Source organism: Heptranchias perlo, chromosome 1 (genome assembly GCF_035084215.1).
Source record: "Heptranchias perlo isolate sHepPer1 chromosome 1, sHepPer1.hap1, whole genome shotgun sequence".
NCBI classification, from domain to species: domain Eukaryota; kingdom Metazoa; phylum Chordata; class Chondrichthyes; order Hexanchiformes; family Hexanchidae; genus Heptranchias; species Heptranchias perlo.
The window spans coordinates 176554171-176626259 of NC_090325.1; the positions used below are offsets into that span (position 1 = coordinate 176554171).

A 72089-nucleotide genomic window follows, 5' to 3' on the forward strand; every position below is an offset into this window, starting at 1 on the left:
CTGGCCTGTAATTCCTGTTTTCTCTCTCCCTCCTTTCTTGAATAATGGTGATACATTTGCTACCTTCCAACCCATTGGGACTGTTACAGAATCTAGAGAATTTTGGAACATCACAACCAATGCATCCACTATCTCTGCAGCCACCTCTTTTAGAAGGAATCTTACAACACCAGGTTATAGTCCAACAAATTTATTTTAAAATCACAAGCTTTCGGAGATTATCTCCTTCGTCAGATGAATGAATGAAAAGGTTCTCAAATCGCATATCTTATACTATGTTGGGACAGCATCACACCAATTAAAAGGTGTCGTTGTTATTCAAACAGGCCAGTCACGGAGAACAGCACGTCCCAGTACACTCGATATACATTGTGTCTATTACACAGGCAGGCAGAAAGAAACTCAAAATGGTAGAGAGAGAGAGAGAGAATTTTAAAAAACATATAAATTTTTTCCCCCTTTTTGCTGGTGGGGTTACGTGTAGCGTGACATGAACCCAAGATCCCGGTTGAGGCCGTCCTCATGGGTGTGGAACTTGGCTATCAACTTCTGCTCGATGATTTTGCGTTGTCGTGTGTCTCGAAGGCCGCCTTGGAGAACGCTTACCCGAAGATCGGTGGCTGAATGTCCTTGACTGCTAAAGTGTTCCCCACATCATGACCTCTTTTAGAACCCTAGGATGTCGGCCATTAGGTCCAGGGGATTTGTTGGCTTTTAGTCCCATTAATTTCTCCAGTACTTTTTCTTTACTAATTTTAATTACTCTCTTTAATTACTCCATTGGTTCCCCACTCTTTCTGGTATGATTTTTGTGTCTTCTACTGTGAAGACAGATACATAATATTTGGTTAATGTCTCTGCCATTTCCTTATTCCCCATTCTAATTTCTCTTCTCTCAGCCTCTAAGGGACCCACGCTTACTTTCACTACTTTCTTCCTTTTTACATACTTGTAGAAGCTCTTACAATCTGTTTTTATATTTCTTGCTAGTTTACTAGCATGTTATATTTTCTCCCTCTTTATCAATTTTTTGGTCATCCTTTGTTTGTTTCTAACACTCTCCCAATGCTCAGACTTACTACTCTTCTTGGCAACATTATAAGCCTCTTCTTTTAATCTAATACTATCCTTAACTTCTTTAGTTAGCCACCGATGGATCACTTTTCCTGTGGAGTTTTTATTTCTCAATGGAATGTATATTCGTTGAGAATTATGAAATATTTCTTTAAATGTTTGCCATTGCTTATCTACCATCATATCTATTAATCTAATTCCCCAACCACCCATTGCCAATTCACCCCTCAAACCTATATAATTTGCTTTGTTTAAGTTTATGACTCTAGTTTCGGACTTAAGTGCGTCACTCTCGAACTCAATGTAAAATTCTATTATATTATGATCGCTCTGCCTCAGAGGATCCTTTACTATGAGATTACTAATTAACCCTGCATCATTACACAAGACAAGATCTAAAATTGCCTGCTCCCTCATTGGTTCCATGATGTATCAATAGATCAAATATGTGATATACAATTTTGGAAGTGAATTAAAGAGTGCACCCTAATTTAGATGACATCATAAATCACAAAAAGAGATTGATTTAAGTAGATTATACCAATCATGGGAATCCCCAAGATTATGTTTTATCCTTTAATTCACTTTCCATTATTTGCTGTTTGGTGTAACATATGCAATGTATGGATCTTAATAATGTATCTTTCCTTTTGTTTAAACAGTTTCTTGTAGAGTTTCACTACTTTAGTGTGAAGTTTACAGAAAGCCATGGCATTCTTTTGTGACATCAATACTGTAAATTTACATGGCAAACTATACACAATGTAAAAAAATCACTAAAGTCTCTCTACACATATCCAAAAGGGCGATAAAAGGAGGATAGATGATACATGTGTGTAAAATATTACAGTAGAAAGCAGATGGTGAGTTACAAGGCTGTAATTCAATTGAGTGGTTCATGTGACATCATAAACCATAAGCATGAGGCTCAAGCAGTTAGTGAACATCAACAGAATCCATGAGAGAGCCTTAAAGGCTCAGCCAGCCATTTATTTATTATTATTATTATCGTTATTATTATTGAGGTACCAAGGTGATAGACCTAGATCCATAGTGCAGATTAAAAAGAGTAGAAGAGAAGATGAGGTAAATCAAGATACAGTTGTCAGGCGATGTCAAGCTCGGGTTTTAAAGGCCTTTAGGTTGAAGGAAAAAAGGTGACCGAGGGAGCAACACAGCTGCAAGTTCTTGGAAGAAAATGAGATTGAGTAGGAAATAGTGCAATGAGTCTAGATTTCAATTCAGTGAGAGGTGAGGAGTACTTGCAAGACTGTAGAGTTTAAGAGGTTAGAAAATGAGGTATGCTCAGAGGAATAATGGCCAATATAGTATTGATTAAAATAAAGTCAAGAAAGCTTGTGCTGAAGATGAAGGTTGGATTTAAAGGTGAAAGAGGGATCACCTATTAGATGACAAGCTTTTTCTTGTATCCTGTCAGGATTTTGACAGAGCATTTGAAAAAGCTTCTTCAGATATGTTGCAAATGTTGGATGGACTTTATGGAAAGTTAAAGGCTAATGAATGAGTAAAAGTGTTGTGACACTGTGTGATTCCATAACCATGTATCAGTGAATCATAGAATCATGTATTTCTGTCACTTTGTGATTCCATATGTATGTACTAAAAAAAAACATTCTGCCTTCCTTACTGCTGGTGTCAGGGCTACTGACTAGTTGTAGTATTGAATTCAAGCTCTTGTAAGTGAAAGCTGATTGTACATAGGACGTGAAAGTATACAGCATCATGATACTGAAGTGTTAATAGCTTTATTTTTCAGGTATCTGACTGTAGGGCTTAAATGACTTTATATGAAAACAAAACTTGAGCTGTTCATGAATGTCATCCAAACCCCTAGATTAGAATACTGCACTTGATTCCTTTCCAGATATTTAATATTATGCATGTGAACTTAAAACGGCCTCTGTTTAGACTTCAAGTTGCTGTAGTATTCATAATACCTGAGACATAGAAACACTTGAAAGTACAGAACAATGGGTAGTTTCAAAACATTCTATTGAACTTTATGAAAGATTCCCAGCTAGTATTCTTTTGACGTGGTGGGTTGTAGTGAAATTGGTTCAGTTGTGGTGAGGCTTAAGGTGCAGTTATATTGTTATTTTCATTGCTATTCAAAGTAGTTTCAAGTACACATCGATGTGAAAGTGGCCATAGGACTAAATAGTCACCTTCTGATCTAATTCATGCATACACCGAACATGAGAGACCTGAGGCCCCTCTAGTAGATCATTTTCACACTAAGAGTACTGCTGGACCTCCTGAATGTTTTACAAACATAATGTTCAATGTTTTTAATTTTAGGATAAAGCAGCTTAGATAAAATAGTTCTTCGGCCCACTCTCTTCTAATATTAAAATGTAGCCACCCAAGGAGATCAGCTCTGTATATACATCCTTTGTCAATAACCTCAGTGTGACCTGTACAATGTGCAGTCAGCAGTTTACCTGAAGTCTGCCAGTATGCATCACACTCCACAGGTACTGGTCTGAGCATGGTAGCTGCAGTATTATTGCAATGTTAGTTCTTCAATTGTGTTGATTTAGAATTTTTTTCTCCTTGTTGCAACATGATGTAGGATCTGTGGAGTTACTGGTGATAGTGACAAGTGACAGTATTTGTTTGTTGTTTCTCACAGCAGTTCACAGATCTGTACACCACATGGTAGATATAGTGAATAATGGATACGTGGGAATGACCATAATGCAGTAATCTAATCAAGGAGTTCAGATGAAGCTCTAGCAGTCTATAACCATCACCTCAACCCTTGATTAGATTACTGCCTTGAAATCACTCCATGGTGTCATTAATTATTTATAATATATTTACTGTTCATTTTGTGGGTTGGTATTACTCTGTTTCAGCCTATTTTTTCAGTCACTGTCATTGCTGACAGCAACTATTTGCTTGCACCATGTTATTGATACACATTGAAGTTCACACTGAAGAATTAATGATTGCTGCATATTTATCATAAGGTGTGGTTTCAATAGATTACTGGAAAACTCAATGGTGAGTATATTTATACCATGTGCTAGGTTGCTTATTCTTGATAGTTTTCAGTTGTGTCTATTCCATGGCTTTTTTTTCATAGCACAGGACTTTTAGCATGGATATAATTCCACTTTGTTCTCACAATTAAATTTATTTCAGCTCTTCATCATGCCATTGTCTTCAAGACCATCTCTCGCTCTCCTCATTGCCTACTGTAACTAACTCTCATTCACTATCTGTTGTTATTTTGCCTCCCAACCCCTCTACGTCACATCATGCTGATTACAGCCCTCAGTTCCTCCCTCAACATCTTTCTTCCTGTCTCCCGTTCACTCCCTCCCTACAACTTGCTGTCACATTCTGCCCCTCTAAGCATTCAAAAATGATTATTTGCACATTCAAACTAAAACTGAATCTTGCTGATCCGTTCAGCAGCATCAGCACTCCCCACATATAATAAGGACACAGATATTTCACCCACCAAAAATGGACTGTATGGTAGAACAATATTGAATATTAAACTGCCAAGTGTGGAGTGATTATTTATGTTTCCCGCAGCAATCTTCCTTATATGCCTGTCTGAGTTAGAATGGCAATTTAACAATAATTAGTGCCATACTAAGTGGGCATTAGTCCATAGCACAAAATTGATCGTATGGCACTAATTATTGTTAAATTGCCATTCTAACTCAGACAGGCATACAAGGAGGACTTGTTCAAAAGTCCAAAATAGATTTTAATCTTGTTGATGGTGGTAAATTATTTTTCCATTCTTTAACATTAAGTTGCAAGAAATACCACAGATTTACACCCAGAAAAGCACATAAATGGATTCTAAGGCCAACACATTTAATTGTTTTTAACAGTTAATTTTCTGTGATCCATTAGCAGGGCTATTGGAAATTTGCAGTCATGTTTTTAATAGCTGAATTCAAGAAAATTGTGCCAGCCTGTGAAAACTACATTTTTCCACAAAAATCATTCTACGCCACACCCCAATTCATCCCTCATAACTGCTTCCAACGCCTACCCAATGCTGCTGTTGCTCTGTAGGATCAGCCTCTTGATGCATGTTGTGGGCAGAAATTCCTGATATTGGAATAATTTTGTGAGATCAGGAATTTCTGCCTGCAGTATACAGCAGAATTTGATTCCCCCTCCCCAAGCAGCAGCAATGGAGAGGCTCCAGGAGCAGTGGTGTAGGATGAGTCAGAGAAGACTGGCAATAAACTGGGGGGAGAGGACAAAGTGTGAGGGATCAAAACAAGTGCCCGGGTGAAATGAGGAGAAAGGGAGAAGTGTGCCAGCATGAAATGGGGAGATGGAAGGAAGAAGAGCGCTAGGGTGAACTGAGGAAAGAAGATTGGCTCCGTGAGCTGCGGAGAGGGAGGGGAGTGAACAGCCCCATTGTGAACTGGGAGGGGCGGGGGGCTGCGAAGAATATTAACACTGTGATGTAGGGAAAGAAATTCCTCCATTAACTTCCATAAACGGGTGGATTAATGAACTATTTAGAACAATTGGATTAGTATCAGAGAAAACCAATACATAGCCATAGTGGGCCACAATGAGGAGAAATCGCCGCAATTCTTGCCACAATCTTTTGCAATGTTCCAGTGGCCTGTCCATAACCAGACTTGTCAACATCAGCTGGAAGATTCTGAAAAGAGTCGTCCGAATTGGAACACTGGCCCTGACAACACACTTTCCCTTGTGCATTATTTTCATCCTGAAAACGTCAGTTGTAGAATTCAGATAATGCACAAAGGAGGGAAGCTCCAAGCTTGGCACCACCAGGGTCTGTATTTGGTAATGAGAAACAAACTTCACCGAATCCGCTCACAGATATCGTCTGAATTGATAGCATCAGCATCAGTTTAACATTTCAGAATTGGCAGTATGTTGTGTGAATATATCCACAATTTAGACCATTGTGAAATGTTAGTCCAAATTTCGCATAGGATATCTTGTCTGCGTGTCTCTTCACAGCCTCACATTCCACACATCTAAAAATAAGTACGTGCTATTATTTAAGTCGCAGATAGGAGGCATGTATACCCAACAGATCGCGCCACATGCAGAGATTTCACCGTGTGTCTACCCCAGCGAGGACATGCTGATTCCAGCACTATCTTTTCCAATGAACTATTCCAGCTAATTCTAACAAGGGCAGTTGACAAGAACTCATTACGGGAGGTGGTTTTGATATACTCTGAGAATAAAAGTCAACTAGTATATATTCATTCAAAAAGAATATCAGCTAAAGAGCAATTGCAGTTGGCTTTATATATACACACACAAAAAAGGAAGATTCATTTTAGGATCAAGATGTCCAGCCTTTATTTCCGACTGTGTCTGTAAAAGGAACCACGAAGCACGTATTGATTAGACGGGTGCATTAATATTCTGATAGACCATAATCTACTTTTTATTGATCAAACCTTTCTTTTATAAACTGCCCCAGCTCTCCGCATCTCATACGTGAGACGGAAATGAAATTAGCTATTCGCGCCTACGGAGCCCTTTCCTCCCCCTCCCAACCGCCACTGTTCGGCTGTGCGAGTAAAAAGCCGCAGAAATCGGTCTCTTTCGTCTGCGGAAATAACACAAATGCCCAGAAAGAGCTTATGCTTTCTGCAAAATCAATGTACACCCCTGGGAAAATACCTCTTAATTTATCTATCTATCTATCTATCTATCAATCAGTCATATATATATATTGTGCAAAACGCTGCCCAGGCGCTCTCAGAAAGGAGCCCAATCTCTCCCCGTGCTCACATTTAACCCTCATGCTATCTGACTGCAGGAGACAGCCGTCATATTCTACTCTGCTGACATCGGAATAGGCTTGAAGCATTTTTACACGGCAAAGGCACAAGTCCCAACAACGAGCGCAATTAGGGAGTATTTAGTTTAAGTCGCATTACATCGGTGGTATTACTGTTTATTGATACCGGTTTATATTTTTAAAAAAAATCTTGATCCTACCAGAAGCTTTAGGATACATATCTGGTACAAAGCGGAGTGCTGATTGTAAGGTGGCAAATATCGTATGAATATCCTAGCTTCGTTTCTCGGAGTATAACATTTTATTTTGTGCATTTTCGGTGTCAATATTAAACCCTTTCCTACCTCAATCATAACATAGTCGACGTGCGATACAAGATTGTGGAGATGAACCGAACAAATCAGCACCCCCCCCCCCCCCCCCGTCCCCCGCGATGAGAAAATCAACTGTTTTAGCTGCGAGCAACACTCAGGCCATTTGCCCCGTGCTTACAGATCTCTGCTGTAATAACACGAACTCCCTGCTAATACCAACAGAATCAGTCGGCTCAACAGAGACCGTCCGTTAGTGACGCCCCCACAACATGTGGCACGTGTCACAGAGGCAAAGACCCTGATTAACTGGAGCCCTCCAGAAAATACCGATACAGCCAGGGGTGTAAGCAAAAAACAAACCAAAGGATACGTTTGGATAAATGACTGACATTTCGCAAAATAATGTAATAGAAAGCGATGTAGCGCTTTGTAATAGTGTAGAGTGGTATTGTCTGTACTAAATAGCAATCTGGACTGGCGGTGAGGGATTACTTTTGGGAGAGATGCCAAAAAGTCGAAGTGCCTCCTCCTTAATAAAATGCAAGATGGTAAGTATCTGCATATCTGTTGAGATTTGTTTTGATTACATATTTAATACTCGCCTACATCATTATAGGGACTCTGTAGAAAGATGAGATTTTTTAAAATCAGAAACTGTGAAACAAGCAGAATTGCTTTGGAAAAACACACACACACAGCCAGTATACCAAGAAGTACATTTAGCGCAGAGGGTGGTAAAACCATAGCAAAAGGAGTGTCCCTTTGTATATGTGCTGTGATCTGATCTGATTAGTACAGGCACCTGTGCGAGTGCAGCCCATTAACCCTTTAGGCAAGTCCGCGGACTGGGACGGGTCTGTACGGCAGGCGAATGAGCCGACCCCGCCCACTCTGCCGCCGATTGGTCGGAAGGGACCTGACGCACAGCCCCTCGTTTCCCCGGTGCTCGCCAATAGCGGCGGAGCGCTCAAGGTGCCCAGGGCGGCCATTGGTTGGCGCAAAGAGGGCGCTACGCAAAAACAGAGAGCTGAGCCCAGAGAGCTCCAATCTGTCAGTAGAGAGAACGGCAACCAGGAGCTGGGGATTGCAACGTGAGAGAGAGAGAGAGAGGGAGGGGGAAAAGCAAACAGTAAGAGGCACTAAAAGAAAAAGAGGGAAGAGAGAGAGAGAGAGGGAGATACAAAAAACCCAGTGAGATCCAGATTAGGGAGCCTGAACAACAGAAAGTGTTTTGATGATAAACTCTAGACCCCAATTGCCGTGTTTACACCGAGGATATGAAAAAGGGTTTGATGTGAAACCAAAGCCCCGGGGAATCTCTCTATCCAGGCCACTACAGAATAGTGTGAGATCAAACGATCATTTCACTCATTAGAAAAAAAAAGTTCAGCTGCGGGTGCGATGAGGCTGCTTCACGCAACTGGCGTTTGCGGACAGATGTGATGGAAAAATCAAAGCAGGAGAGAGCGCGAAGTTAATAATAATTAATATTTTTTTTAACAAAAAAGAAACACCACCCTGAACTTAAAAAGGGTCGCGATTTGGTTTGGGCTGTGGAGATGAGCGTCTTATTTTTGCTGGTTTGCATCTTGGTCGACCGTGTTGCCTGCCAGATCCGCTATTCGGTGCCCGAGGAGCAGGAGCATGGGACGTTCGTGGGGAATATCGCCGAGGATTTGGGATTGGACGTGACGAAACTTGCCGCCCGCAGGTTTCAGACGGTGCCGAGCTCCAGGTCTCCCCACCTGGAGGTGAACCTGGAGAACGGGGTGCTGTTCGTCAACGAGAAAATCGACCGGGAGCAGATCTGCAAACAGAGCCCGACCTGCCTGCTGCACCTCGAGGTTTTCCTGGAGAACCCGCTGGAACTTTTCCGCGTGGAGATCGAGATCGTGGATATTAACGACAACCCGCCGAGTTTCCCGGAGGCGGACATCACGGTGGAGATCTCGGAGAGCGCCTCTGCCGGCACCCGCCTGCCGCTGGAGAGCGCCTTCGATCCGGACGTGGGCAGCAACTCGCTCCGCACTTACGAGATCACCCCAAACAGTTACTTTTACCTCGACGTGCAGACCCAGGGAGACGGCAACAAGTTCGCCGAGCTGGTGCTGGAGAAAGCCCTGGACCGGGAGCAGCAGGCGGTCCACCGGTACGTGCTGACGGCCGTGGACGGGGGGCTGCCCCAGCGGACGGGCACTGCTCTGCTCACCATCAAGGTGCTGGACTCCAACGACAACGTGCCCGTCTTCGAGCAGTCCGTCTACACGGTGAGCCTGCCGGAGAACGCGCCCGTGGGCACCCTAGTCATCCAGCTCAACGCCACCGACCGGGACGAGGGCAAAAACGGCGAGGTGGTGTACTCCTTCAGCAACCACGTCTCGCCCAGGGTGAAGGAGCTGTTCAGCATCGAGCCCAGGACGGGTTGGATCGAGGTGAAAGGGGTCATCGATTACGAGGAGAGCAGCCTCTACCAAATCTACGTGCAGGCGAAAGATCTGGGGCCCAACGCGGTGCCGGCTCACTGCAAAGTGCTGGTGAAAGTTACCGACTTGAACGACAACGCCCCGGAGATCAGTTTCAGCACCGTGTCCGACTCGGTGAACGAGAGCGCAGCCCCGGGCACCGTGGTCGCCTTGCTCAGTGTCACCGACCGCGACTCGGGCGAGAACGGGCGGCTCCAGTGCGAGATCCTGGGACAGGTCCCCTTTAAGCTCAAGTCGTCCTTCAAGAATTACTACACCATCTTGACGGATGGGCCACTGGACAGAGAGACCACCGACTCCTACACAATCACCATCATGGCGAAGGACATGGGGTCGCCCCCTCTGGCCTCCAGCAAGTCCATCAAGGTCCAAGTGGCCGACGAGAACGACAATGCGCCCCGCTTCTCCCAACCTTCCTACGACGTCTATGTTACCGAGAACAACGTTCCCGGGGCTTATATTTTCGCAGTGACTGCTGTGGACCCCGATGTAGGGCAGAATGCCTACATCTCTTACTCCATATTGGAGTGCGATATTCAGGGGATGTCAGTTTTTACCTATGTCTCCATAAACTCCGAGAATGGCTACCTGTACGCCTTGCGCTCTTTCGATTACGAGCAGCTCAAGGAGTTCAGTTTCACCGTCCAGGCCAGGGACGCAGGGAGCCCTCCCCTAGCCAGCAATACCACCATCAACATCATCATCATGGACCAAAACGACAACGCGCCCTCCATCGTGTCGCCCGTGTCCAGGAACGGCAGTGCCAAAGAAATCGTGCCCCGCTCAGCTGACCCGGGCTACCTGGTCGCCAGGTTGGTGGCCGTAGACGCGGATGATGGGGACAACGCTCGGCTCACCTATTACATCGCCAAGGGGAATGAGCTGGGACTGTTCAGGATGGACTGGAGGAGCGGGGAGCTCAAGACGGTCAGGAGGTTGTCCACCAACAAAAAAGACCCCAGCGCCCCTTACGAGCTCCTGATCGAGGTGAGGGACCATGGGCAACCACCTCTGTCGGCCACCGCCACCATCCTTGTGATGGCCGTGGACAGCGCCGTGGATCGCCAGGGAGAACGGGGCAACAGAGCCGGGAATCCAAAGGAGAACTCGTTGGATCTGACCCTCATCTTGATCATCGCCCTGGGCTCGGTGTCCTTCGTTTTCCTCCTGGCCATGATTGTGCTGGCAATCCGGTGCCAGAAGGATAAGAAGCTGAACATCTACAGCTGCCTGGCCAGCGAATGTTGCGCCTGCTGCAGGCAAGCGAGGAACAGGAAGAAGAAGCTCAGTAAATCGGACATCATGCTGGTGCAGACCACCAACGCCAACGCAGCTCAGGTCTCGGTTGAGGAAGGGGGCTTTGGCCACCACAGCCAGAATTATTGTTACCAAGTTTGCCTGACCCCGGAATCGGCCAAAACAGATCTCATGTTCTTGAAACCGTGTAGCCCAACCAGGAGTACGGACGCTGACCACAATCCTTGCGGGGCCATCATAACTGGGTACACGGACCAGCAGCCCGACATCATTTCCAATGGGAGTATATTATCAAACGAGGTAAGATACTTCAACTGCGCCGAGAGGGATCTACATTTTCCCCTTGCCCACCTATTTTCTCTAATTTTGCTCATCTCAGTTTATCCTCACATTCCCTCATACCTTTCATATAATCCTTTACTTTAATTTCTCTGCCGCACATCTTTAACTCACGATCCTCTGCTGTTTCTCACTTGAAATCCATTTGAGATTATTTTCGGATGCACCTACATGCATTACCTTTAGAGCAACGAAGGGCATCATAATATGAAATGTCATTGTAAATGCAGCCAGATCGCACCGATAGACTACTATGATTTAAGTAAATAATCTTTGACTTCCAGCATAGATTGGAGAGTAAAACTGCTACGCAAGAACTCTTGTCTTTGCATGAGAAGAATGGCTTAACCCTTTATTATATCGACCAGAAAGAAGGGTAGTATTTTAGTTAATCCCCATTAACCATTTGAGTATTGACAGCGGTTTACACCCTGCAATACGGTGACATCGTTAAGAGCTCCAACAATCTGACGTATTGTGTCAAATGAAAGGATGTAAGGGTAACGCGCCATTCGCTAAACATTCTAAGGAGAAACATATCTAAAATACTGTCCCACTCTTCAACCTGCAAAAGCTACCCTGTGCCTTAAAATGTTAATCAATCTTGATCCTTTGCCAATTGGAGCTTTGAACTATCCTTCAATTCTGTAATTGTACAGTCATTACGAGGTCCAATGTCATATTAGTAACGGTAATTAAATTTCTCCATCACAGTGATGCCTTCAACTAAAACTGCGTGCGTTAGTCCGATTCTTTCCTTATGTTAGTACATATAGAACGGTAGTAATGGTGCAGTCGGTTCACGTTGCCTGCCTATTAAGTAACGATTGTTGACTTGATGATTTACTGAACAACTTTTCCTTTCCAGACAAAACACCAGCGGGCCGAACTCAGTTTTCTTGTGGACAGACCCCGTCGAGTTAACAGGTAGGCGACTCATTGAACTGGAGCGCTCGCCAGATTTCACTACTTGACAAGATAGAAGGGCCCTATTTGTGTTCAATATCGGGCGCTAACGTTGGCGATGCTTTTTTTCTTCCAGTTCTGCTTTCCAGGAAGCGGATATAGTGAGCTCGAAAGACAGTGGCCACGGTGACAGCGAGCAAGGGGACAGTGACCACGATGCCACCAACCGAGCCCACAACCCTGGTAAGTGCGATTAGTGATATTCCAACGTCTACCTCTCCCTTTTTTGCGGGTGGGGGGCGGGGGGTGTTGGTGATGCATAAATTGTGCATACCATTACATAAAACATAATAAACAAGTTCCTCGGCTTACTGTTTTTTTTAAATAGCGAGCTGTAGTATTTAATTCACGTTCCTTTGATTGTGTTGGTGCATCTCAGTAATTCACCAAACTGTTCGGATGTATGAATGAGTGGGCATATCAGCACAGTATGCACATGTGTTAGTATTGAATTAAGAATAACGTGCAGTTAACTCAGCAGCTCGAATTCACCCCGTGGTGCGTGTTTCATGCATATTACAGCTGAGTCAAAGACTGAAAGAATTGTGTGATGCACTATTCAGCTGGATGGAGGAAGGGGCGTGTTGTTATTTACTGCTCATCGCGTCGCGCCGAATCCCGGTTTCTTTGTAATGTATACTGATTACAAGCTGTCCTCGAAGAAACTCTTCTCAGTCTAATTTCCCTCTCCTTTTTTTCCTTGGGTTGCTTTCATCTAACCCGTCTACTGTTCATTATGGAAAACACGTTTGGTACTAACGGCCGCTCAATGGCCCCTTTATTTTTCCGCCGTTAATGAATATACAATCTTAATGAGTCCTCGAGGACTGGCATTCGTCTCCATCATTCCCCGTTTGTTGTTGGACGTGATGGAATTTGGAAAGAAGCGGTTGTCGCAGGGTCAGGGAATTCAAAAGTACACAAAGCAATGGGCTTTGCCAGATGTCCCACCTCAGCTCTTACTGGAGGGATTAAATAGTCTTATGTGTTACTGCTTCATATAGTTCCCAAAGCCATGCTTTGCAAATTTCCCAAACTCTGCGGATTGAATCGTCAAGGATTACGGGTCGTTTTTATTAAAAGTGCCTGTTTTGTATATCCTCCTGCTCCTCTTTCAAAATGGAGGGTTATTAAATACACCCACACCACAGAAGATGGCAGTAATGCAAAACTTAACAGACTCCTCAGGCCCTTAAGCACTACATTTCAGAGTGAAAATTATGTCTGAGGATAGAAAAAACTTCCCAAAACTTATATATGTGTGTCTTCTTGTGAGTGTGAAATAACGGTAAAAGCAGCAACAAAAAAGGAAATGTACAATATCATTGAATTTAGTCAGTGAACCACACGCTTATGTTTGCCATTCGCTAGATTTTAAACTGAGCAATCTTAAGAGTCACAACATTTTGAAAAGCTGTCAGTGATCCAGTTTGATTAACAAGTAATTCTGGAAATTAGACCAACATAGGCTGTAATCGGATTAAGGGTCTAGTCAATTATTCCATTTTTACCATGAGACAGTTTAGAATCATGCACATTTCGCTCGGAATAATTCCAAAGCTGCTTGTTTTAATGGCTTATCTATGTCACTGTTTCAACGCATTATATTTTGTGTAATGTTAAACAACTAGAGCAGATTTACATCACCCCCTTCAGCTAGGCAAACTAGCTAAATGGTACCGGGAATTGTATTGTACCGGTATATCCCGGTACCATTTAGTTTGCTTGTTTCAATACAGTCTCCCGTTCCGTTAGCTAATGTACAATATATTTCCCTGTAGCTTTAGATAACCTATTGCTTTGGTGCAAAAGTCCCCATCTAACTTCATGCAGTGTGTTTGGAATAATACAGTCCCCTGTGTCGGTAATAGTGCGTTTATCTGATGGGATTAAAAAACCCGCATCTCGAAAGTATCTTTAATGTCCTAGTCCTTCTTGATTCCTGGTGCTGTTATCTGGGATCATCTTACAGAAATACACGGGTGAAGATGACGAAAGCTGCCTGAATTATGTTAGGTGCGCTTAATTGAATTAGTGTTGGTGCCAAATCATCCCAGGAAGTACAATCGTTAGCATTTGCATTGCTGTTTTAAAGATACCTACGCAAAACGGACACCCACCCAAGGATGGAGAAATTAGGAGGGAGAACCAACAGCTTTGTCAAAGAGGTGGGCTTTGGGGGGATATTAAAGGAAGACTGAGTGGTGGCGGGGTTTAAGAAGGGAATTCCAAATCGTGGGATCTAAGCAGCCGAAGGCCCCGCTCCCAGTGGTTGGGAGAAAGGGGGGAGGGGCGATGCACGGGACAAGAGGCTGAAGTAAGTCTTAGTTACATCAGTACTTGCAATTTAGGTAGGCCAAATAACATAGCAGAAGTTAGTTTGTGGGCAAATTCAGAACTAATCTAACCTCCAACCTAAAATCTAATTAGTGTTAGTCAAACGAATTTGGGTGGTCTCCCCCAAGTTCCCAGTAGGCATGAGTCTGGAGTATGAAACAATTAATTCAGCACTATCTAGACACCCACTCATAGAAAGCCCTCTAGGATGGCTCATGTAAGAAAGGAAAATGGACCACGGCAGAACCTCTGATGCTGGGATATCTCACATTGGGTAGGGATACATTCCTAGAACAATTGCCAAATGAGGGTGTTGTACTGACACTGGGTGCCAAAATGAAAAATGCCAATTTTCCACCAGTAATATCGCTCAACTGATGGAAAACAAGAGAAGAGAGAGGTGATCTCATTGAAATATAAGATTCTGAGGGAGCTTTACAGGGTAGATGCTGAGAGGTTGTTTCCCCTGGCTGGAGAATCTAGAACTAGGGGGCATACTTGCAGGATAAGGGGTCGCCGATTTAAGACTGAGATGAGGAGGAATTTCTTCACTCAGAGGGTTGTGAATCTTTGGAATTCTCTACTCCAGAGGGCTGTGAATGCTGAGTGGTTGAGTATATTCAAGGCTGAGATAGATAGATTTTTGGACGCTAGGCGAATCCAGGGATATGGGGATCAGGCCGGAATGTGGAATTGAGGTCGAAGATTAGCCATGATCTTATTGAATGGCGGAGCAGGCTGGAAGGGCCTATGGCCTACTCCTGCTCCTATTTCTTATGTTCTAAAAATCATCCAGATAATTTAACACAAGCCCTTGACCCACCAACTCTCTGCCTGATACAACTGTATACCTTGTAACCAGAGATCATCTCCTACTTAAACACGAGGTACTAGAATTGTTCGATCTGGTTTAGCATGTTCAAGCACCGATACACAGTATAGGGAAGTGAAGGAATGCACATTTGGTTCCCTTTTTCCAATGATCCTCGATCTCAGCCACAGTGCCACGAGAGAGGAGTAAAATATGAGAATGGGTGTTTACCTCTTTGGTACGGAGTGAAAAGTTGCACCCGGGAAATCCCGAGAGCAGATCATCCATCAACCTTCTCGAACCCAGGATGTGCTTGTCTTGAGGGGGGTGGGGGTTGGGGCAAAACGAGAATTCGTGCCCCATCAAAAACCATGCCACAAAACATATCAGAATCAACTAATATCCCCCGATAAACGTTGGAAAAACGTCTTTGCTACTTATTCTTGTCATTGAAGAAAATGTACATACAGATGTTGGTGTTGCACTCCCTAAGATTGATATTCTTTGTTGAATTTCACGAAGAGACGGTGTTTCTCTGCAGTATTTTTTCAATGTGTAGTAGAATATATTACCAGTAGAACATAGATGGCATCACATGACTCCTGTTTTCTGTGTACACCATACATTGGGCAAGTAATTGAATAGCTTTTAAAGATGTTAACTTAAAATTGAAGGTAAATTGATGCATGAGTTGTAGAACGGCACTTATGATGCCCTCTTTCCCTGAGTGCCTACTTAGTTGTGACATTATCTCCATGAAATATAGGGGAAAATCATGGAGATTGGGTCATCAGGTGTGGTATGAAGTACAAATGAAGAGAAAACCTGAGAAACACTAGATCCCTGGAAGAAGAAACGTTGGCGCATGTTAAACTTATTTACAGCCGTAGCTCATCGTTGCTCTTTTTTCACTAACGTATTTTGGTGTCACCAGGTTTCAAAAGCTCATAATTGAAAGCAATGTTGCATTCTTCCAAAGTATTTAAAGCGAGTAGGGAAAATCCTGATAATAAGAGCATATATAGATAGATTTAGATTATAGCCAAAAACTTGAAGGGATTATTAATTTAAATATTGCAAAACACCAGGATGTAAGTCTCATGGGTTAAGTACAAAGTGAATTACGTCACACTTAGCTGCAAAAAAAAACAAAAGTGAACAGGTAGTGTGACATCTCCAAACTTTATTTGGTTTGAACAGCCTGTTTTGAGATGGAACGTAAGACATGAATAATAAACCAGGAAGCGTCGAGATGTGTCTGCTGACCAATTTAAGGAAATAGTCGAGGATGATTAATAAGTTCTCGTGTTCCCCGAAAACGAGGAACATGAAAATATGCAAACCCTACTTTACAACGGTGAAAAATGAACGAACGACTTATGGAAATAAGCAACGGAACAGACCCCGGGAACGTGCTCCTCATTCAAGGCTATTTGGAGGCATCCTCACAAGTCCGTGTCGACTCAATGCTCAGGACTCGGTAGAACAGGCAGACTCCGAAGCCCTTCGCCCGCTACGATTGCGTTTCAGCACACAAAAAAAAGGTGTTGATTTCTTTTAACAAATAGTGACCGTGGGCGTTTGTCAGCCTTACAAATTGCAGAGAAAAGGGCCGGGATTGCGAAAACGCCGAGCCACTGCCGATCGAATAGCAGCAGGCTTTTGCAGTGTAAACATTAGTCAACTTGGAACAGTTTTAGTAAATGTCATCATGCCCGTGTGATTGCATTTTAAATATCAACCCGAAACGTCGAAATGCTTTGTACTGTTTGAACAGCTCCGAAATAAAATCAAAATCAAACTGCAAGAGATTCCCCAATCGTAGCCGCGAAGACCCTACATGTCGACAGTCTTTTTTATTTCCCCTGTATAAAAAAAACCGCTGCTGGTGATCCCGTTTCCAGTTCACGTACGCAGTCTGCAACAGCTCACTGATCAGTAATTTGCTTTCAGACTTCTGCATAGCAATTACTGATGTAGGGCTGTGATCGAAGTCTTGCATTTGCATAGCACGAGCTTCTTTAATTTAACATTAAAAAAAGTCATTTTGAAGAGAGATGAATGCATGATAACAACCATGGCCTCCCTGCCTCTCCCCCCACCACACTCCTCGCCTCCTTATTTAACTGGCTGTTCACTCACACTTGTAGCGCCTCGAGTTAGTTAACAGGCGTAACGCCGATCAGATGAAGGGGATGGTGACGTTAAGGACTGGGTTGAGACCAGGGCTGCATTGCAAATATTGTGATCATTCTCTTGTATTTCGCATACCAGATTTCTCACATCAGAACTTCTGAGTGCTTTAATTGCCATTGGTCTAGTTGCTCCCTCACTGATCAACTGCAATGGGGCCAGGCCATATTGACAAAATCTTTCCTAACATGTTAGCTTACTAGTGTGAGGATTAGATTTGGAAGTTTTGCATGTCGTTTTGACATGCTTATATATATTTTGTATTGATTCCTTTTCTTAAATAACGTCACCCTTATCGTTGCCTCCTACCAACCTGACTGTTGAAGAGCGTGTCGTACAATCTCTCAATTCAAATTGAAACGTGAATGCTGCGCTGGTTTGATCCGTGTATGTAATATATGTGTGTGACATGCAAAAGCTGAAAGGGGCGCTATCTCTTTAAAAATGTCTGATGCAACTCTTTACAATTGTTTCATTTTTCAAATGGCCTATAGCTCCATAGATATTGGCAGGCGATTGTCTCATGGTTTGCCACCAATAAAGCCCATGTCAATTGAGCCGTTCTTTTGTCAGTGGAAGACCCACTAGGCTCCAACTGCATGTAAGAAAACACTGTTGTATTTACATAGACAAGTGCCTGCCAATAGAACATGCAGTAACAAGCACACGTCAATAGCATCTCGCTCCGTGACAAACAGAACCGAAGAGTGTTTCTCCATACAAATTAAATCAATTAGTCACATCGTTCCTCAGAATGAGAAATACTTCAAACTGACATGCTTCTGGTAATAATTGTAATAGCGAATAGTACTAATAATTACCAGCTTCTTGGGTGAAGTTAGCCAACTACCCAGATTTTAAAAAAAAGTTGGCTTAAAAGTAAAAGCCCATGGGATCTAAGGGAAAGGGGCTAGTTGGATCCAAAATTGGCTCAGTGGCAGGAAGCAAAGGGTAATGGTTGACGGGGAGGGGTTGCGACTGGAAGGCTGTTTCCAGTGGGCACCTGCAAGGCTCAGTAGTAGGCCCCTTGCTTTTTGTGATTATTTTAATGATTTGGACTTGAATGTGGAGGGCTTGATCAAGAAATTTGCAGATGATACAAAAATTGGCCATGTAGTTGATAGTGAGGAGGAAAGCTGTAGACTGCAGGAAGAAACAATGGACTGGTCAGGTGGGCAGAAAAGGGGCAAATGGAATTCAATTCAGAGAAGTGTGAGGTAATGCATTTGGAGAGTACACAATAAATGGGAGGATACTGAGAGGTGCAGAGGAACAAAGGGACCTTGGTGTGCTTGCCCACAGATCCCTGAAGGTAGCAGGACAGGTCAATAAGGTGGTTAAAAGGGCATATGGGATATTTTCCCTTATTAGCCAAGGCATAGAATATAAGAGCAGGGAGGTTATGCTAGAACTGTATAAAACATTGGTTAGGCCACAGCTTGAGTACTGCATACAGTTCTGGTCACCACATTACAGGAAAGATGTGATTGCACTAGAAAGGGTACAGAGGAGATTCACGAGGATGTTGCCAGGGTTGGAGAATTTTAGTTATGAGAAAAGATTGGATAAGCTGGGGTTGTTTTCTTTGGAACAAAAGAGGCTGAGGGGAGATTTAATTGAGGTATATAAAATTATGACGGGACTAGGTAGAGTGGATAGGGAGGACCTATTTCCCTCAGCAGAGGGGTCATTGACCAAGGGGCATAGATTTAAAGTAATAGGTAGAAGGATTAGAGGGGAGCTGAGGAGATTTTTTTCCACCCAGAGAGTGATAGGGGTCTCGAACTCACTGCCTGAAAGGGTGGTAGAGGCAAAAACCCTCAACTCATTTAAGAAGTACTTGAATGTGCACTTGAAGTGCCGTAACCTACAGGGCTATGGACCAAGTGCTGGAAAGTGGGATTAAGCTGAATAGCTCTTTTTCAGCAGGCACGGGCATGCTGGGCCGAATGGCCTCCTTTTGTGTTGTAACTTTCTATATATAGAATGGATGGAGTACTTTAAGCGGAAAGTAAATCATCCAGTGATAGCAGGTATTTGCCTCATAAACCCAAAGGAGGAGTGAGCTCTGTATAGCCTAATCATTTGTGATTTCTTTTTCCATAAACCATCTAGTCCCATTGTGATTCTCATATGCACCTCATGTTGACTGATTTTATGAGTTTATTTAAGTTTTTCTTAAAAGACATAATGGCTTTATTCTGTGGGGATCGCCCATCACACAGAGCTGTTGCATGTCCTGTGATAGAGTTGTTGTACTGTGATACATTCATGCAGAATGTGGTGACTTTTACGTGCAGATAGGCTGGCAGGTGTAGATAGCACAGAATAGCAAACAGCAGCGAGCAAGGTGTTTTATAATAGTAATTTTCAAGAAATGGATCTTGTGGAAAAGATTCAATAATAAATCAGTGCAAGGAAGTTGGTATAATATCCCACTCTGTGCATTATTTGACACATCAAACATTTTTGGTTTCAGAATTAGATTCCTGCAGATAATTATCAATATTCATTATGAATGTACGGTATAAAGTAATATAATCTCAAAGAGTTGGCTAACTACATTTTTCTTCCTTAAGAATGTGATAGTTCATATTTTGAAAAGTTTTCTTAATTTTAATATATGAAACGATCGTAATTTCAATTGATTTTAAAATATCCATGTTTTGTTGCTGGCGTGTAGATTTATGTGCCTATTTGTTTCTCGTTAAAGCACTGCACTTTATTTCATTGCTTGAATACACATCCCTTAAATACAAATAGGCCTCCACTAGTTTTAATAGCCAGGGGGAGCTCAGTGACAACGAAATCAGGTTTCATATAATAATCTCAATACCTTTGCCTTTTATCCCTTAAGACTTCTTTGCTTTGTATCTGTCTTCATTCTTTTCGATTATAGTTTTCCCCTTTCTCCTGCTTTATTTTTCTTTTCTTCTGCAGTGGAGGCACTTAGTGAACAAATATGCTTTGAATAGAAGCAAGCTGTTCTAGTGGCAGTCTACAGTGCAGCTTGCTGAGACAAATTGTGCCACGATCTCATTCATTATTACTAAATTGATAATATCATACCAGTCCATTCCATGTAGCTAAATAAATGTTCTAATCGGCCAATCCATCTTGCTGAGCTAATGATGCCATACTGGATCTCTCTTTGAATTTGCTTTGATTGGTATGCTGATTGCATCGTAACAAAGCTTTCTTTTTAAAAGTATAAATGTACAATACTCAATATGAAAGGAAAGAATTTTTTTTAAAAATCATAATTTTGGCTGCTTCTGAAATAGATTTTTTTCAAACTGGAATTTGAAAATTATATTGATCTATCAGGTCACCAAACTATATGCATTTGGATGAGGTAATATAAGTGTTATCAGTCTTAGTTACAGAGAGAATGGTACATAGAAAATGGATAGGACCACTGTAATACACATTTTTCTTCAAACTTTGAGTTGATTTGGGTTTTGAATGTCCAGTGTTCAAATGTTTTTGTGAAGCCAAATGTGAACCCTGTATACATTGTTATTTTAAGCTGCATTCCTTGGATCAAACAGGAGTGACTTTATCAAGCACTACCAGAAGCCAAATAGAAGCACTACTGTCAGGATGTACCCTGCTGCTCTCCCATTACATTACTAGGCAACAGATGCATAATTCACTAGGATTCATATACCTACCATTAGATTGCCAGTTGCCAGGTACTTTAGGTACTTTTTGCCATAAGCAAGCATCAGTCACTGACTGGCCATCCACTTCTATTGAAGTAAAATGCACAGCAGGATATGCAGAGTGGCTGAATACATGATTAGAGGGAATGCTTTTCCTCTGTACATGGGTACTGCCATTTTGTAACAGGACAGTCCACCCTGAACACAAAATGGTCCAAACTAGATGAAATTATGATATTGCCAAAATAACCTACAAAATACTTTTAATTAGGTCATCTTAGGTATATATTTCTCCTAGAGCAGAATTATTCTTCTCGTCTCCTAGAGCTGAACTATTACCCATACATCAGTGACTTTTGACATTATAACTGCTTAGAAAATCTCCCCGATTGGATTGCTGTGGACTTGGCTTCGCTTCTTACAGATCTCACCAAAAAAAAATCATCTGTTTAATATACTCCGGATGATGAATTTTGTGTAAAACATTTAACCCCGTGATCATATTCTATGAAATATGGTACTCAGCAAGCTACATAGTATCACTTTCAGCCCTTTCCTTGCAGCATATACTCCAGCTATTTCCCCAGCCAATTTCCCTTCTGTCACACAGATTTTTGACCCTTATCTCTCTGCTTGATAAACAACTTATAAGTCACAAGAAAAGTGTAAAATTTATCGTTGAGAGGGCATAGTCCAGTAACAGAAACTCTTAGATCTGTGCAGAGTTGCCTGCTGTCGTCTTCGTTCTGTTTTTGTTTGCTTTGCGCTCGTCAGCCATATGGTGGTGAGGCTCAGTTTTCATGGCTTCATTTCTGTGTTAACGTTTTTACTCAGTGCCATTGCCCTTTTTTGGTGACACGACGGTGATATCTGAAACAAGCTTGTAAGAGGAGTAAGTGTTTTACCTGCTTCTGTAGGCACGGACTTCATTTTTTATTGTGCTTGATAAATCTCCTCAGTAGAAGTCCCAGAGGAGAGAAGAGGCAGGTTGTAAATAGAGAGCTAGGTTTAATTACATGGCTCTAGGCGCTTCAGTAGCACGAGCACTGGTGGCTTGGCGACAGGTCCATTTTAGCTGGTATGAAATTATATTACATACATCTGTTCATTTCCTATACTTGTACTAACTCGCAATTTGACAGACAAAATGGATCAATTTTATGATCACCCGAGATGTGATCACTTTTGTTCTAAGGCGAACCTTTTGTAGGTAATTGAATCTTATTAGATAATTTCATTTTTGAAAATGGAGACTCCCTGTTCAATTTGAAATCTCATTTTGTTTGTTTTGGAATATCTCCGAATGGTAAGTGCTGATCACATTGGCAATAGGAGGACCACTTTTGAGGAGATACTGACTTCATTTTTTAAAACATTAAAATATCTTTGATGTGGCTTGCACTTGTCACTCATTTGCCACTAGTGGTTAAAGTGCTTCAGAGCAGTTTGTAAGCAGACGTGGCTTTATAATCTTAGCAAGCTGCATTTTCTTTAGACTTGAAATATTGGAAATCTATCTCACTTTAACCTCGGCTTACAACCTGCCACTACAGAGGGGAAATGTACAGCGGGATATTCAAAATGGCAGGATACACGTGCAGATGGATGTTTCATGCCTCTATACTTGGCTGCTATCATTTTGTAAATGGACAGTCCAACTTGAACACCAAGTAGTCTGAACTGAGCAAGATTTTGGCATTTGCAAAAATGCACAAAATTTTCTTAATTAGGTCACTTAATTTTACTTCTCTTAGAGTAAAATTATTTTCCTATGTTCTCCTACAAGTTAGTACATTTTGTCATCACAACTGCTTGCATATCACTACAGTGCTCTTGCACTGTCAGACACAATAATTCCTCTTGTAAAGTTCCCTCAATGATGCCATCAACAGGGACTTTTTAAATATAAATATGCAAAAAAAATTAGAAATGCGCAAAAGTAACCAGAAAAATTGTTAAATTGGTTCATAATCTTTTCAACTGTTAAATCTTTTTTTTAATTGCCTTGATAGTGAGACTTATTCTTTAAGACTGACATTTTCTTTGTCATGTCAGTCTTCTTATTGTTATGCACATTAAGGTTTGACCTTAATGGACATTGATTAGTGAATTCCACTGTGATTTTAACATGTAAAGTGCTCCCAATAATAAGCTGCCCCCAGTTATTTAAAATGTTCTTTCCATTTTTTTCCTGTCTTTCTCCCCTTGCAGGCCGTTCACCGAGATGCATCCTCCTCCAGCTGGGGGAGAGCAGGACGGTCCAGGATGCAGACTTCTCCACGACTGCTGTCAATGCAGCTCTGTGAGCGGCTGGCAGGAGGTGCGATTTGAGCAGGGTGCGTTGGACAATGACAGTTCTCTCTCTTTCCCCTCCCTCCACACTCCCTCCCCGAGAATGGAATCCCTCACTTCCACATAGCGCTTCCTCTAGGGGTCTGGTTGAGAACTGATGAAGCTCAACCAACTGATTTCGAGTGACAGGCAGCCCTGGGACTCAAACATATGAAGTTCTGGTTGGGAATGAAGCATGAAACTGCTTGTGTTGCCTTGATTGCCCTCGGTATCTTTTTAGGGATAGGACTTAAGCGAAAAGATCGCTTACCATTTCACAGTGGAACCCTCTTAAGATCAATTTTTATATGCCAAAGGGAAAAAATCTCAAAAGGAATGATTAACCTAAATATGAGATTGCAGGAGAATCTTTCCCACAGCAATTGTATTGCTAGCATGTAAAATGAAACTCTGAAGGAATATTGTCGGATTATAATTTGGTTTGTAAACACAAGCATATCAAACAATATCATCAGTGAGGCAGTGACATCATGTGCTACCAATTGCATCTTTCTTCACCCTTTTTATCTTTTAGGCTGTCCCCTTCCGATTTTCTCTCATCCCCTCCTATTGATTGACCCATGCCAGGGTGTTGCACTGGCACTGGCCGTCATCTGGTACCTCATCACACTGGCTATTCTTTGTGTGAGCCTCAATTTTAAATACCAGGAAACTATTTGAGTTTGGGGGTGTATCACAGCTGAGCCTGCTCATATTATCACCCAAAATATCACACAAACATACCATATCACTGTTACTCAATAGCAATCAAAAGCAGGAAGCTTGGCTGAATTTTTTTTAACTTCCTTAGCTCAGCTTTGCTGAGGCCAATTGGGTGTCTGTATTGCCGTTCTGGTTGAGATCATCTCGCCCAGCAGTGACCAGGAATCGAGCCTGGTACCTTCCTAGTCTGTGTGGCTGATTTCCACATAGGGCAGCAAATTTAGCAACTTAGCGACCAGGGAATCAACTTTATTTTTTGGAGACTTTTGTGTTCCTTAAAGTAAGGGATGTTTGTGCTTGGGAATGGAACATTTCAATTTTGGGCACTCTGTATCGGGTACTCCCAAATGAAGTTCGGCATAGTTAGATACAGAGTAAAACACCCTTTAGTCTGCACCAACAGTCACATTAGCTCCAACTCTGGAAAGGCAACCATTCTTCACCAATGCAATGTTTTTTCATTTTCCGCCTCAGACATCCTTTGGTTTCTCTGAGTAAGATTGCCAAATTAGGGCAGCTTTGTTCTGTGGGTCCATGCCCACTAGGAAATGGCTGAGAATGCTTAAAAAAAATAATTTCACACAGAGCCAGTAGACAGAGGAGAGTTTCACCTTATTGGTCTGTGCTGGATTTGAGCCCAGGTATCAGAGGTGAAGGGCCTGTGTCTAATACATTGCATTATCCAATTCCTTTTTTTATCTTCAGCTACGAACAGAAGAAAAAATAGTAGTGCTAATGATGTCCAGGTTGTTCCATTTCAGGAAGAATGGCCATCGTGGTAGATGTTTCTGAGTGAGTTGTTCCAAGAACTTCAATCTGTTGCTTGAAATTCCAAGTGGCAACAAAAGCTCTTAGTTTTTCTTTAAGTTGATAAATCAACCTTTGTTAAAGTAAAAAAAAAGAAAAATTACAATTAGTCATTGGATGGATAGTGAACAGTGTTATTTTCATTGTTAAAATATACTTAAAACACAATATGGGGTTGAGTTGACTGCTTTTCATTGGTATTATGCAACTTCAATAAATATCTGGAGACTTTTGTTGTAGTATTAAAATAAAAGACATTTTGGTGCAGAACCATTTCTGTAACCAGATGCTATTAGTTCCTTTAGGAATTACAGTGCTATAACAAAGGATGTTATAGACATCTAGTAGCAGTTAAAGCTGTGATCATCAAACAATGAATGTATTGAAAGTTCAATGTAAGACTCCCTCTTCAGATCTTTTAATGGATGTACTGCATAGTATGTGTGGACTTTAGAGAAATGCAACATTTTAATGCTCAAGAATCTGGAACATTTAAAGCAAAATTAAATCAAAAGTCAATGTATATGGTGCCATGCGGATTTAAAGAATAAAATTATTATCCTTCTAAGTGAAAAGGTCACACCCTAGTATTGCTGTTTCATGAAAAGTAAGGGTCAGATTTTCCACTCATTCATAGTCAATTGCTTTTTTATGTGATTTCCGTCATGGTGTAACAAATGAGTGAAAACTGTCAATTTTGAGTTGGAACATTTTTGAAATACAGGCAGCATAACTTGAGAGCAAATTCTACTTAAGAGCAAGGTTATTGCATGCACAGATTTTCCCCCCTTTTCGCTTCTGTTGGACTAAATTCTTGATAAAGGAAAAAGTATCTGCGTCAAGGCCTCACAAGGCCATACTTGAAAGAGATGGTGAATATTGGGTTGAATCTATAATATATTAAAGATCTTATGTCTGTGTGCAATTCCTTTTCTATTATAAATTTCTCTGTTCACATTTGTAATGGTAACTGCCTCTGTAAACTTTTTATGCTGTAGTTGCACCTCCTCCCCTATGGAGGCACTGCAGCACCACCACTGACGGGAGGGTGTAATTTGAGTGACAAGTTTACGCAGCCAGTTTCCATTACAAATATATACATCGGAATTTATAATAAAAATAAGGACTGAATGTATAACTTTAAAATGGGGACTGAATGATGTCTGTATGCCCTGTTACAATTATAACCCTGCTTCATATGAGAAACTACAGTTGGTCTTGATTTTCCGTGCGCAGGGTGACAGGAGATTAACTGGTATTTTCATTCTAAAGTACCGAAAAGGAATAGTAAATAGGGTAAATGTTTTTAATGTAAAGTGCCCAAAGGGTATGGTAAATGTTGAGTTAAATAATTTTGGTACAAAGTACGATATAGATGCAAGGCACCAAAAGGAGGAAGTAACTACAGGATTAAATGTTTGAGGATTAAGGAAAAGGGTAATTGTAGATGTGCATACTTTAATGTAAAGGACTTGAGATGTGATCTTGATGGCCTGACATTAAAGTATTCCGCAGACTTATTTTTTAAATGCTTTCTTTTCTTTCACTGAAAACCTTTGTAGAAGACTTCTCTTTGGAGCTTGGAAGGATGACATTTCAGTGAAAAGGATGCAGGCAGTAGGCTCACTATAGACCATGTCTACCAGCTACCAATAATTTGAGTGTGGTTGGATTGTTTACAAATTAATCAACACTCATCTTTTTATTCTTCACATAGTCCATAGCAACAAACATTTAACACAGATTGCATTAAAAATGCTCTAACTGGTATTCAACAAGATCAATTATGTTCTGGTCTGTGCTGGCTAGTGGATATGCTCTCCAAGGATTCCCACTGTATGCCTTATGTAATAAGAGCATTTCTGCTTCACTGAACTGGTGAACTTGTGTGACTGAAAGAGAAACCCTTCAGCCAAGGACCTTTGTGTAAAGAAAGAAGTGTTTAAGAAAGTAAGGATTTGTCAAGCAGTGGGCGAGTTATCTCTTAGTTACCAATAGTTGCTATTGTATATCTCCTGGTGACTGGACTAAGCATGGGATATTTGTATGTGCCCTTGTGCCTAAGACAAGACATGAACCAGAGAAACCTAATGAAGAGGAGGGTAGGGGGAAATATAACATAGATTTTTAAAAAGTGAGGAAAAATAAGAATGTTCAACACAAAAGGGGTAAGTACGTATTTTTTTCAAGTACCCATGCATTTACTTCCTCCCTTTACAGCAAGCGTCCCTTATGTTTTGTGAGTGTTTAGCAGAAGTCCACCCCAGTGATTGAGGGTAATCTTGCACATTTTTGTGCTTCCTTTTTGTCAAGTCTAAAGCTGTTAAGTTAATAAAGTTTGCTTTTACTTTTAAAGCTTACTGTGCTGTGTTCTGAATGATGTACTTAAAGAAAATAGATTAACAGAAATTTGAAGAAAATATATATCGACAGTAGGAGTCAGAGTCCCTAATAGGACTAGTTCCTGTTAAAAGTTTAATTTGGGGGCTCTTTTGATGATTCACTGTGTAAATGCACCATGTGGTGTGGTATTTGTTCACACAGACCCAGATGGTCTCAAGTTTGATTCCTTGATTGTGTTGAGTTAGTTGGCCTCACCTATGGCGTGAGTTGGGATGCTACAACTCACTTCAGTGTCTAGGGCCACACAAGTTGATGGCTACCTCCAGCCAATGTGGTACTGAGCCATGTACAGGTCTGATGCCTGAACATCAGACCTCAGTGCATAACACACTGACCATCAGAGCATAAATCATACAGCAGACCCCATTTAATAGCAAGTGTTAGCTGATCTCAGCTGGTGTAGTTATAAGAGTGCTACAATTGGCCTCAGTGCTCCTGGGCTAGGAAGAGGTGAAAAATCAGCCAAGGTTTTCACTTCTGATCACTACCCATTGACCCTGCTGGGAAGTGCACATGTGTGGACATTAGGTGAGGACAGGATTGATGTTTCATAGTTGAACGATCTACAATATTCATTTCTCATGGAGAATGGACACTTGTGTGAGGTAAAGGTTTGCTGCTGGCACCCATTCAACCACAACTCAACATGAGTAACTACCTTCAGGAAAGGAGGGGACAAATTGGTGTAGGGGTTTAGCCAGTTGAATTAGATACCAGAGAACTGCCAGTACCGGGAGATAATACCCCAACATGAATTATCATCTTCAGGCAAGAGGAAGAAAATTGTGGAGGGAGACCAAATTTTGGTGATAAATCCCATTAGATTTAGAAGGATTCAGCAGTTTAATTTGGAATAGCCTCTGCTGCCTCATTCAAGTAGCTGTTCTTCATCTATGAACCTGGACAGTGTTGGTAAGCCACTTGACCGTGGGGACATTATCGTCAAGCTCAGTCATGAGTTCACCTAATGTCAACATATACAAACACACACACTTTCCCAGCAGAGGTCATTGGATAGTAACCAGAAGTGGGAGTTCTGGTTGACTTTTACTCTTTGTACCACATGCGTGCTAAGCCCATCTACAGTGTCCCAACTGCCATATTGGCACAGGTGAACCAGCTCAGCAACCGAAGCAGGAACCTTTTAGTTTCTATGGCACAGCAACATGCCATTTTTACCAACTGAGCCACTGGTGGAGCTAGGAAACTTACTAATTTTGATATTTATCTTTTCTTCCTCAAACCTCTGTGTAACATTAAGGGATGTTTCTTATGTTCAAGGTGCTATATAAATATAAGTTGATGTTTAGGACCATCATGGACTCGATGGGCTGAATGGCCTCCTTCCGTGCTGTAACCTTTCTATGATTTCTACGAAAGTGACCTGAAGTCATGTAGTCTGTTCATCCTCTGGTTTGAGTATTGACATTTCAATCTTAAAATGATCATTGCCTAAAATTTTCATTATAATATTTTTATTTCAAATGGGCTATGAACTTATGGGTTAGATATTAGTGCTCTCTTACACTGTGCAGTATTTGATCTTACCAGCATTGATCTAAAGAGGGCTTCGGTATAATTTATGATTGAACACAAATGCACTTTTTTTTTGTTAATCGGAGAAAAAAATATGCAACTGTTAAAAATTTCAGGGAGAAAGCTCAGTGTTTTAAAAAAGCGGTGAGCTTCATTGTATATTTCTTCAAAGTTGTCTCCACAGATTGTTTTTGCATCCTTGATTTTTTTGTTCTCTTGGAATAGCCAACCTGAATTGTGACATTGCCTTTGTGTCTATTATCACCTTGTTGCTTATGTAGCAAATAAAGTTTCCTAAATGGTTGCTAACAGAACTTTCAGTCTACTGGAGAAAGTAATATAAAAGGTCTTCAACACGGTCACTTTACATTTCAATTATCCTCACATTTTTGTTCCACAATTATCCTGCTACTGCTTCAGCTTTCTAGTAAAACCTTTCAAATTCATAACACTGCAAAAGCTCAACTCTCCTAGGCACTATCACGTGGTGTTATGAGTTAGTAGACTGTTCTTTCACCTCGTAGCTCTTCGATAATTTAAAAAATTCAAACTGAGTTTGAACAATTCAAAGTTTGGACAATCTTAACCCAGTTCCTCTTGGGTGGGAGTTCGCAGCACAAAACAATCCACTCAATTTGCAATCTCATTATTGTTGGTGTTATTATACAATAACATGGATATTGATTGTAAACAAGCATTGGTGTAAATTTAGCATCAAATTTGCAGTCGCTCTGAATTATGAAGCAATCCACGTATACTGCTGCTTGGCAGAAAATGGCAGCTTAACCATCGACTCATTTAATGTCAGTTCCTATATATTATGGAGGAGTCAACATAGCACCTCAGTAAACATTGCAAGTTGTGAAATCACGGGGGGGTAAAATTCAACTTTGACAGAGGCACAAAACTTGTGACAGGAGATCGGCTGCCCATTATACACCCCAATGGAATGGGAAATTGGGCGGGGTGTATAATGGGCAACCGATCCATTACTGCTCCTTTTGAGCCCCCGCCGAAGTTGAATTTCAGCCCCACAATGTCGTAACATGCTTGAAAATTGGTCTCGCCCTTATTCAACCACCACTCCCTCCTCACAAGACCAGGAGGCTTGGGCCAGTAGGTAGCTTTCCCAGTGTGTCAGCCAGAACAAACTGGTTACAATCACTGGGTGTTTTGTTTTCCTCTAAAATGTGGAATGCCAGTGTACATGCATGGGATCCTGCATATTTGCAGTGATAGTCAGAATTTCTGAGGAATCTGGAGCAGCAAATACTGCCAGATTCCTCAGAAATTTGGTACTACCAGGGCTATATGTGTATAGCCCTGGTAGTACCAAAGAGGCAGCATTGTTTAATGTGCTTCATGCATAATGGGAGGGGCACCCATGCTCATTTCTAGGGCAATAGTGATTTAGAGAGGTCACAAAGATAAGGCTTGTTTGAGAATAAGAATCTTCTGAAAAAGGAGTTAAGGTACATTGTTGAGGCAGAATAGAAGGTGTCTACTCAACATTTAAAGTGGGAATGTTCCCACTACTTCCATCATTCATCTTGATGAGCATAAAAATAATTCACAAATTTTAAAAAACATTCTCAGTCAGAGCAATGCAAAAAAGTGCCTAAAGTGACATTGGAATCTATCACACTAGTCCTTGTGGCTTGTCTTGTAACAGATTGAGAGGGTAACCCTCTTGAGAAGTTGTCCTATGAGGAGATATTGAATAGAATGGGCCTACACTCTCGGGAGTTTAGAAGAATGTGAGGTGATCTCATTAAAACATAAGATTCTGAGAGGGATTGACAGGGTAGATGCTGAGAGGCTGTTACCCCAGGCTGGAGAGTCTAGAATTAGGGGTCATAGCCTCAGGATAGGGGGTCGGCCAATTAGAACTGAGATGAGGAGAAATTTCTTCACTCAGAGGGTTGTGAATCTTTGGAATTCTGTATCCCAGAGGGGTCACTGAGTATACACAAGGCAGGGATCATTAGATTTTTGGACTCCAAGGGAATCAAATATGTGGATCGGGCGGGTAAGTGAAGTTGTGGTCGAAGGTTAGCCATGATTTTATTGAATGGTGGAGCAGGCTCGAGAGGCTGCATGGCCTATTCCTGCTCCTATTTCCTATTTCTTATGTTCTTATGTTCTTAGATAAGCTAACGAGGCAGTTTCACTGGCGCCTGATGCCAGCTCATTAGTGTTGTATATATCTTAAAGCTGTATGAACATGCATGCCTTATCTGTAAATAGAGCTGTTCCACTGTCTGTGTGTCACATGTGGTGCCTGCAATATCTCCAAGTAGAGTCACTCTGGGTATAAGCGTAAAACAGCTTTCAATGCATAAATGAGAAGAATGGTGAAAAACTTCCTCCAACAGCATCGCAAGTCAACAGGACACAAGCATAACCTTTCTGCTTGTCTGCGTCAACAAGCAGGGTAGATATTCCCTTTAAAAAATGCATGTTTAAGATTGCATAAATTCACAATAGGAAAATCTACAGGTGATGTTATCTAGAGGAAGGGTTCATTAGAATTTTAAAATGCCCTTGGCCCTTCACTTCTGAATGTAGTGCTGCATTTGGAAGACCTTTGTTCATTTTACCATGGGGAGAAAGATTAGCTGGAGGAAAAATCATTTGGTGTACCCTTCCCTTTTGGTGTTTATCTCAGTGTACAGAACACTGTACTTTAATTAAAGACAAATCGTGGAAATTTGCCTCTAGCACCGGAGGAGTGTGGTGGGGAGAGAGCAATATACTGGAGACTCCAGTGAAATAGTGAAAGACCTGTCAGAACCTTCTTAACTAATATAGAAATGACATCCTGAACTCCTCATCAAAGGTCAACGTTCCTAATATCATAATGTTTTATTCTGATTTCTTTTTGTAGGTGCTGACCTCTTTTCCAATTGCACAGAAGAATGTAAAGCGCTGGGACACTCGGACCGATGCTGGATGCCCACCTTTGTACCCACAGATGGCCGCCAAGGTCCTGATTACCGCAGCAATCTGCACGTCCCTGGCATGGACTCTGTGCCTGACACCGAGGTCTACGAAGCTCCAGAGCAGACTGGGGAGAAATCCTTCTCTACATTTGGAAAAGAAAAAACACATCCATCTAATTTGGAAAAGAAAGAATATGATGCACTTCTGCCCAACACACGTGCGCCTTACAAGCCGCCATATTTAAGTGAGTGTTTATCCAATCAAAAATTCGCTGGTTATCAATTTACCTTGTTCTTTAGATGAAAACTAAGTTTCTGCAGAGAAATTGAAGTGGACTTTAATGACAGTACCTATAAATATACTGAGTAATAACTTGGAGCATGGCTATACAAACTCTCTGTATTACTTAAACAGGAAGTAAATTCACTTTTTTATAGAGTGTAATAGCAGGTTTTGAGCATCAAGCTGAACTAGAAACCTGAATCCATCTGAATTTCAGTAGATTAGTTGAAGTCAACATGTTAAGTGCATTGGGAGAGTCCACTCAATTAAATCAACTCTGGGCGCATTTAAAATGTACTCAGGAGATGCAAGGGGCCGTTGTGCACTTTTCAAACCAGGTTCGACATCGCACTGGAACTATACTCTATGTGGTGTCAAATCCAAGCAGTGTGAGACTGCCTTCTCTGGGGACCTCCCAGTGCTGTGCCTTAGATTCAGATCAAGCCTTCACTTTGGAATTGTACTGCAACTTTAGTGGTTTTCTTCACAATTTTTGTTTGTGGTGGTCAGGATGAGATCAATGTTGGGGCACAAAACATTTTCTCAGTTTTTGTATGCAGCTCGTATTTATATTAATCAAGATTTTTAAGACTGAGACATTCCACTTCAAACTCAAGATGTGCAAGTCAAGGAGATTTACTACGTTACAAGCATACAACTGTGACTAACCATTCCATAAATAAGTTGTTTGCTGCCGTTTTACCGTAGTTTGACATAGAATTTGCTCCAAAGCTGGCAGCATTAAGTTATACTACCAGTGTTGCGTTGCTCTGAAATCAGGTTAAAGCAGAGTACTGGATGTTCATACTTAAACAGCCTGCTGATTGGTGTCCAAATGCCAGTGAAATTATTAATGTTAACAATGTGCTGATGGCCCTCCTGGCTCTTTATCGACATTAAAAATTGAAAGCTGGACTTACCGGATGGCTTTGCTTGTAAAGGCAGTATGTGGCTGAACTGTATGATGGAGGAATGTCCCAGATTCAGTTCTTGGTCTGTGCAGATGTAGCTGATCTCAGTTGAGCAGCCATTGAGGTAATACAATCATCTTAACGCCCCTAAGGAAAATAGGTCAGGGCTTCCATTCCTATTCACTATCCAGCAACCCCTGGCAGAAGTGCACATGTGTAGATTGGCTGAGGACAGAACTGTGCAGGGTTGCTATGCAGATGATTTTCCCTATCTGGGCTCAGGCAGGAAGATTGGCTATTTAGACAAGGTACCACAGGGTGCACAGTGCCCATGGAACCATACCCACCAAAGAATCAATGCCACCTGGAGAGGGAAAGAGAGAAAATTGGCATAAAGTCTGAATTTTAAAAAAACAGAAGGGAAAGACAGTTCAATGGACCAGCAGGGAATTATTTTAACTTTTAAAATGAAAGTTTAGAAAGTTCACTTGATAGTTGTTGCAATTATACTGCAACTGAGGTGAAGCTGAAGTGGTGTGAAACTACTTCATGGAGATGGCCTGATGCCCAAACCTGTACTGATGCTAAGTTTGGCTTCAGTTGTACTGCATATTTCCTGTTGCAGTAAAGCCTAAGCCATAACTGGCCTATTAAATGTGAACATTATCTTACATAATCACACACTAAAAGAGGCACTGAGGTAAATTTTTATCTTCAGTGTTCCTGGTGCAGAGTTTTGCGTCCCGTGAGCACATATAATGAGGAAGGAAGAAACAATTCAAACCAATAACAAGAGTTTACCCCACTGTCTTTATCGCAGCTAGGAACAGTCAGAACAGTTGGGCAATTCTCTCTTCAGGATAGCATTACATGCAAGTAATGCATTGACATGTTTTGATGAAGACTGCATCGTCATGTTGCCATATTGGTCAACAAACAAAACAGGCTTGCCATACTTTTTTTCAATTAGCGCTGCTGCCTTAGAGCCTATTTATATGCGTGTATTTGCCATTTAAAAACCAACATATTTGCTCTTTTATCTTTATGATCAGCAAACAACTGTGCCTTTTGTATGCAGTGTTTAAGATGCTGATGAGTGATCTATGGTTCCATTTGTGAAAACCCTGCAGTTTGCTTTCTCCCTGTCTGAGCTGGTGCATCACATTGGTTTGCACTTCCCTATGTATTCAGCTCCTTCTCCACTAATGAGCCTTCAGTTCAGTATTCCTGTTAGATCTGGGAGACCTATAATTTTACAAATGTTTTTTCTGTGAAGTTAATTGTATTAAAATGACTTTCTTTCGTTTTGGAGCCTCTTGAAATTGTACATATTGTAAAGTGCTCTCAATTTACATTTAATAAGGTCGTTTTAAATTCATTGCAGGATTAACACGACTGTACTACTGTGCTCATTCTTATTTCAATCAAATAGCTTACTCTTTCTTATTAGGTGTTTGAATTTGCTAGACATTTATTTAATCTATTTATCAACAACAGGCCCATTTATTTGGGTTCAGAAATGTAGCTGTTTTTGGCTTGGACTGTCATAACATAAGCCAGCATACCAAAGATGTTGGACTTTGGCTGTTCTATAGTGAAGAATAATTTTGTAATTGTGGGCCAAAAATAGGGATGACAACCCAAAGTGAAAAGAACATTTCTTTTTTTCAGTTTTAGTGTACTGAAGCAAGCTACATTCAAAGCTCTTATTGTGATTGTCTGTACACTGATTGAAATTAGTCCGCGTTGGAGAGATGGTTGTACAGTGGAATAGACATTGGTCTTTTACCTCTGCCATCTGGGTTGAAATCTAGACTAGAGTGATGAGATAAAAGTCTCTTATGTTTGCTGCCTGTAAAGGTCCTATGTGGTTTGGGTAGTATGCCCATAGAACAAAACAGCCCCGAACGACACTAATTTGGAAGTCACTTTCAGGATGGCTGTCGTGAGAAATTAAAAAAGCCACCCTTGCCGCTCTTTTGAGTTTGTGGTTGGGGCTGAGACACACTATTGGGCAGAGTACAGTGTGCTTTATGGTGCTTCTAACTGTCCTGAGTCGAACCTGGATGTGCTTGATGCTAGGGACCTGAAATGGAAAGTGTTCTTTTTCCGAGCATTAACATCCCTCATTTTGATAAGCACAAAGTTCAGACAAAACTAGGAAGTGTGTTTGCACTAGTGAGTGTAATATACAAATATGGAGGAGCAGAACTTTGAAATACAATAACAAATAATGGAGAAATATAGTAAAATATTCACGTGGAGAAGTGGATATTAGCAATACTTAAACACAAATGGAAAAAGGAAATTTGTAATATATGCAGAAAAAAGCATGGAGATTGATGATTGGTAGTGTACACATGTGGAGGAATGGAGACTTTAGTTCTGCATACTTATGTGCACACATGGAGGAGTGGAGACTGATTTATTTGGTGACTATTGAACTAGTATGCAACTTTCTCACTCATGATAAATAGTGCTCGTGCATGAGTCTCCCAGGGAAGTGTACCTGGTCCTATTCTATTCCTTTTGATCAATTACCTGGGGAATGGCATCAAAAGTGACAGTCTTTTTGCTAATGATACCACCCTTCACAGAGTCATTAATTTGCCATCTGAAAAAGAGGGGATTGAACAACTGTAGGCAAATATTAAAAAAAACTGAACAGTGGCTGACAAATAGTATGTTATCTTCAGCGATGAGAAGACTAAATCAATGGTTCTGTTAAGAATTATGTCCTCTGTAAGGTACCAAGTGTTCTTCAATTACAAGCATCTAGCTCCACAATGTGGGTAATTAAATGTGAATTATAATGGGGCAGATGAAGATATCAAGGTGACTTCAGAATAACAAATTTCAAGAAAACAGGATACTGGTTACAATCAGATACACCAGTATTGTACAATTGCTATACTGAAGTAGTGATGGAATATTATAGCCCTGTTTGTCAGTATAAAAGCAACCCTATTCTTTGCTCTTGGACTTGGACCAATCTGAAGCCATTAAGTCCAGTGGATTGGAAGACTGTGTCCCACTCCATACCAAAAGTCTTTATTCTTTAACATTACAGAACATGTAGCTCAGCTGTCAGTCACATATTTGTGACCACAAAAGTCACTTATGCTTAAGCCTGAGACACATGTTTATGTCAGAAACACATTAGCTACATCTTAGTATTCTCTACCAATCCAAAAAAAATCCTCACTCACTGCTAGGAGCAACGTTTTATGTATTATTTCTTCTACCTATAGAAAACTGGCTCAGTGTTTTTGCCTGGAACTGGCCCTTGTAGGAAGCAAAAATCCAAACACAAAATTAACCATTACCTGCTGGATCAGAGTAGTTGAAATGTAAATTAGGTTACAGGAAAGCTTTGGGCTTACTACTTGATTCCCTACCACAAATTCTCCAGGGCTTTTATGCTTCCAGGAATAGTGAGGCTCAAGACATCTGTCCATTGCCTAGGGCTGCAGTACATTGTTGTTCAAGCAAATATACAAGAAAATTAGAATATTTTCTTAATGGTGAGAGACTAGAAGCTGTGGAGGAGCAAAGGGATATGGTGTCCATGTACAAAAATCGCTAAAAGCTAGTGCACAGGTGCAAAAAGTAATCAAAAGGGCTAATGGAAAGTTGGCCTTTATCTCCAGGGGGTTGGAATGCAAAAGTGAGGAAGTGAGGCTTCATCTTTATAGAGCCTTGGTCATCTAGAGTACTGTATTCAGTTTTGGGCACTGGACCTCATGAAGGATATATGAAGGAGTGGGTACAGCACAGATTTACTGGAATTATTAGGGCTGAAAGAGTTAAATTGTGGGGACAGGCTGTATAAACTTGGTTTGTATACCCTTGTGTTTAGAAGGTTTAGGGGTGATCTAATCGAGGAATTTAAAATGATAAAAGGATTTGATAGGGTAGATACAGATAAACTATTTCCTCTCATGGGGGAATCCAAAACAAGGGGGCAAAATCTTAAAATAAAAGCTAGGCCATTTAGGAGTGAAGACAGGAAGCACGTTTTCTTTCTTGCTCTCTTTTTCTTTCTTTCTTTCTCTTTCTTTTGTTTTCTTTCCCTCCGTCATTAGGGTAAGAATGTCAATGTTAGTGAATGGAACAGTTGTTCATTTTGAGGACCAAATGTCAGCATCAAGTACTCCCCTGATAGAAATAGCAAAATAAAGATCCTTCTACTTTTACTCCAACAACATGACTTAACTCCAAACTCAGAAGAGCATTCCAAACTTTCAACTTCTAGACCTTTCCTTTCTGAGCAAGATTGTCTGTGAGTTTCAAAATTTTGGGCATGTTCTTGCAGTGGGCATGGACCTACTAGGAATTAAATTGAGGTTCTGCAAATGATTTCATGTAGAACTCTTACAAATAACGAAGAAATGACACTTTCAACTCATAGGCCAGGTTTAAAGCCTGGCCTCAGAGATGAAAGAACTGTTGTGCTAATCCACTGAAGCACCTAGTTCCCTTTTCAAACTGTTCCTTAAATATTGTGGCTCAGTATTCCTCTGGATTGCAATCTGTGCTGATGCTGACACTAACACAAGGGGGGTAATTTATACTTTCAATGGAAATTAAAATCAGGTGAGATGTATAATGGGCGGTTGAATCAATATTACCCATTTCACACTATCACCCAAAGTCAAAATGACCCCCAAAATGTATAAGAAAAGTACGGAACATGAAATAGGCATTCAACCCATTAATCCTGTTCACTCCTAGGAACAAGTAGAATTTGCCCTGCCAAGAAATCTGCACAACCCACTCATAGGGAGGAATTTTAAACCCCAAGAACGGGTGGGTTGGGGGCTCCAACATGCCCACTTCCAGGTTTAATGGAGGCGTGCTTGGATGTGTGCGAGTAACCTACTCACTGCTGTCGGCACCTTAATTAGTTCAGGTGGGCGGATAGTTATCGCAGCAATTAACGTCCTCATGAGGCGTTAATTAGGTCTTTTTAAATTGAATTTTACTGACCTTTAAATTTAACGCCTCCAGCACGGGTTTCCCAGGGCTCATGAATCTCACCAAGGAAAAGAAGGCGAAAAGGGCCGGATCATGAGGTAAGTGCCATTATTGCACTGCTCATGGGCCAGTAGGAGCAGGATTGTTTCCAACACGCCCAACAAGCTTACCTGCCGCAATTGGACCCCCGCGATCATCTGACCCCCCCCCGATCTCCGACTTCTCATCTCCCCAACGATGGGTGACTTCTCACTTCCCCACCCCCCCCCACCCCACGATCGGTCCCCCATCCAACCCCCAAAGATTCTAATCTCTCCCCAACCCCACCCATCCAACCCCCAAAGATCCCGATTCCCCCATCGAACCCCCAAAGATCCCGATCTCTCCCTGGCCCCACCCTTCCAACCCCAAAGATCCCGATCCCTCCCTGGCCCCACCCATCCAACCCCAAAGATCCCGATCTCTCCCTGACCCCCAAAGATTCCGATCACTCCCTGATCCCCCCCATCCAACCCCCAAAGATCTCGCTCTCTCCCCGATCTCCCCCATATAAACCCCAAAGGCTTTAATCTCTCCCTGGCTGCTTTCCCGTCTGACAAGCAGCCGGTCAGCCTGTTTATCTGTTTGGCTGCCGGGCGTGAAACCCAGAGGTAAAATTTTTATCCTTCAATTAGATTGTGATCGCAGATTCTGACCCGCTCACCTCACTTTCGGGTTTCGTGTCCGATAAACTTACCCCGCTCGCTTCCTGGCTCCAAGTTAAAATCCAGGCCGTAGTCTCCAGGGGAAGGCACTCAAACTCTGAAATTTCCCCACAACTCTAGAAGGTAAATCAAATCAAACTCCAAGATATTAACCCATTCTTACAATTCACACCATTCAACACTGAGCAGTTGCTTTCCACAGATGGTTCAGCCACAGCAAAGGGACCATTGTGTTCCATAAAGCATTTGATCATCTGTGTCTATGCGTATACTTATAATCTTCAATTTCATTGTTAATCAGATATTTAGCGATCTCTTTTGAAAGGGTTAATCAGTGCAGCACTAACTGCTTTTGCCGAGTATCTATTCCACATATCCAGTACCGTTTGCTGAAAAAAAATCTTCTAATCTCTGTTCTCATTTGAGGCTAGTTAATATTGTGGTCATGTCGTCTAGTGCTGTGATAACAGTCTAAGCTAAATAATCGGCTCAAATCTATATTACTCTTGTTTCTCGTGACTTTAGACTAAGTCAAATTCTCTCAATATTCTTTTCTCCAATTGAAATGAGTTGAGCCTCAGAGCCTTTCTTCACAAGTTCAAGAATCGTCCTTGCTGTTCAGTAAACTCTCCAATGCATCAGAGTTCTTTTGGAGGTAGAATGCTCCAACTGCATATAGTGTGGTCTTACCAAGGAGTTATATGGAATTTGACATACTGAAACATCTTCAAGATGTATCCCAGTATGGATTGACAACAGCATCACATTGATTGGATATTTCAGTGAATGGTCTGTAATCATACCCAAATGCTTTTCCTTTCCACCATTGCTCATTTATTCTGTACCACTGTTACTTAACAAGCTTCTTTATTACCTTTGTTAAAATGTATCTCTCATTCCTTAGCTAATCCCCTTCATTTGTCCTGATCTATTTGAATGCTTTTAATCTCCCATACACTAATCAGTTGGCTTCATAGCTTGGTACGATCCTCCCTATTATTGATGAAACATGTTAATGGAAGGAACTCCGAAGTGACTGCTCCCCAGTCAGAGCTTCTTCCAATTATCATCTTCTATTTTTTAATTACTTTGGGATAGGACAGAGTAGATAGAATCAGACTGTTTCCAATGGTTGAGGAATCTAGAATGAAGGGACATAGACATAAAGTGAAATGTAAGAGATTTAGGACTGAGTAGGAGAAACTTTTTTACACAGAGGATTGTGAGGCTGTGGAATGTACTACCAAAATTAGTGATTGAAGCAGAGATTGTGTCAACGTTTAAGAATAGGTTAGAGAAGTGGCTGAAGGAAAGGGGAATAAAGGAATATGGGAACAGAGAAGTCACATGGAATTAGGACAACTGCTGTGTGAAGGAAAAAACCACCATCGCAAACTGGTTGGGCCGAACGGCCTGTTTCCGTGTTGTAATTTTAATGTAATTCAATGTAAAAAAAATGTTCAAGTCAGCTAGCTAGTTTGCCCTTAATTAAAAGTATAGCCTGAAGAACATTATTATTGCTTTCTGAAAATCCACATAAATTATATTTGGCTGGTAGCCATTGTCCACCAGATATTGGAGGCATGATTTATTACCTTTAAGTCCAAGCTGACTGCTTCGTATGGCCAATGCAATCTTTAGATGAATGTTGATAGCATTCCATAAAATGCTTTCCATTATCAGTCTAAGCTGGAATCTAGCCATGATTCCAGAACTGAAAGGACAGTGTGCTAACACACTGCAGCACCTGGCCCCTCTCTGTCTGACAAACTGCCTGGAATAGTCATGTGTCTGTTTTGGAATTTTCCAAGCAACCATACCGGGAAGGCGAGTTGAAGGAAGAGATATGCTGATCAGATTCAGGATTGGTAGACACATTGGCCACTTCTCCATTCTGTTTTTCCTTCAAATTTGCACATGAAATATTTAAATATTTGGATACAAATGAGACAAAATTACATAGAATTACATAGAAATTACAGCACAGAAACAGGCCATTCGGCCCAAATGGTATATACCGGTGTTTATGCTCCACATGAGCCAATGAAAATGAAAAAGTAAATAAAAATGTTTGAACTGGAAAATTAAAAGGGAGATTAAGAAAAAAATAGAAACATTTACAAAGCTTCTAGATAAAAGAAAGAGTTGAGCATTGGACCAAATTGAAGACTATATGGGAGCAAGTTTAAAAGTGATTGGGAGGCTAAGAGAGAACTGGAAAAAGGGTACAGCAGAAAATGCCAAAAAATTATTTTAGTACTATAACAGTAAGAGGAAAGTAAGAAAGGAAATTAAAACCCAAAGGAACAGTGTGGAGTTCTCCATGAGAATGAATTAATATAATAAGCATACTGAATTACTTGTTTCTGGGAGGTTTTGAATAGGAAATGGCAATAACAATATACCAGCCAACATTAAAGACACGTATGTCGTACATGCTTCAGGGCTTTGATGATCATGAAACAGAGCTTCCAGATAGGCTCAACTGTGATAATTTTAACTTTGGATGATAGTGCAAGTTTTACACTATCGGCTCAACTTCTATTGAAGTCAATGAAAATGAAAATCAGGAAAAGTGTTTAACGGGTGGTCGAGCTGATATCGCGTGTTTTACACTATTGCCAAAAGTTTAAAAATTACCCCCGAAAAGTTGAAAACCCAATATATTCCTCTGGTTGAATGAATTATATTTCAACTTTCTTAGAGAAACAATGGAGGGAATTTGTGAAGCACTGAGGGGGATAATGAGCAAGTGAAAAGTTTCAACAGATTGGAAACATGCAAGTTTAGTTCCAACATTTAAGAAGAGGGAAACACCCATGCTTCACAATTGGACATGCATTATCCTGATCTCTCATCAGAAAACAAATGAAATCAATAGTCTGAAACAAATGGAATTGCACTTGTATGAAAATAACTTAATAAATGCTAGCCAATATGGCTACCAAAGCACCTAATCAACCTTCCAGGTATTTTTTTTTTATTCGTTCATGGGATATGGGCATCGCTGGCGAGGCCAGCTTTTATTGCCCATCCCTAATTGCCCTCGAGAAGGTGGTGGTGAGCCGCCTTCTTGAATCGCTGCAGTCCGTATGGTGAAGGTTCTCCCACAGTGCTGTTAGGAAGGGAGTTCCAGGATTTTGACCCAGCGACGATAAAGGAGCGGCGATATATTTCCAAGTCGGGATTGTGTGTGACTTGGAGGGGAACATGCAGGTGGTGTTGTTCCCATGTGCCTGCTGCTCTTGTCCTTCTAGGTGGTAGAGGTTGTGGGTTTGGGAGGTGCTGTCGAAGAAGCCTTGGCGAGTTGCTGCAATGCATCCTGTGGATGGTACACACTGCAGCCACAGTGCGCCGGTGGTTAAGGGAGTGAATGTTTCGGGTGGTGGAGGGGGTGCTAATCAAGCAGGCTGCTTTGTCCTGGATGGTGTCAAGCTTCTTGAGTGTTGTTGGAGCTGCACTCATCCAGGCAAGTGGAGAGTATTCCATCACACTCCTGACTTGTGCCTTGTAGATGGTGGAAAGGCTTTAGGGAGTCAGGAGGTGAGTCACTCGCCACAGAATACCCAGCCTCTGACCTGCTCTTGTAGCCACAGTATTTATATGGCTGGTCCAGTTAAATTTCTGGTCAATGGAGAAAGACATGTGATATAGTGCATAGTGCCAAAAGGCCTTTGATAAAATACTGTAGGAGAACGCTTTACCAACTAAGGTCAGTGGCTGTCAAAGATAAGACATGGATGTAGATTTGTAGCTGGTTAAGGAAAAGAAACCAGAGGATAGTTTTTACTGGAGTTCGGTCAAAATGGAAGAGGGGTATTGAGTTGGATGCCCCATGGGTCCACGCTGCAATCCCTTCTGTTCCTGATATACGTAAATGATCTGGATTAGCATTAACTATGCAAGATAATTAAATTTGCAGCTGACACCAAACTAGAAGGAACTGTGTGCTCAGAGGAGACAGCCAAGATCTTAAAAAGACAAGAGAGGTACTTTTACAAGTCCAGGTTGCCGGTAAGGAGCCTTGCCCACCGACAGAATATATTGGAAATTTAGTCTCACTATGCACTGCCCATGATTTTCCAATCATTAGTTTTTCATCTGTTTAATGGTCATGGGCAATGTGCGCCTGAATTTAAAAATGCACTACCAGCAAGTAAGATTCCTTACTGGCAGTACAGACATACAAAATTAACCCTAAGGTTTGCACTTAGACTGATCAGTGGCAAATTAAATTCAGTACAGACAAATACTGAATATTAGGAGGCACATATACACTCCAGGGGTTGAATAAAGCTTGCCACGAAAAATCTGAAAGAGACCGAGGGGTATTATTTGACTCATTGCTCACCGTGTCCCAACTGTGTGAGGCAGCAATACACAAGGAGAACAGAATGTTGGGGTATATTACCAAATTAACAAAAATCATGTTGAGCCTGTACAGTGCTCGGCCAAGCTGCACCTGCAGTATGAAATACGATTCTTGTTGGTACGACATAAGAGAGCCATCCAGATGCTAAGGGCGTTGTACAAAAGTACGACAAGGCGGATCCCTGGTGTTAGACGGATGAGCTGTGAGAAATAATTAGATTTGCTGGGCTAATTTTCAAAAAGAGACATCCAGGGGGGACCTTGTAGAGCTATATAAGACACTTAATGGGGCAGAGAATGTAAACATGTAACAATATCTTCCTATACACCATGGCAGCAGGACAAGAGAACATTAATTCAAGGTTGCGAGGTCAAGTTTAGGACAGATGTCAGGAAGTATTTCTTTGCACAGAAGGTTATCAGGAAGATGGTTGAGGCAGGACACTTGACTAAATACTGTAATGAGGAGAGCGTAGGGTTGGTATTCTGGAAGAATGAAACCAAATGCTTTTACATACGTGGCTATTGAGACAGCAACTGTACCATTATTTAAAGGGGAATTGGAAAAGTATTTGAAAAGGAAAAATGTGAAGGGATGCTAGAAAGGGCAGGGAAATGGGATTAGAAAACATAGCTCCAGTTGAAAAGCTAGCACTGGCACAGGTGGAATGAGCTGAATGGCCTCCTTCTCTACTGTATTTTCTTTGATTCGAAATAGCCTGAAGGTCTCTTTTCATTGAAACCCATCTTTGTAATCAAATTGAACCAGGAAGGGGAAAAGAAAACTAAAAATAAAGTCTTAAAACTTGGTTTTCATAGAAAAGCTAACAAATATATTTGGCCGTTAAAGCCTGATGTAGTTTTATTCTACTGGTTTCCAAAAACTTTCTCATCTGAATGTTACATGATTTTTGGTGCTCCGTTTTTCCTACTCCTGTTCTCAGTATTATTTCTCCTTTCCTGTTTCCCTTTTCTTATCTACCATCTCTCTTGATCGACATTTGCTCATTATACTGTCTGATATCTTTCCATTCTCTTCTCCAGTGCCCAGCATCTATTTTCCCATCTTTATCTTCCACTGCCAAACTAAATTACGATGGTGCACTCAGCAACGAAAGTAGATTGATTCCATTCTGGTCTCAAACTTTGTTTGTTTGTGCTCCCACATTTAAAAGAGGCATCATCTGCATTAAAAAAAACACCAGGCAAAACTTTTTCCGCTTATGCACCAGAACACAATGCAATGATGTAAATCATGTTGGAAGGTATCATAATTGCATTTGCACATAATGCCATCATGGTAGAAATGACACCTTCTCTGATTCATCTCCTATCCTAATACAAAGAGGTTTCACAAACACATTTCATGAAGACAGGATCCCTTTAGAATTATTTTTCTCTTTTTTTTAAATAACCCCATGTTATGCACCATTCTCTAGCTGAGAAGTTGGTAAGTAACACGTCCCTTTCCTTGTTAATATTTCCTGCAAATACCCAAATGAGATTTGGAACTTCTTATGGAGGGAATGATGCATGAACCCATATTCTACCTTCCCATACTGTAACATGCAAATATACAAATGTGCTGCAGTGGCAGACTCACCATTCAAATTGTTAGAAGTTTAATTTCATTATTTTCCTCCAAAACAATATTTTCTGGAGGTAGCAAAAGCTAATTGTCAAATTTGCTTTTATTCATAAATGACGAATCTCACCTTGCTAAATAATTACACCAGAAGGTAAGCCTGCACAGCATGACACATTAAATAGCAGTGCAAACATAGTACCATATCTAATCCTCTAAAACAAACTTTTATTTTTTCAACACTGTCTTTTTTTGTTTGTTCTCTGGCTGTGGACAACATTGGAATGGCCACATTTATTGCCCATCCCTAGTTGCCATGAGAGGATGGTGGTGGACTACCTTATTGCTTCATAGCAACTTAAAGCTTGCTAGGCCACTTCAGCCACATATTGGATTCACATATAGGCCAGACTGGTTAGGGGTGGCAGGTTCCCTTCCCTAAAGGACATTAGTGAACCTGTTGAGTTTTTACAACAACCTGGCAGCTTTCATGGTAATTTTTTTTCTGGTTGCAGGAAATTTCGCAACTCACCACAGTGGGATTTGAACTCACGACTTCTGGGTTGCTAGTCTAGTACCTTAACCATTACATTTCCATCTCTGTAACTCCCTCACTAACATACTGAGAGAAACAAAAATTGAAAGTCTCTCAATTTTTAAAATTTTTCTCTTGCTTTCCTTTTCCCCATTCAGTCTTCCTCTCCTCTTCCCATTCCTTCTCTAGCTGTTTGACATCTTCCTCTTTCTCTGTTTGTCTCCCTCTTTTCCTTCTATTACTACCCTTCCTGTTACTACCCTTTCCTATGATGTTAACAACAACAATAACTTGCATTTATATAGCCTTTTTAACATAGTAAAATGTCCCAAGGCACTTCACAGGAGCTTTAGCAAACAAAATTTGACACCGAGCCACATAAGCTTGGTCAAAGAGGTAGGTTTTAAGGAGCGTCTTAAAGGAAGGAAGAGAGGTAGAGAGGCAGAAAGGTTTAGTGAGGTAATTCCAGAGTTTAGGACCTAGGCATCTGAAGGCATCTGTCATATAATATATATAGCCAATCTTCATTCCACCCATTTTTGTAATTCTGCTTTCTAAATGAATAAGTTCTCCACTGTGTTTACCAACACCACAACTTAGAGGGGGTGAATTGTGACCTGTAATCAGGCAGTTGCCTGTACTGCCCTTGAACTGGATCCTGAAAGCAGTGAAGGTTGACTTTGTTTGAATTTTTCATTTTTCCATCAGTGGTCAAGTGGTCATTTATTAACAAATCATTTGTCAATTTATATTTACAGTTGAATCCTAATAAACATATAAATATACTATGCCAAGAAATTATATTGCTTGGATCAGTATTTCTGTAAACTGCCAATAAAAATAGCCGATCAGCAAATCTGGACTGAAAGCCCACTTAATCATTCATTTCAGTAATTCATTCTAAAGCAAAGCAGTAAACGCTGAACAAAAACAATTTTAGACAGAAGTAACTATTTCTGTAAAATATACCGCTGACTCTAGACGAAAATTATTACTGGCCTGGCTATATATAATAAAAAGAGTATTAAATCTGTCTAATTATCTCGGCTCCCGATGGTTTAGCGAATTTATTTAGTGAGTAGCTGAACCATATAGGTCCCAGTTTTGATCTTGACTCTGTACAAAGGTAGCTGATCTCAGCTGAGGGACCTATAGGGATGCTACAATCGGTCCCAACAGACCAGGTTAGGGAGCTGAAGATCAACCAGGATTCCCACTTCTGATCACTATCTGGTTGCTAATGTTGGAAATAAATTAATAAACTTGCAGAATGAGTGTGTAATTGGCAAATTAATTGCAAATTAATTTCAATATAGATAAGTGTGGGGTGGAGCATTTTGGCAGGAAGAATAAGGAGGCCACATAATATTTGGATATTAAGAGTCCAAGAGGAGCAAAGGGATCTAGGGGTACAGATACACAAATCACTAAAAGTGGCAACGCAAGTTAATAAGGCCATAAAAAAAAGCAAACTAAGCACTGGGGTTCATTTCTAGAGGGATAGAATTGAAAAGCAGAGAAGTTAGCTGGCACAGACATGATGGGCCAAATGGCTCCTTCTGTGCCGTAAATTTCTATGATTCTATGAAGTTATGTTGAATTTGTATAGGACCTTGGTTAGACCACTCTTGGAGTACAGTGTATAGTTCTGGTCTCCATATTGTAAAAAGTACATAGAGGCACTGGAGAAAGTGCAAAAAAGATTCACAAGAATGATACCAGAACTGAGAGGATATACTTATCAAGACAGGCTGAACAGGCTGGGGCTCTTTTCTCTAGAAAAGAGAAGGCTGAGGGGTGACCTGATAGAGGTCTTTAAGATAATGAAAGGGTTTGATCGGGTAGATGTAGGGAAAATGTTTTCACTTGTGGGGAGTCAAAAATTAGAGGTCATAAATATAAGATAGTCGCTAATAAATCCAATAGCGAATTCAAGAGAAACTTCTTTACCCATAGAGTGTTAAGAATGTGGAATGTGCTACCACAAGGAGTAGTTGAGGTGACTAGCATAGATGCATTTAAGGGGAAGCTAGATAAGCACGAGGGAGAAAGGTATAGAAGAATGTGCTAATAGGGATTAGATGAAGAGGGGTGGGAGGAGGCTCGTGTGGAGCGTAAATGCCGTCATAGACTAGTTGGGCTGACTGGCCTGTTACTGTGCTTTATATTCTATGTAATTCTATGTACATGTGTGTGGATGTCATGTGAGGGAAGGATCGGGTTTAGCTATGAAACCCTTGTGGTTGAATGGCCTGTTGACAGCCGCTGTCTAGATTCAAACATGAATAATGACCACTAAGGCAAAGTACTGGACGATGTCTCACGGAAAGTGCTCAAAAGGGAAATTTTCCTGGGTCTGCATCCAGGTGCACTGAATCAGTTAGGCACATGGAATACCGGAAACTCAGGCTGCTCAGAGTGCACACCTGTAAAGGAACCCACCCAACTTTCCATCCATTAATTTAATTGAAAAGAAAATGAGGTAGGTTCCTTTACAGTCGTTGGTGGGGGGGGGGGGGGGGGGGTCATTTTAACTTTACAATAGTGTAAAACAGGTGATAGCAAGTTGGCAGCCTGTTTTACATCTCTCCCGATGTCGCACAGAGTCAAGATCTACCCCCGCGCTCCAACGTGCCCCATTTTACAATATTTGCTGTGCCCTGGAGATCCAGCGTACATGGGTGCAGACCCAGGAACATCTACCCTCCCGACTTTAGAAGAGGAAGAGAAAAGAAAAGGCTGGACAAGAAAAATTGATGAGAAAATTATTTTACTTAATGCGATTGAGCGGGAAGTGGCTTTGTTCATTGAAATTCTACATAATAGGAATGAATGGGAAATGATTTGGTGCTTCAGAATTTTAAAGAATGAGTATGAATGGAAATAGTTTGACACACTGAAATTCTGTATGGGTGAATGGAAATGGTTTGGTGCATTGGAATTCTATTGTTGGATCAGGTAACCTGCCTCATTGGCACTGACTGCAAATTCTCAGGTGTATGACATGTGTAAGCTCAATGAATGCTACAAATATTTGGCATGCATCAAACGTAATGAGACTCTCCATCTATATGTTTGCCTGGCAGTTTTACAGTTAGGCCAAGATTTTGTAATGACTTTTTTCTATTGCTGCTCTGAAGCAAAGCTGGTGTTGCTTCAAAGTTATGCACTTTAAAGAAGATTTTCTATCCCCAATATTGAACAAAATGGGATCCTAACATGCCTAAATTGTTTGTGATGTTTCTAAAAAGCATGTTGTAATGGGATTGAAAGAAAACAACAAAATGCGGTTCAGATCAATTCTGCCTAATTTCAAAACGGAAAACTAAAATTATTCATCAAATCATCCACATTAGTAAAATGTGTCATGTAAACTGATGCTAAAGGGAAAAATGATTTTCAAAATGTATTTGAAGTAACCTTGGTGATTGTGCGTGTGTGCAGTAAGTTCTCTTCAAGGATTCATCAAGCACATCACAGAATGTTTCATTGCTTTGATTGTTACTAACCCATTTCATGTCTGCCTGTGACATATCTTCTTTGTTTTTTACTGAAATGGAGAAATGATAACAAAGTGGTCTGCTCACACAGTGATACTGTGTGTTTCATCATATGTCATAGCGTAGATTCCCACATGCCATTTCTGCCAAGATCTGAATTCCCTAATCTGCATCCAGACTTTTCGGGAGGTGCTGTCCTTCAGGGAAGGACACTCGGAGGTAACTCAACCCACATTGTTTTTGCATACCTCTTATTGGCCAGCTCAAGACAGTTGTAAGCAAAGGCCAAGGAGCAGGCTGCACATCCCCTCAATTGAGGAAATGTTAGGTAGTGTAGCGGAATGATGACAACAACAATAATAAAAATGATGCATTTATATAGAGCTCCTCATGTAAAAGAAAACATCGGAGTGCTTAACTAGGTGGAGAAGTCAACACTAGGATATATTTGGGGTAGAGAGAAGTAAGACAAGGTCAAAGAGAAAAGTTTTTTTTGGAGGCTTTTGAAATTAGGGAGGAGGTAGCAAGGCAAAGTGGTTTTGAGAGAAGCATTAAAGCAGTGAAGTGACTGAAATACGGGCCTCCAATGATGGATGGATGGAGTGGGGAGCAGGGCACTCATCAGGTGTAAGTGGAGTACAGGTTATGACAGGGATGCATGTCTGGGTCGGGTGCAGGGAGGTCGTTGAGGAATTTGAAGAGGAGGATCTTGAAGTTGATTGACTCAGGCACATGTTGCTTGGCAAGAACAGGAGCACGGGGTTTATGAAACTTTGTGCAGGAGAAGATATGGACTACTGAGTTCTAAATTAGCTGAAGTTTGAGAAGGGTTGAAGTGCAGAGGCTGCCAAAGAAGGTTTGATCCTGAGATAGCGAAGGCATGAATTACAGTTGCCGCAGTGACTGAGGGAGAAACAATAAGACATTGAAATATTCTATAAACTTAGAAGTGACTAATAAAGAATGAAATTCATTTTGACAATGACAGAAATGATATGTTGTCAATTGTCAGCTCGAAGGTTAATTTATTGCTTCTGTCTGTTTCTCTCCACAGCACGGAAGAGAATTTGCTAGTCCCTTCTGTTGTTGCAGCATGATTTTGCACAAGCCAACGACTTAAAAAAAAAATCAACTTTCCAGTCCGTCATCCTGGCCATCGAGTTGTATGTAACGTAATCGGTTCCTATAATATTGGAGACAATCTTGCTAATAATGGAATCGGATGCTCTCAGCAGGTCTGAGAATGATGCGATTTGGAGACTTTTTGGAAGTGACTGGCCTGGTCACTTCCATGACCTGTGTGTGCCTGTTTACAGCACTCAAAACTCTTACTGAGCTCCCAGCTCTTTCTTTAATCACCGACCACCACAGATCGGCACCAAAAGAAGCCAACTGTACAGAAACCAATCAGATGTGCATTACAGATGCAATATCACTGTTTTAGATGTGACTGTTTTTTCTATTTTTTTTGTGATGGAGTGTTCCCAGATTGCGCCAACTTTTCAAGACTGTGACTTTGTCCTTTGCGCACACTATTAGGTCTTTCCAGTGATGAGCTGCAGACCCACAATTATCAGAGCTCCTCGGTTCAATAACATTCTGTAGTTTATACACAGTGTTACTTGCAAATGTGTTTACTGTACTCTTTCGAAACTTCTAAATAAAAAGAAATGTACTGCTTTTTTTTTTCTTCCTGACGTGGTGGTATTCAGTAAAGGGATGATTTAGCAACCCAGAATATCAATAATCCCAAGTGTCTATTTATCTATAGCCTCTTCTTTCATTTTCAAGACCGATTAAAAACACACAAAAAGAGAAATTGAGAAAGCTGATCTATGATAACACTTAAAGTCAAAAGTAAATTTAAACACTTAACAGTTTTTTTTCTCCTTCCTAGCAGACAAACCATTTTGAGCTACTTGTTGGGTATTTTCTCATCTTGAGTAATTGATCTGGATCCCAAGAGGAACCAGCAATTTCACTGGTAGACAGCAGAGAAGATTGTTTTCCTTTATCTCATACATATAACCTATAGATCCCTCTCTCGTGATGTCTTTTTCACTTTCACTCAGGGGAGAAGGAGGCTTCTAGGAATAAAGTTACCCCATCAAACCCACTTGTATGTAAATGTGATATAAGTTTCTAGTAATTCCTGGTATGAATAGAATAAAATCAATGAGAAGTGGGAGTGTATTTAAAGGCCATAACATATTTGATATGTTCTCTTGGGCAGCCAATAGTCCACAGAGCAAAACTCTTGTGGTTAATCACAACATTTAATCCCAAGAGTGTACCACACCTTTGAATGGAGAATCTATTGTTAGCCAGCTCTTTTATATTATACAGAATCACTCTGTTTTGTTTTTTGGTCAGATGATCTATTTAAACCAACCCTTATTTTAAGCTACCAAATTTAACTTTTTTAGAATAAAAAAGAAAACAGCAGATTGAGGTGAAAAAATTGGAGAAAATAGACTTTTTTAAAATAAAATATTATGAACAAATGGATGTTGTATTTTTCTCATTGTTGAAGCAGTTTATTGTCAATAAAAACTGTAATACATTATTCTATCCACACTGTAGTAGTTTATACGTGCTTAATTAGTTAGCAAAACTTTGAAACATGAAATAAATATAATGCTACACAGCAATCATCTGGGTTAATTCAACAAGCAGTACAGAATAATGATGCAATTGTTTACAATCATGGATTTAAAGTGCTATTCATTAAAAGTTCAGTGAACGCCTTTTATGTCTCTGTAATAATGTTAGTCTGATGTTTGAGTAATTGTGTTAATTGCATTGTGGTGTTGGAAAGACTATAGATGCTTTTGCACCTTAGGAGTGTTGCCAACTGTAGACATGTGGTTCTCCCTCTGTTGGCTCAACTCCATATTATAAGCAACCCGACATTTCAGGAACTGATTATAATATACTCACAAAAATGCAATCTATGAATTTGCCATGGGGTTAAGGCTTCCTGTTAAGAGCAAACACAGGTTACTTGTCGTAGATGCTTGCACTCTTACCTCCATGTCATACAAAGGAGCACAGCACACCGAGAAATCTGATTCTCGATGAGTGTAAAAAATTGAAGTCACTTTCCTGAGTCAGCAATGCAAAGTACAGTAAGTATAACTTAAGTCTATGGCATTATTATGTTGGAGTTACTCTGTTTAGGATTGTATGATATTGGAGTGGCCGTTGAGGATTGTATGATGTTGGAGTGGTGATGTTAGACTATATGACCTTGGAGTAACTATTGTATGATGTTGGAGTCACTATACAAAGGACGATAAAATGTTTTAGTGGCTGTGTTAAGCATTGTATGATGTAATGATTTTGCTAAAGACTATTATGTTGAAGTGACTGTTGTGGATTAGATGATGTTGGAGTGGCTGCATTAAGGGCTATATGATATTGGGGTGACTGTGTTAGGAACTGTATGATGTTGGAGTACTTTCTGTTTATTTTCCCTGCTTCTTTCTCATTTTTTCTCCTCTTTGATACAATTTTAGTTTAACACCAGTGCGTGTTTTGAGTATTTGCACTTATATTACTATTAGCAGCTTTCACTGTAAAGAGAATAATTATTATTTCAGTTTAGGAATTCTTCCTTAAACTACAGTTTTTGATGTTGGAAGATCTGAATTAATTTGAATCAAATCTGTCTATTTGAAAGATTAATACTTGGCAGTTAAACATAAAATGTAGTAGTTCTAAATATATATCACATTTTGGTTTGGCCATTTAGATTTACATTTTCTTAATCACTGCCATGTTTTGTTCTTCCAGTTCACTTAAAATGGTACAGAATCATATGAAAAGAGGTTGTTTTCTGCAATATATAAGCAAGATAGGAACGTAGGAACAGGAGTAGGCCATTCAGCCCCTCGTGCCTGCTCTGCCATTTAATAAGATCATGGCTGATCTGTGATCTAACTCCACATACCCGCCTTTGGCCCATATCCCTTAATACCTTTGATTGCCAAAAAGCTATCTATCTCAGATTTAAATTTAGCAATTGAGCTAGTATCAATTGCCGTTTGCTGAAGAGAGTTCTAAACATCTACCACCCTTTGTGTGTAGAAATGTTTTCAAATCTCACTCCTGAAAGGTCTGGCTCTAATTTTTAGACTGTGCCCCCTACTCCTAGAATCCCCAACCAATGGAAATAGTTTCTCTCTATCCACCGTATCCGTTTCCCTTAATATCTTATAAACTTCAATCAGATCACCCCTTAACCTTCGAAACCCCAATTTGTGCAATCTCTCCTTGTAACTTAACCTTTGAAGTCCGGGTATCATTCTAGTAAACCTACGCTGCACTCCCTCCAAGGCCAATATGTCCTTCCGAAGGTGCGGTGCCCAGATCTGCTCACAGTACTCCAGGTGCGGTCTAACCAGGGTTTTGTATAGCTGCAGCATAACTTCTGCCCCCTTGTACTCTCGTCCTCTCGATATTCCATTTGCCTTATTGATTATTTTCTGCACCTGTTCATGACACTTCAATGATCTATGTACCTGAACCCCTAGGTCCCTTTGGACAGCCACTGTTTTTAACTTTTTACCATTTAGAAAGTACCCTGTTCTATCCTTTTTTGATCCAAAGTGGATGACCTCACATTTGTTTACATTGAATTCCATTTGCCACAGTTTTGCCCATTCACCTAATCTATCAATATCCCTTTGTAATTTTATGTTTTCATCTGCACTGCTTACAATGCCACCAATCTTTGTGTCATCGGCAAACTTAGATATGAGACTTTTTATGCCTTCACCTAAGTCGTTAATAAATATTGTGAATAATTGAGGCCCCAAGACAGATCCCTGCAGGACTCCACTAGTCACATCCTGCCAATGTGAGTACCTACCCATTATCCCTACTCTCTGTCACCTTTCGCTCAGCCAACTTCCTAATCAAGTTCGTACTTTTCCCTCGATTCCATGGGCTTCTATCTTAGCTAACAGTCTCTTATGTGGGACCTTATCAAATGCCTTCTAGAAGTCCATATAAATAACATCCATTGACATTCTCCTGTCCAATACTTTAGTCACCTCTTCAAAAAATTCAATCAGGTTTGTCAGGCACAAACTACCTTTCACAAATCCATGCTGGCTCTCTCTGATTAACTGAAAATTCTCGAGGTGTTCAGTCACCCTATCCTTAATTATAGACTCCAGCATTTTCCGCACAACAGATGTTAGGCTAACTGGTCTATAATTCCCCGGTTTCCCTCTCCTTTCTTAAAAAGCAGAGTGACATGTGCAATTTTCCAATCCAGAGGGATAGTTCCTGTATCTAGAGAACTTTGAAAGATTATACTTAGGGCATCTGCAATGTGCTCACCTACTTCCTTTAAAACCCTGGGATGGAAACCATCTGGTCCTGAGGATTTGTCACTCTTTAGTGTTATTATTTTCTTCATTACTGTTGCTTTACTTATATTAATTTTATCGAGTCCCTGTCCCCGATTCAATATTAGTTTTCTTGGGATTTCCGGCATGCTATCCTCTTTTTCTACTGTAAATACTGATGCAAAGTAATCGTTCAACATGTCCGCCATTTCTCCATTATCAATGACAATATCCCCATTTTCAGTTTTTAAGGGGCCAAAACTGCTCCTGACCACCCTCTTTTTCCTAATGTAACTATAAAAGTTCTTCGTATTAGTTTTGATATCCTTTGCAAGTTTCTTTTCATACTCTCTTTTTGTAGCTCTTACTATCTGTTTTGTGACCCTTTGTTGATCTTTGTATCTTTCCCATTCGCCAGGATCTGCCTTTTTGTATGCCCTTTCCTTATGTCTTATACTGTCCCTTACCTCTTTAGTTGTCCATGGCTGTTTTTTTTGGCAAGTAGAGTTCTTGCCCCTCAGGGGTATAAACCGATTCTGTATCATGTTAAATGTTCCTTTAAACATTTCCCACTGATCATCAGTCGTTTTACCCATTAACAGATTTGCCCAGTTTACTGTGGACAGTCTCTGTCTCATCCCATTGAAGTTGGCCTTACCCAAGTCTAGAATCTTAGCAGCTGACTCACTTTTTTCCCTTTTGAACACTACATTGAACTCGATCATGTTATGATCGTTTTTGGATTGATGTTCACGTACAGTTAAGCCGTTAACTAAATCTGGTTCATTACTCATTACTAAATCTAATATGGCTTGCCCCCTTGTTGCCTGTAGGACATACTGCTGTAGAAAACTATCCCGAACACACTCAAGAAATTCACTACCTTTCTGACAGTTGCTAGTCTGCTTTTCCCAATCTTTGTGAAGGTTAAAGTCCCCCATTAAGACCACTGCCTTTCTTACACGCTTATCTAATCTCTGCATTTATACAATCCAGCACTTCAGAGCTGCTGCTACACAATTCCCACTGTAGTCTTAGATACTTTCCTATTTCTCAATTCAACCCATATGTCCTATTTCTCAATTCAGCCCATAATTCAAGATAGGCATTGTCTTATCCATATCATTGAGAATAATATTTAGTTCTGGGGGTGCATTGTGGCAACCAAGTTGAGAGTGAGGTCACATTAGCTTGGGAGTTGAAACATGGACGGAGATCGGAATCACAGTGATGGGCACAACTATTTTAGTTATGTACACCTTGTTGTTTCCCCTCTGTGTATCCTGTAAAACCCCAACAGTCTCCCAAAATTGAACTGTAGTCTGGGCCTGCAATAGTGATTGATAGTGGAATGAAAGTCTTCTATTACATTTAGAATTGCTTTAAAGAACACCTTGTGCACTTCTTAACTGTGACCTACAAACTTCTGAGGTCTACTCTGACTGTGTGCTCACTCAGTTATTTGGCCTCCTGCAATGCTACGTCCACCTCTGATCGTACCTTTTCCAAGCTCATGTAATAGAGGTTCCCCCATAGTGGGCTTTGGGGATGCAGCCCACGCAACGGTCTATCCCCAGCTGGAAAGCAAGGGATCTAGCAAGGTTTGAGATGAGGTTCCTAAACCCACTCCCCAGCGAGGCCTGAATTGAGTTGGCACCAACCCACAACAGGTGTACTTTGTAATACACTAAGTAAGTTTTGAGTACCTGTAGATTATTTAAACCCCAATTGTGTTACAACCTTGGACTCACCCTCGGTCATTTGTTTCACTTTTTAAAATTTATGCAGACTTTCACTGCTTACATTCAAAATATACAGTTTCTGCTATTGATTTTATGCTTATTGCCTACTGCAACTAAGATTGTCAGGCCTTGCCATGGTGATTTGGATCACATGACAGGAAGAGTTGGGGAGCTGCAAGATTATGACACTGGCACAGAACTATAATAGAATCAACTGACAGGGAGAGTGTTTTACTGAAACATAATCTTTTTCACTGGAATAGAATTCTTCTATATATGTGTATAATGAAATAATTCAAATCCCAGTTTGCTCCTGGCAAGGTCATTACTGGTTTAACCTTTTCTGATATGCACAAGTTTGATTTATAGGCAATTTTATTTATCTCAGCATATTACACAAAATAGGATTCCACTATGAACCAAATTTGCATTTTTATAATTTTAAAATCCTAACATGGGAAAGGACTTCTTTTGAAAAAAGAAAGCTGGTTTGTTCATACTTTTGACTCTTCCTTCATTCACTGAAACTAGGAGCCTAACTCTTAACATGTATAAGTTTGTTTACATTTCATGTTCATAACTTGACATATGTCAAATGTGCAAGATGCCCCACATAAGAATTTATGGATTGCTTTTTCCTTAGCAATCTAGCTCCAAAGCACCAGAGGTCTGATTCAAGACTCGAACCAGCTTTTTAGATTATCGTAATCAAAGCCTGAAGAACGTTGCGGGCTGGGTTCTGGAACCTATCTCCAGTCATTGATTCATTGTGACTACTCCTTTCAGTCGTTAATCATTTTTTGCTGTGACCTTATTCTGAAAAATGTCCTGTAACTTTTTGGTTCTATTATCCATTAATTCTCCTCTTGCTGAAAGGACTTGTTTTTTGTTTGTTAATGAACAAGAACTCAGATTTTCCATTGGCAGCCATTTGGTTTTGGGATAGTAACTCGTCAGACAGTAGCAAGGAACGGGGTGGGGATTTGTTGCGCTGAATACCCCTCCCCATTATTTGCTGCCCCATTTTCTGCTATAAATTCCAGCAGCTGGGAGAAGTGCCCACTTCAAACAGTCTGGACTTAGGTTATCGTCAGCCTTTGTACTAATCGTAAATTATTATTTTTGCCCCAGTACCATTACTAGCTATAAAGGGTTTCCCAGTGGGAATTCCCCCTGTCTGAGGTATTTGGAAGAAGAAGACGACCAATGAAGGGACACCAGGCAGGTCAGGTTATTTGTGATGAGCTTTGTGCCTACCCATTGATACCAACACACCTCTCTCTGTTGAGGTGACAATATCATGCTTTGGCAGATTATTAGTGGCATCTGATAAAAGCAGCTTCCAAACCTAGCCAAGATCAATATTTGTACATACAACAGGGCTGATTTTCTACATCGGCATGCCCTATTAGAGCCTGTTTCCAGGATGTTCCAATGAGAAAAAATGGGTGGAAACACTTAATGCCACTCCCTGCCCCAATAGTGCTCAACACACATTTCTGGAGGATGGGGAGGCGATGAAAACTCCTGTTTGAAGGAGCCTCATTATAATATTTAATTGACACAGGACCACTGTTCTAAGGCCTCCTACATCTTTTTCTGCGCTTTACACTTTTTCAAAGGCATTAGGAAATAACATCCTCTGTAAACGGGCATTCAAGGTTGCCAAGAAATAAGCAGTGTGGGTAAGCAAATTTAAATGGCCACAAAGAAACTGTTTTTTACTGAATAAAGGTAATTTCTGCCCCCTTTTTCTTATTCTTTTTCTCTCATGACAAATAGATTCATATTAGTCTTTATACCAATTATTTTATTTTTTTCTGCAACGCCATTATTAGCATCAGTGTGTGGCCCAATGGGAATACCCTGATGTAAGATGTTGGGAATAAGAGTAGTCCACCCATTGGTACCCGCACACCTGCTTTTGCATACAGAGGCGGTGATTAGACCTCGCTTTGGCACATGATTAATGCAGTTCTAGCAGCAGCCCCGATTACACAGAAAAGTTTGAAACCCTGATTAACCATTATACTGGATGATTTTTCAAAAGCATCCAATTATTGTATGACATGTTTTATGCGGTACTACATAAATGGTGGCATGCTGGGGGATCAGTGAAGCCTAATTGGTCACACTCATCAAGATGCTGTCAATCATATTTGCAGGCATTATTATGCCCACCTGCCAATCGTTGTGGGGGAGTGTCTTTCCAGCTGAGCCAAATGTAGAGCTGCGCTATTTGCTAAGGACACCTGCTACTAACATGTACTATAGGGTTGGCATATTGAGTGGCAGAGCCATTGGGTGTGGCCTCAGACTGCATATGGGAGATCCTTTATTTATCACTTCCTAATCCCCTGCCCCTTCCACTTTGGCAAGGGCAGTTAATGGGTTGAGATGCCTTTTGAGCCTTCCTAAAGGCTTTCAAGATTTTTGTCCTGCACTGTAGCACTCCCTTTTAATTGTCGCCATCTCTTTCACTTTCACTTCTGCACATATTTCCTCTCCTACCACTAGTGTGCTCCCTGCACTTTCCTCAGTCTGCACCTAGAGCTGTGAATTAAGAGGCTAATGAGCTGACCCAGGAAATTTGAGTCTTTTTAACCCATTACCACTCAGACAGATCTGGCACCAGTTTTTAACCATTTAGACATGACTCGCACCAGAAGAAAAAGATTACCTTTTGATGACATCATTGGCATCTACTCCTGCCTTTTCTCTATTTATGCTGGGCACAGGCTATGCGCAAGCCGGGTGCAGCTTGCTTATATAAAGTTAAGGGCCAAGTAGTGAGAATTTGTTTTTCTGAGGCCACTCTTTGCATTGGAGCAGGCAGTAAACAATTCACAAGTGAGTTCTGGTTTTCCAGTTAGTTTTGATAGCCGTGTTTTGGAGTTCAAGAGCTGTATTGCTGAAATTGGTCTCTTCTCTTTTGGGCTGGGGAATGCTGACCAACCCTGTCCTTGACACCAGAATGGGTTTGCCTTTGAACATCCCATGATATTTGACTTACAAGGAGGAACGTAACATGGACATGCAGGAAACTCATCTTGACGACAGGGAACACAGACACCACAGGCGGAGCCCTGCTAGCCACATCTACCATCACCACAGGAGTTTTGTGGCCCTTACGCAGGAGCAGTGTGGCTGGAGCCCAAGATTTACTAAGGAAGCCTTGTGGAACTATGTGACATGCGGCACGCTGAATTGGAGCCACAGGGCAGGGCTGGCCAGTCATTATCTGTTGAGATGAAGGTGAATTTCTTTGCCTTAGACAATTCCAGTAGCCATAGCCTCCTCCACATAATCCTGGTCCTAGGTCTCCAAGGCCCATCCTTTGAATGGGATCAGATCGACTATGGTGCCAGGACCCCCTCCAGTAGCATTTCTCTTCTGTCGGTTATTTGTAGCTTTTTCCTGCAAAACAAGAAGACGATTCAGTCAAGATGAGTATGTGAGTTTGGACTCTGACTACCCCCGTGTGTGAAGCTGCACTCTGTGTCGATGGTGAAGGCATCATGTAGGTGGGGGCCAGAGAAAGGGGTGTGTGCGGGTTGTCTTAATCTCCTTGTGTAGAAGGACGTGAGAAAGAATAAGGATGGTGGTGGCAACTTCATGAGCAGCAACAGATAGGTGCAGAGAAAGGGAAGAACTGGGTGAGCGATAGGCCTGAGCTGATTCCTGTGCCAGTTGGTGCAAAGTAGGAAGAGGAGGGCAAGTGTCCTACCTTACCCCTTCGGGTGAGATTGTATCCAGGTCCTCTGGACAGTGTTGGATGCGTTCACCCTTTTTGTAACCCGCTGCAGTGCTCTTTGTATGATTGCATTCGCAGTCTCCAGCTACAGCGGGGGAAGTAAACCTCCCTGCTGCTCTCCACTGCATCCAGCAGTATTTAGACTGCATTCTTATTAAAGCAGGGGGCTCTGTTTCTTCTAGAACTGCTGCGAATGATTACAGAGCTTCAGAAACCTCCTACCAGCCCCACCAAGATCCCATGAAAGACCCCAGGTAAAGACACCAACTACTCCAAAAAGTCACCTCTAGGTCATGACACCAAATACTCCAAAAAGTCACCTCCAGGGTCAGGCCAATGGATTTTTTTTGACTATGGAAATAGAACTATTAAAAAATGTATTCCATTCCATTAATACTGACAGAACTGAACTTCAGGCTTGCTGTCCCAAAACAAAATTGTTCAAAGATGTTCATAAGCTTCCCTTAATTAAGTTAACTGCTCCCTTCAAGTGTGTTCCTTTATGCAGCTACAGGGCTTATGTCCTGCAGCTGCACATGAATTTCTTCCCCCTTCAAAAGGTGCACCCATGCTCAGAACATGCTCCCTCCAACATTCAAGTGAGCAATGACCTGAACTATAGGAGCTACTCATTACTTCCTGAAAGTGCACACTTCCAGACATATTTATAATGTTGCTGGAAATAGTAGTGAGGAACTCTTCACAATCATAGAATCTTACAGCACAGAAGGAGGCCATTCGGCCAATAGTGCTTGTGCCGGCTTCCACTCCCCTGCTCTTTCCCCATAGCCCTGCAAATTTTTCCCCTTCAAGTATTTATCCAATTCCCTTTTGAAAGTTACTATAGAATCTGCTAACACCACCTTTTCAGGCAGTGCATCCCAGATCATAACAACTCGCTGTGTAAAAGAATTCTCCTCTTCTCCCTCCTGATTCTTTTACCAATTATCTTAAATTTGTGTCCTCTGTTTATCGATCCTCTTGCCAATGGAAACAGCTTTTCCCTAATTGCTCTATCAAAACCCTTCATAATTTTGAACACCTCTATTAAATCTCCCCTAAACTTCTCTGGTCTAAGGAATATAATCCTAGCTTTTCTAGTCTCTCCACAAAACTGAAGTCCCTCAACCCTTATACCATTCTAGAAAATCTCCTCGGCACCTTCTCCAAGGCTTTGACATCCTTCCTAAAGTGTGTTGCCCAGAATTAGACACAATACTTCAGCTGAGGCCTAACCAGTGATTTATAAAGATTTAACATAACATCTTTGTTTTTGTACTCTATCCTCTATTTATAAAGCCAAGGATCCCATATTCTTCTTTAACAACCTTATCTACTTGTCCTGCCACCTTCAAACATCTGCGTGTGCGAGCCCCCAGGTCTTGCTGTTCCTGCACCCCCTTTAAAATTGTACCATTTAGTTTATATTGCCTCTCCTCATTCTTCCTTCCAAATTGCATCACTTCACACTTCTCTGCATTAAATTTGACCAGCCATGCGTCTAACCATTTCACCAGTCTTTCTATGTCCTCCTGAAGTCTGCTACTATCCTCCTCACTATTTACTACATTTCCAAGTTTCATGTCATCTGCAAACTTTGAAATTATGCCCCATACCCAAATTCAGGTCATTAATATATATCAAAAAGACCAATGATCCTAATACCAATCCCTGAGGCACACCACTGTATACTTCCATCTAGTCTGAAAAACAACCGTTCATCACTACTCTCTGCTTTCTGTCTCTTAGCCAATTTTGTTTCCATGCTGCCACTGCCCCTTTAATCACATGGGCATCAATTTTGCTAATAAGTTTATTATGTGTCACTTTATCAAACGCCTTTTGAAAGTCCATATATACATCAACTACACTACCTTCAACATATCTCTCTGTTATTTCATCAAAGAACTCAATCAAGTTTGTCAGTCACAATTTGCCTTTAACAAATCCATGTTGGCTGTCATGTATTAACCTATGTGCTTCCATGTGACAATTAATTTTGTCCCGGATTATGGTCTCTAGAAGTTTATATGCTACCGACGTTAGACTAACTGGCCTAGTTACCAGGTTGATCCCTCTCCCTTTTTGAACAATGTCGCTACATATACAGACAAGAGGAATTCTTACCCCTTGGATAGTTAAAGGTATGTTGGAGAAAATGACACGTGAGCTCCAATACACTGTGGCATGGAGCAGAAGGATGTCAATTTAAGCCTGTGATTATTTACATGCTGGTTTCTTGACCTTGGCCTTGATATGGGAGGAACAATAGAGCAGAGTTCAGTGCATCCCAACAGGGAGGTTGGGTTCAGCAAGTGGTACACCTGTGAGCAGCTGGCTCAAGAGTAGCCTTGGCAGAAGCCTGGGATGAAGTTACTTGACTATTCCCTCAACCAGAGCGACTTTCAGAGCTCTAAAGTGACCGAGAGAAATGAAACAAAATATTTTTTTTCAAAATTTCCAAACGGTTAACTTTATTGCAAATAACCATGGAAAATAATAGCAACCAGTTTTATGAATCCTTCTGACAATCTCACCGTTAGCACCTATGGAGACCTTGCTCCTTTCTAAACCAGGTGTAGTACTAGTCTTTCCCTTCCAGGCCTAAATATAGCAAAACTAACACAGTGTTAAAGTCTGCATGAATTTTATGAATACCTAATATCAGTCTAAACAATAATTACAGACTCCCACAACAACTTGATTATACTTCTTCCCACCTGCTTCCTGTAAGGAGTCCATTCACTTACCCCAGTTTCTCCATCTTCGTTGCATCTGCTCTGACGATAACACCTTCCACACCAGAAATGTTCTCCTTTCTCCTCAGCCGAGGATCCCCCTCCACTGTGGTAGTCAGGGCCCTTGACTGTGTCCGTCCCATTTCCTGTACTTCTGGCCTCACCCCTTCCCCTCCCTCTCAGAGCCATGATAGGGTCCCCCATGTCCTCACTTTCCATCCGACAAACTTTCGCATTCGACAGATCTGCTTCCACCATTTTTGCCACCTCCAGCGCGATCCCACCACCAAACTCATCTTCCCATATTCTGAAGGGGCTGTTCCCTTTTTGACACCCTGACCCACATCTCCATCTTCTCCAACACCTGCTCTCCTTCCCAAGCAAGTGCAGGAGACACAAAACCTGCTCTTTCACCTCCTCCGTTATAACCAAACAGAGCCCCAAGCACTCCTTCTAGCTGAGACACCATTTTATTTGTGCTTCTTGAACTTAGTTTACTGTATTTGCTATTCATAATGCACTCTCCTCTGCATCTGGGAGACCAAATGCAGATTGGGCGATCGCTTTGGTGAACACCTCCGATCTGCCCATAAGTGCAATCCTGAGTTTCCATTCCCTGTCCCACTCCCATTCTGACCTCTCTGTCCTTGGCCTCCAACACTTTACCAATAAAGCTCAGGGCAAGCTCGAGGAATAGCATCTCATCTTTCTACTGGGCTCTTTACAGCTCTCTGACCTCAACATCAACTTTAACAACTCCAGATCTTAACCACAGCTCCCATTTCTCTCTCACAGCAGGTGCTGGTAACATAGAATGGGTGCATCAGAGCTGCTGGGAATGGGGGAGATGTAAATGCTTGGGATGGGATGGTTGGCAGAGTGATCTGTACCCCTGGTGTCTATCTGCCTTTTTCTTCCACCACATTCCTGAGCCATGGGAACCTTCTCCACTTTGTCAGATTTTCCATGCATCCCTCCGCCTCTGCTATTCTGTTGCAACCATTTACACATCCTCTGGACACATATTTTGTTTTTCTAATTTCTCTCATTATCACCTCCCTCTACCTTACACCTTTGTCACTTCTGTCATTTAATCATCTCCTGTCCTGCACCTATTCTTTTCCTGCCCCCTTTTCCCTTGCTCTGTTCCTGCTTATAAGCTGTTCATTTGTAACATCTTTCCGTTCTGATGAAAGGTCATCGACCTGAAGCATTAATTGTACACTTCTATCTCCACAGATGCTGCCTGGCCTGCTGACTGTTTTCACCATTTTCTGTTTTTATTTCAGATTTCCAGCTTTTCAATTGTTGTTCTGACAGTAATCTTTATTCAAGGATTAACTATCTTTGTAGACACTACCTAAAGTTAACCCCAAAGTAGTCATTATTATGGACCGTTTTTAAGGTACTATTACATAGTATTATCTATAATTCTTAACATGAGAACATATTATGCATTTGCAGAATTCAGAATGGAGTTCTCAACGTCACAACATAATTATGAATGAGAAAAGCCATTGAGCTGGCCCATCTTAGTTCATCCACCCAGAAAGACCTTCCCCCACTCCAGCAACAAATTGTTTATTTTAAGATTCTAGGCTTTTTGCCCCCATTCAATATATTGATCACTGTGTTAAGAAGAACTTCCTATATTGGTTCTAAGTTTGTCTTTTAAGAATTTGAACCTGTGTCCCCTTGACCTACTTCCACAATTTAGTTTGAAGTAATTTTGCAGAAATCTTTTCCATACAGTCAACTATTTTATAAAGCTCTATGAGATCACATCTCAGATATCGCCTTTCAGTGTCAGAAAGCATGAGTTTCTCTAGTCTTTCCTTATCACTCAGACCTCTGCGTTGCCTCCAAAGCGTGAGTGAGTCTCCCTTGGGCACAGTACTCAAGGTGTGGTCTGACCAAAGCATGATACAGTTTGATCATGGCTTCCTCTGACTTGTTCTCGACTATTTTCACTTTATAGCTTCATTGCTCTGCATTGGTTGGCACGTTGAGCATCAAATCTAAGACTCCTGGGTCTTTTTCAACTTGATCCTTAGTTATTTTAACCATGTTCTTTGAGTACATGTGTCACCCACTTTTCCTTCCTATATATACATCAAATGTCATCTTCTGTTGTTCTGTCCACTTATGTGTTTTGCCCATCACATTATGTGATTTCTCAGCTGCCTCCTCTAATTCTGCTGTTTCTTCCAGTTAGGTATTATTTGCAATTTTGACCAATTTGCATTGAGTTTCTGAATCTAAGACATTGGGGTCAATTTTCGGATGGCCGAGCAGATGTGTTCGTGGTGGAGGGGCTCCTAAAATTGGGGATTTCCAGAGCGGGTCCGGAGCCCGGGTTCCCCAATGACGCGAATTGGTGCGCGCGCAGCTCCTGCATGCTGGACTCCCACCGGCAATCAAAGACGGCGGGATCCCACTTAAGATCATTATTTGGGTACTTGAGGTCGTTTACAGATCTCATTAGTTGGAGATTTTGGGCTTCATGTTAGCATCCGCTATCAGGTGCGTTCCTGGCGGTGGGGCTCCGAAAATCGGGGAATCCCGGAGCGGGTCCGGAGCCCGGCTCCAACCCGCCCACTTCTGGGTTCCCCACAGATGCGCGTGCAGCCCCCGCAGGTGGGATTCCCGAAGGCAATTAAAGCCAGCGGGATGCCACTTATAAGTATTTACGTAGGTATTTCAGGTCATTAACTGACCTGATTAAGTGAATATGTGAGGAGGGGTGGGATTTTATAGACAACTGGGACTGTTTCCCGTACTGGGAGAAACACTCCCAGTTGAAATGGACGTGTTGCAGCTGTCAACCTGTGGCAGCTGCAAAGGTCCATTTGACAGGTGGGGGGGGGGGGGGGGCGGGGAGACCCTCACTCATTGCAGGAGGCCACTCTGTCACTTGGGACAAAGTTTGGCCTCCACCACCCTCCTCCTGACAAGAAAATTCACCAACTTACACACTCACACCGGGGTCCAGAGACATGTACCTACCTTGCGGACCCCCTCAGATGTACATCTTCCGGATGGAGGCCGCCGTAGCTGCAGCCATGACCTCCTTGGAGGGCGAACAGCATCACCAGCCTCACCAGCCTCACCAGCCTCGCCGTCCACCTCTGACACGTGGAGCTCCACAACAGAGTGCTGTGACACATCCACCTGCACAGCAGGAGGGAGGGCAACAGCAAAGAGAGATGCGTCGCAGGGGGCACTACCTTCGCCACAGGGTCCACAGACCGAGGCTCAGCTTCCTGGACCTCTCTGAGCAGCAGTGCACACGGAGGCTCAGAGTCACTCGACATGTAGTCGTGGACATCTGCAGCCTCCTTCATGCCGAGCTGCTCCTGGTTGGCCCGAGCACCATCTTCTTACCTGTCACTGTCAAAGTCACCACTGCCCTCAACAACTTCTCCTCCGCATCCTTCCAGGGTGCCAGCGGGGGCATTGCCGACGTCTCCACAAAAGAGCCCTGCAAATACACCTACACCCACTCTGCAGTGACACAATGGGTGGCATCAGTTGTGGGTCTTCATTGTGATCCTCAGGAAAGGGCATTATTGCACAAACCAGACAGGATTCGCAAAGACGTGGCAGTAGTGGTGCCAATATAATATGTAATGTGAGTTGGTCAGAAATTCAATATAAGTAAAAACCATGACAATCCCTCAAACACCCTTGTGCATCCCCTTCATGCTCACGACACGTTTGCCTTACGCTGCCTACTGCACATATGTGATGCATGCCCTGTGGCTGCAGCACAGGTAGTGGCAGGTTAAGTGAGGCTGACTGTGAAAGAGATGCACGAGAGGGTGAGTATGAGATAGAGCCATCAGATTGTATGAGGATTGGGTTGAGTGGTAGTGGCGGGATGAGTACTGGCGAGGTGAGTAAGTGCAGGTAAGATGAGGATGAGTTTTGAGTGGGTATGAGGGGTGATGTGACAGAGTAGCGTTGGCAGTGCAGAAGGAGATGTGGGGTGGGGCGGTGATGTGGCAGATGGAGTGTAGGGGAATGAGTAAGTGTACTCACTTTGGCTGACCTACTTAGGTAATTGAAGTGCCTCCTGCACTGTATGCAGGTGGGCGATATGTTGGTGGTGCAGGTGACCTCCTCTGCCACCTCGAGCCAGGCCTTCCTGGTGGCAGAGGCAGGCCGCTTTCTCCCGCCCACCAGGGGGAAGATCTCTGTCCTCCACCTCCTCCTCACCCCATCTAATGATACCTGGAGTGAGGCATCATTAAACTGGGAGCAGCCTTCCCCCTGGGCTGCTCCATTCTGTAATTTTGGATCCTTTCTGCAGCATCAGTCTGTGGAGAACTGCCCCTTTAAATAGGGCTCCTCCAGCTGACAGCCTATGATGCGGGTGCACAGTCTGCCCACTGCGCAGCTTTCCAGTATGAAACCCGGAAGCCAAGGTAAGTGGCTTCAATTTACTTATGATCGCATGGGGAACCCACCGATTTACCCACGCGTCCAGTCGACCCACAGCTGGCAACCCGCCTCCCTCCTAATATCAGGCCCATTGATGCAAATTAGGAACAGTAATGGTCCCAACACCAATCCCTGGAGCACCTCACTCAGTATTTCCCCCCACCCCACATAACTCCTCTAATAGATACCTGTTGCTTTGTACCATTCAACTGATTTCTTATTCGCAAGATTTACCTCGATTCCCACAGATTTGAGCTTAACTAATAGCCTATTGTGTAGAATTTTATCCTTTTGAAGGTCGAGGTATACCATGCCATTGAGTTCATACAATGGAAAACTTTGTATTGACGTGCTCATCCCTTTTGCCGTGATGTTCATAATAATATAATGAGCATATTGACCTAAAATAATGGAGTACACTATGATATGCCTTAGAACAATAGGAGCTATCAGATGAGTGACTTGTTTCACATCTATAAGGTCATGGTCTTCAAATGGTGTTAGTGTTCCAGAAGTTGAACAAGTGGCAAGAGCAAGCTGTACTGGTGCCAATTCAGATGTGGGTTAAGAACAACTATTGTTTTGCTGTACTGAAAATAACTCAACTTGGACTCCAGCTCTATTTGTGTTTCTTTCCAGATGGATTCTGTTCTGTTATCACTCCTGGGAATCACTGAGTAATTCTATAGGTTTTATGCTAATAGCGTTTCTGTTGTTTAGAAGCCAGCTGTGAAAGACAGATGGCAGTGATGTCATGTTTTCGCACTGGCATCTCCTGTTCCTTAGAGAGTAGTGGGGATCAAAAGTAAACTCCTGTATTAATCTAGAACCATGTCAACTCTCTTCCCACAACAGATTCATGACTACGTGGTATCCGTGGTTGTAGAATGAGATCTACATTTTCAAACTGAATCCACAACTGATTCACTTATTATACATATCAGGGCCAATTTTGCTCTTTGTTACACCCCATAAAAGGAATGCAGATGGGCATAATGTATTGTAAAACTGGGTGTAAATTGGTCCTGATGGATCTCTGCCTATTTTGCATCTGACACAAGTTTTTGGTAAGGATAGCATCTGGCAGTTCTGATGGAAGCTCTCACCAGAAATATGCCAGAGTTTCATAATAATCCATCCTTAATCAATTAAAAATTTTGTGTCTACACACACTTACCATCTGTACCACTTAACTTCCTGCTGATACATTTTTATAACACTATTTGTGTCAAATTTTTCCCATTATAATTTTGATTGTCCACATTTATTATAAGTTTTACCTTTATCAACTTGTCATTTTGTAATTACATAATATATTCACTGTGGCTTTCTGAACAAAACTTGAGTGATTCTCTGATCTCAGTCGCCATGTTATTTTTCTGCTTCCAGATAAATAAAGTTCTACATAAATTTTCTTTATGATTTTTGTGAGGTTTCAATTGAAAAAAATACATATTTCATTTCATTTTTGATTTGTATAGTTAGTGCACATTTCTTGTATGCACAAGTTGATTTCCTATTGTCATCTTTCTGTGATATTATTTTCTCATTATAAATTCTTATGCCTTTATTTATAAAGGGTTTTTCCTGTGAAAATTGTCACAAGTTTTTTCAAACTGCCATTTTTTTCTCAGTAACTGAAATTTCTAGGGGTAGAAATTAGTCTGGGCCTAGATTTGGTGCTGTGCGCGCACCGTGTGCCCGAACAGAGCGGCCCAAGGTCATCCCGAAATTGGGCCTTGAGCCTCATCTACATCTTTGGGATGAGCTGCTGCTACTTGTCATGTCCCCATAGGCAGTTCACCCCATGAAGAAAATTCCAGGAGGGGGTTTGGATCAGGCAATGGTCGAGGGCCCCATCAACCATGGTGGTTGCGAATCCTCGGCTAAGATATAAGGAGGACATTTTGGAAGCTCTGGTATTATCAGAGCACTTGCATCAGCCTCAGAGAAACTGGGAGAAGGGAATGGAGTCCTTACAGAAAGCAAGGTGGAAGAAGTATAATCCAGGTTGTTGTGGAAGCCAGTGGGCTTGTAATAGATGTCGGTTGACAGCCGCTCCCTGGATATAAAGATAGAGATAGAGATGCAAATAGAGGAGATCGGGAAGGGAAGGGAAGAATCAGAGATTGACCACGTTAAGGTATGGTAGGAGTGGAAATTTGAAGAAAAATGAAGTTTTCTAGATCCGGGCAAGGGCAGGAATCAGCACCAACACAGTCATTGATGTAATGAAACAAGAGTGGGGGAGCTGAGTAGGACTGGAACAAAGAGTGTTCAATATATCCTACAAAAAGATAGACATAACTAGGACCCATGTGGGTTCCCATAGCAACACCTTTTTTCTGGAAGAAGTGAGTGAAGCTGTGGTAGATGGGAATTGGTTGGGCCACTGTTCAATGAGGAAGTGGAGGCTGGCCGTCCTGGTGAGGAATGGAGGTGTACAGGGATTGTACGTCCATTATGAAAAGGAGATGGTAGGAACAAAATACTGGACCAAAAAGTGTCAGAGGGTATCAGAAAAGTTGCAGATGTAGGCGGGTAGGGATTGGACAGGGTGGGAAAAATGGAGGCAAGATAAGTAGAAATAAGTTCAGTGACGCAGGAACAGGCTGAAAAATTTGCATATACATGAGTTAACATCTCTTGCCAAGCATCCTGACCTACTCAGTACGATACATGGTAATCGTCCACTGGGAGGACAACTTCCATCAGGCAGGTTCAGCCCTCAACAACTCGGGCAGGTGCTAGTCCTGCTGCACTGTTAATTGTTAACCCAGAGAGTGGGTAACTAAAGAAATTAATCAGGGCATGAATCTTTACATACCAATTCACTGACAAGGAAATTTCTAGATTTTAAAAGACTGATTTATAAATCTAGAGGCATTAGAACCAGAGTATTTGCCCTTATGTGTGTAACCTCTGAGCTCTAAGCCTTGAGATTTTTTAAATTTCTCATGAAGGAAAATGAAATGTACATTCAAATAGCGCACTTGGATTTTTCAACAGTTTACTGCTCATTTGTTTAATTTGCTTAAAGCTGAGAGATGCTAGGCTGAGTAAAGCGTGGTGAACAGTGAAGTTTAAAAACCTGACAATCTCCCTTCAAGCCTGGCCTCTGCACAGTCTTCTCCCACCATGACTTTTAAACCAGTTAATACGACAAATACAGCAAAAGAAAATCCATATTGAATAGATGCTGTGCCAAGAGTTTAGCTGCTCCAGCGTTGAATTAAGTTCAGCTGACCGGATGAGCCAACTCTAGCTGGTCAATTTAAATCCGTGCTAATGGAAAACCGGTGTCTCTTTCTCTGAAAGCTCATTAACACGGCCTTATCAAGTAAAAAGAAAGATTTTCCAAAAAAATTGCCCTTATCAAATTCACATTTTTGTGGGATGCAGTCGCGCAGAAAAAAAAAGAAAGTAATGGCGGTTTCATTTTATCCTCTTTATTTTTGAACAGTTTTAACGCCCAACTCTTACTTTGATGTCAATAAACAAGAGTGTAAAACATCCTTTAATGTTGCCAAAAAGATCTCAGGATTTCAAGATCTCATATTTCAGCTGCCGTGTTCAATTTTTCGATCTGCCTCATTCAATCTCTTTTAAGTTATCACTGTATTAAGTGGCTTAACCACATGTTTTGGGTGCAGTAAGTGTGATTGTTCTTTCTGCGTGGGGTCAAAGGGGCGAGCACAAACCTGGGGACAAAACCAGGCACAACAATGGGGAAATTTGTGCCCCAGCATAAAACAGTCATAGCCTGGAAATTACTGTGAACAATGTTATTTTATGAATGCTTAACGTACTTGTATCACATTCTTCTCTGCTAATTTGACAGAGTTATAAGCCCATTTCTTTTTAAAATAGCGCAGAGAGTAATTTGATATGAAAGTATTAAGTTCACACGATATCTTTGCTCACAGTCATTTCCAGGCTTACACTTTTGGTGCAGGTGAAGCATTAAAATCGAATTTAAATGAATCTCTGCTCACGGCACATGTCTTTGTTAGTCACATATCTTTGTTAGTTGTGTTTTATTCCATGCCAATTAGTAATGCCTCCAGGAAGAGTCGTAATATGCACATAGCCATTTTGTTTAACGCAGTACAGTTTTCTACGTACAAAAAGAACACAAAGGAGTGAAAGAGGGTGGATGTGGTTCCTGCTCTATGGGGTCAGAACTCTGTTTTCCAAAAATGATTTTCTTATTTTTTTTATTGGTAGTAAATATGAATCACTGAATAAACCCAATCTCTACAGGATTTCTAATTTGATCATTGGGGTAATTTTCTAAGCATGTATTGGCGGCAGGGAAACTTGCCCATAACCGGTGCAGATCTTAAAATGACAAGCATGCTGTCTGCACTTTTCCAAAACGTGTTGGCTATGGGTGAGATTCCTCACCACTAATGTGCACTTGGAAAATTACCCTTATATTTTCAACCTCAATTTTTTTTTGTTGGTTCCGTTACATAGTACATTAAAACAGGGGAGTGTCTCGAGATCTTGGCATGTTACCCCACCCCCAATTCGACCTTTTTCACCCGTCTACAAGGACGCCATCGCTAGTGCCAGTGTTAGCAGAGGTGAAAATTAAAGCATAGAATGCCCCAACATAGCTCAGTCCAATATGGCACTGAGCCATGTAGACTGGGAAGCTTCCAGATTTGATCTCTGATCCCTGTTGGGTTATCTCAAATAAGACAGCAGTAAGGATGTTACAATTTAGTTCAGTGCTACTGGGGTCGCTAGGCTAAAGACTGCTATCCAGTGACTTACTGAAAAGTGAGTATGTGGAAATGTAACGTGAGGTAAGATCAAGCTCAGTTGTGATGATTTTCATGCAGCATTGCATGAAAGCGAAACAGCAATTAGGAAACATCAGAGGACAAGGTTTACATCTGTCTGAGAAACAAACAAGAACAGAAATGGAACTCAAGAACTTCTACAAATACATAAAGGGCAAAAGAGTAACTAGGGAGAGAGTAGGGCCTCTTAAGGATCAACAAGGTCATCTATGTGCGGAACCACAAGAGATGGGTGAGATCCTAAATGAATATTTCACATCGGTATTTACGGTTGAGAAAGGCATGGATGTTAGGGAACTTGGGGAAATAAATAGTGATGTCTTGAGGAGTGTACATATTACAGAGAGGGAGGTGCTGGAAGTCTTAACGCGCATCAAGGTAGATAAATCTCCGGGACCTG

General features: G+C 41.4%; 1 protein-coding gene across 2 annotated transcripts; it reads left to right on the forward strand.

The window, feature by feature from the left end:
* Positions 1-8248: 8248 nt before the first annotated feature.
* Positions 8249-50526, forward strand: pcdh10a (protocadherin 10a). Of its 2 annotated transcripts, none has more exons than XM_067994277.1 (5): positions 8249-11225; positions 12133-12191; positions 12307-12413; positions 31924-32223; positions 49899-50526. In XM_067994277.1, exons 1-5 carry the CDS (start codon positions 8745-8747, stop codon positions 49916-49918), a joined length of 2967 nt encoding a protein of 988 aa, XP_067850378.1. In that variant the 5' UTR covers positions 8249-8744; the 3' UTR covers positions 49919-50526. The 2 variants fall into 2 exon arrangements, with proteins under 2 accessions (XP_067850378.1, XP_067850387.1); XM_067994286.1 differs by lacking the exon at positions 49899-50526 and adding an exon at positions 23448-23572 and having other exon boundaries at positions 31924-32010.
* Positions 50527-72089: the final 21563 nt, after the last annotated feature.

Coding starts and splice junctions, on each gene's coding strand:
- pcdh10a (XM_067994277.1), top strand. CDS start 8,745: ATGAGCGTCTTATTTTTGCTGGTTTGCATCTTGGTCGACCGTGTTGCC. Junction 12,414..31,923: donor CAACCGAGCCCACAACCCTG/GTAAGTGCGATT, acceptor TTCTTTTTGTAG/GTGCTGACCTCTTTTCCAAT. Junction 32,224..49,898: donor TTACAAGCCGCCATATTTAA/GTGAGTGTTTAT, acceptor TTCTCTCCACAG/CACGGAAGAGAATTTGCTAG.